Source organism: Triticum aestivum, chromosome 6D (assembly GCF_018294505.1).
Source record: "Triticum aestivum cultivar Chinese Spring chromosome 6D, IWGSC CS RefSeq v2.1, whole genome shotgun sequence".
NCBI classification, from domain to species: domain Eukaryota; kingdom Viridiplantae; phylum Streptophyta; class Magnoliopsida; order Poales; family Poaceae; genus Triticum; species Triticum aestivum.
Window position 1 is genome coordinate 30,169,667 of NC_057811.1, and position 70,470 is coordinate 30,240,136.

Here is a 70,470-nt window from a genome sequence, read left to right on the forward strand (position 1 = left end):
CAAAACAAAATCGAAAGATATATGACCTAACTAATAATTCACAAATATATGACCCCGTCGGCTTCTGGAAGGCCAAAGAACACCTTTTCGGGAGGTGTCGGGGGTCGGGGTGTCGTGTCGGTCCCGGGGTGCCGTGTCGGGGTCGGGGTCGGGGTCTCGGGGTCGAGGTGTCGGGTCGGGGTGCCGGGTCGGGGTCGGGGTGCCGTGTCGGTGTCGGGTCAGGCTCGGGGTCGGGGTGTCGGGGTCGGGGTCGGGGTCTCGGGGTCGGGGTGTCAGCTCGGGGTGCCGGGTCGGGGTCGGGGTGCCGTGTCGGTGTCGGTGTCGGGGTGTCGGGTCAGGCTCGGGGTCAGGGTCTCGGGGTCGGGGTGTCGGGTCGGGGTGCCGGGTCGGGGTGTCGGGTCGGGGTGTCGGGTCGGGGTGCCGTCTCGGGGTCGGGGTGTCGGGTCGGGGTCGGGTGCCGTGTCGGTGTCGGGGTAAGGGTGGGTGTGGTGTCAGGGTGTCGGTGTCGGGGTGTCGTGTCGGTGTCGGGTCGGGGTCTCGGGGTCGGGGTGTCGGGTCGGGGTGCCGGGTCGGGGTCTGGGTGTCGTGTCGGTGTCGGGGTCGGGGTGTCGGGTCAGGCTCGGGGTCGGGTGTCGGGGTCGGGGTCGGGGTGCCGGGTCGGGGTCGGGGTGTCGGGTCAGGCTCGGGGTCGGGGTGTCGGGGTCGGGGTGTCGGGGTCGGGGTCTAGGAGTCGGGGTGTCGTGTCGGGGTGCCGGGTCGGGGTCGGGGTGCCGGGTCGGGGTCGGGGTGCCGTGTCGGGTCGGTTTTTTTTCCTCTTTTTTCCTTTTCTTCTTCTTCCTATTCTTCCTTTTTTCCTTCTTCTTCTTCTTCTTCTTCCTCCTTTCCTTTTTCCTCTTCTTCTTCTCCTCCTCTCCTCTTTTTTCTTCTTCTTCTTCCTCTTCTTCTTTTTTCTTCTCCTCCTCCTCTTCTTCTTCTTCCTTTCCTTTTTCCTCTTCTTCTTCTCCTCCTCTCCTCTTTTTTCTTCTTCTTCTTCCTCTTCTTCTTTTTCTTCTCCTCCTCCTCTTCTTCTTCTTCCTTTCCTTTTTCCTCTTCTTCTTCTCCTCCTCTCCTCTTTTTTCTTCTTCTTCTTCTTCTTTCCTCAAACTAAACTAAACCTAAAACTAAAACTAAACTAAAACTACAACTAAAACTAAATCTAAACTAAAACTAAAACTAAAAAGGAAAAAAACAGAAAAAAAAACAGAAAAAAGGAGGGGGCTCACCTGGGGCAGGGCCGGTGGAGGAGGAGGCCGGTGGAGGAGGGGGCGGGCGGTGGAGGAGGTGGCCGGGGCGCGGGGGCGGCCTGGGGCGGCGGGGGGCCGGGCCCGGGGCGGTGGGGCGCGGGGCGGCGGGGGACCGGGGCGGCGGGGGCCGGGGCGGGGGGGCGACGGGGCGGTGGGGCGGCGGAGAGCCGGGGCGGTGGGGCGACGGGGCGGCGGGGGCAACGGGGCGGCGGGGGCAACGGGGCGGCGGGGGCGACGGGGGGGGACGGCGGGCAACGGGCGGGTGGGCGGCGGGGGCGGCGGGGGCGGGGGGGCGGCGGGCGGCGGCGAGTGGTGGGGCGGGCGACGGCGGCGGGGGCGGCGCGGCGGGGTGGAAGAGGTGGCGGCGAGGAGAGAAGGCGAGGAGTAACGGGCGGGGGGTACGGGCCGTTAGGTAGTGCCCTCTTTGCCGTCCGCCTCTCTTTGCCGTCCGCCTTTTGCCTCTTTTGCGTCTGCTGGCAGACGGCAAAGAGGTGGGCGTTAAGTTTTTCCAAACGGGCGGGGGGTGGGGGCCACCTCTCTTTTGCCGTCTGCCAGCGGACGGCAAAGATTCTTTGCCGTCTGCAAGCAGACGGCAAAGAGCTGGCAGATGGCAAAGAGCTTCTTTGCCGTCTGCCATTTCTTTGCCGTCTGCTTTTGGTAGCTGATGGCAAAGAGCTTCTTTGCCGTCAGCTAGCAGACGGCAAAGAGCTGGCAGATGGCAAATTAGCTGATTCCAGTAGTGTATGACTTATTATCGCCCACAACTCTTTGTGTTCTACTCGTGCATATAACATCTACGCATAGACCTGGCTCGGATGCCACTGTTGGGGAACGCAGTAATTTCAAAAAAAAATCTACGCACACGCAAGATCCATCTAGGTGACGCATAGCAACAAGAGGGGAGAGTGTTGTCCACGTACCGTCATAGACCGAAAGCGGAAGCGTTATGACAATGCGGTTGATGTAGTCGTACGTCTTCACGATCCGACTGATCCTAGTACCGAAAGTATGGCACCTCTGCGATCTGCACACGTTCAGCTCGGTGACGTCCCACGAACTCCAGATCCAGCTGAGTGTCGAGGGAGAGCTTTGTCAGCACGACGGTGTGATGGCAGTGATGATGAAGTTACTGATGCAGGGCTTCGCCTAAGCACTACAGCGATATGACCGAGGTGGAAATCTGTGGAGGGGGGCACCGCACACGGCTAAGACAACTGTCAACTTGTGTGTTCTAGGGTGCCCCACTGCCCCCATATATAAAGGAGCAAGGGGGAGGCCGGCCGGCCCTATAGGCGCGCCAAGGAGGGGAGGAATCCTCCTCCTAGTAGGAGTAGGATTCCTCCCTTCCTAGTCCTACTAGGAGGGGGAAGGAAGGAGAGGGAGAGAGGGAGGGAAAGAGGGGGTGCCACCCCCCTCCTTGTCCGATTCGGACTCCTCAAGGGGGGGGGGGGGCGCACGGCCAGCCCTAAGGCCCCCTCCTCTCTCTCTCACAAGGCCCATGTCGGCCCATTAGTTCCCCCGGGGGTTCCAATAACCCCCCGGCACTCCTATAATAATCCGGTGACCCCCGGAACTCATCCGGTGTCCGAATATAGTCATCCAATATATCAATATTTATGTCTCGACCATTTCGAGACTCCTCGTCATGTCCGTGATCACATCCGGGACTCCGAACTACCTTCGGTACATCAAAACACATAAACTCATAATATCGATCGTCACCGAACGTTAAGCGTGCGGACCCTACGGGTTCGAGAACTATGTAGACATGCCCGAGACTCATCTCCGGTCAATAACCAATAGCAGAACCTGGATTCTCATATTGGTTCCTACATATTCTATGAAGATCTTTATCGGTCAAATCGCATAACAACATACGTTGTTCCCTTTGTAATCGGTATGTTACTTGCCCGAGATTCGATCGTCGATATCTCAATACCTAGTTCAATCTCGTTACCGTCAAGTCTCTTTACTCATTCCGTAATGCATCATCCCATGAATAACTCATTATTCACATTGCTTGCAAGGCTTATAGTGATGTGCATTACCGAGAGGGCCCAGAGATACCTCTCTGAAACACGGAGTGACAAATCCTAATATCGATCTATGCCAACCCAACAAACACCATTGGAGACACCTATAGAGCATCTTTATAATCACCCTGTTACGTTGTGACATTTGATAGCACACTAAGTGTTCCTCCGGTATTCGGGAGTTGCATAATCTCATAGTCATAGGAACATGTATAAGTCATGAAGAAAGCAATAGCAACAAACTAAACGATCATCGTGCTAAGCTAACAGATGGGTCAAGGCAATCACATCATTCTCTAATGATGTGATCCCGTTAATCAAATGACAACTCATGTCTATGGCTAGGAAACTTAACCATCTTTGATTCAACGAGCTAGTCAAGTAGATGCATACTAGTGGCACTCTGTTTGTCTATGTATTCACACATGTACTAAGTTTCCGGTTAATACAATTCTAGCATGAATAATAAACATTTATCATGATATAAGGAAATATAAATAACAAATTTATTATTTCCTCTATATTTCCTTCAGTTCATGTGCAAGGCATAAAGGCAGAAAAACATAAAATCTAGCTTCTTCACGTGAAACATGTCGAAGATGTAATCGAATCAAAGGAAGAACTTCTCCGCGGGGAATGTGTCGACGCACGACAATTGCCGGGGCACGTTAACCACGTAGAGTGGGTATCCTGGATTTTTTAAGGCGATGAGGCCTTTCTCTATTAGCAGCACATCGTCAAGAAGTCTCCTTAGATCGCCGAATCTGGCCCCTAGCGCTGCTTTAGGTAGGATTGGTTCATCGGGGATATGCCATTTTGCCGCACCGGGGATATGTATAAGGTTTTGAACCCGAGGCCGCTGAGGCGGCTGGATCATAGAAGTAGCTTTGTTGCCTTTCCTCTGTCTCTTCCTATGCATATTTCCTACCGGAAGGTCGTCTATAATACGTTCAGCCTCCAGAGGCGGCAATTCAGGCACCGACTCATGACGCTCAAACCCTGAGTAGGCGCTAGTATTGAGATAATGTTGAGTGTCATCGTCATCCTCATCCTCATCTATCGACGTCATCAGCGACTAATGGTGCCTCTTCCTCACCCCGTCCACTATCACCCAGCACGACAGCCGACGCTAATTGGGTAGGTGGGGTGTTGATGTTCGTACCTAACTGCGTGCTCGTGGGTGTGCTCCCGACTGCCTCCAGACGAAGCAGACTCTTTGGCCACAACAGGACCCACCCATTGCAGCCACCAAGCCGCCGCGGGGTCTCGTCGTCATCCCCCCTAGTACCGGAGGAGCCAAATTCTCTTGGCCCGGTTTGACACTGGCCACGGAAACCTTGAAGACGTCCGGGGGGATCGGCCGGCCGTGGAACAATGGTTCCTTCGGCTTCATTATCGTCGCCTTCCCCACGTCCACCTTCTGGTCGCCGATTGTGTACAATATGGTGCACGGGGTTACGTCGGCCTGCAAAGACATGTTTGCGACGTGAGACATCTGAAAGGCAATGGAAACGAGAGGTTATACATTTATTGAAGAGGGCCGCCGAGCATGTCCGAGACAGAGGACGGGCTGCTATGAGCAGGTGCGGGAGCCGGTGCAGGAGCAGGTGCGGGAGCCAGTGCAGGAGGCGGTGCAGGAGCAAGTGTAGGTGCTGGTGCAACGCTAGACGAACTGCTCCCGAAGAAGTCGGCAAGGGGAAAGTCCGCTGCATTTTTTTCTTGATTTTGCCTGCTCCAACTGACAACGGTCGGAACCAAGCCACCAGACAAATCTACAATCGCTTGTTTAGCGGCAGCTACCGTTGTTGCGACCGTCTCAGCTGATTTCCATCTTCTCAACCGCAATCTGAACCTTCTTGTCGATGTTTTCTTCAGTTAACCTCCGTCTTTCCTTTCTCTCCTCCGTGGTCTCACGGTAGTACTTCTTCCACGTGGTGCCGTCTCCGACACGGTGCACGCGTCCATACGACGGCCGAGTGTCCACCGGGAGTCCTTTCAATATGTTCAACGCCCGGCTGAATGGAGTGTTCCACTTGGGCCTCGCCGACGCCTCAGACGGCAAGTCGCTTTCGGTCGCAATCCTGTGCTGCTCTCTCTATAGAAGGAACAAGGATCGTTTACAAATATGGCTAGACATGCAGTCGAATTGATCAGAAACTAAAATTACCAGCAGTCTCATGAACTCCGCCGTGACCAGGTCCGTCTCGAAAACCTTCTTGACTGAGTCCCAATGGTGTCGTGCCCTGAGGACGTCACGCTCCGGCGGGACGGTGAAGTCCGCCAAGGGGTCTGGGATGCCCAGACTTTCCCGTTCCGCGTCCTCCTTGGCCCATATGGACCTCTTCCCGCCGTAACCACGGCTTCCGAGGGGTGGCACCCCATGTTCCTCTGTTGAAGCCCCTTCATGTACTTCGACTTTTTTTGGCAGCTTCGGCCTCGCAAGCCGCCTTGAATATTTCAAACTGCTCTTCCGTGATTGTCGGATTATCCTCTACAATCTCGGAGTAAGGTTCCTTTTTGTTGACGATCCGATATTTCACCCTTGCTTTCCAGGCGGCCAACGCGTTGCTAAACTTGGTCATGGCATGTTTGTTTATCTTCTTCATTGCCGGGTCCTTATCTAGATTTTTATATTCCTTTTCGTCCCGGCCCGGGAACAAGAATATCTAGTGCAGCTTCTTTAGGAGGGAGGGCCTCATATTATCTCTCTTCTTTAGTTTCTCATCGTTGATGGTGGCAGTTGTCTGTACGATGCAGCCTATTTGATTGCCATAGCACGATCGCGCTTCCTCAGGTGTTGTTGGCTCAAAAATGCCGCCGTCCATCTCCGTGACCACCAGTCTAGTAGTCATGAGCTGGTTTGGGCGCCGTTGCCTCTTTGCTTTCGGTTCTATACCGGCTCCGCTAGTCTTGGCGCTGGTCTCGGCACCGGTCTCAGCCTCAGCGCTGGTCTAGACGTCGGTCTCAGTCTCCGATGCGACGGGTGAGCCCGGCAACAACATCCATTGATCGTAGGCAAGGCTCAAAAATTCGTCTGCCGTCAGGTAGACGTTGTCGCAATCACCAGAACCCTGTCCTTCATCGTTGCTAGCCATGTTTCCTACGATTAAATCTAGTCAATTAATTCTAGACCTAATAAAATGAATAATGACATAAAAAAGGCCTATGTTTTGCAGGAACGTTGACTCCTTCCCAGTGCGGCAAATCCCGGGCACTCGATATGTCCTAGTTTGTAGCACAAGTCATGCTGAAATTCATGGAAAATTTTGGCATAACCTTTGCTAAAAAGTGGACAAATCGAGAACCTGAAATTTGCCGAAGCAGAAATGAATCAACATTCCGGCAAAACATAGGCCACTCGGCTTCATTCCCTGGAAACAACAAAAGGCCACTTGGGCACAATCGAACCACTTCTATGTTGCATATAACAGGACCACCTAAGAATATGTACATGAGAAACTACAACAGTAGATAAACATGAGCAAACACAATTGAGGAATTTGCATATGTCATGACCACTTCAAATTTGCATCTCCTAGCGTTTGACACTTCAAAAAAATCTACACAAATCTCATGCTCTCTCAAACTCAATTCAAAAACCAAATATAAATTGTATTTAGTTAACTACTGAACTAAATTTTACTCTAAACTAAACCGTACTGCCCTAATTAACGTCTAGTTAAACAAACTCAATTCAAAAACTATACCCTACTGAACTAATTAACATCTACATTATCTACTACTTAACATCTATTATTTCCCTAACTAAAAAACATCTACTATGAACCATACTGCCCTAGTTAACTAGTATAACCACTACTACTAATTAACATCTACTACTACTACTACTAAAAAACATTATCTATGAACCCTACTACTAATTAACATCTACTACTACTGCTAATTAACATGGCAGGAAGAAAATGCAGAGAGAGAGGAGGGGTGGGGGGGCTTACAGAGAGGGGAGAGACGGTGGTGGGGAGGTGCTCGGCGACGGAGGCACGGGCAGGGAGGGCGGGCTCGGGCTCGAGCAGCGGCAGTCCTGGGGGGGCTCGGGCGGCGGTGAGGTCGAGGGCGGCCTCGGGCGGTGGCAGTGGCTGTGAGGTTGAGGGCGGCCTCGGGTGGCGGCGGTGAGGTTGAGGGCCACCTCGGGGGGAGACGGTGAGGTTGCGGGCGTCGACGTCGGTAGGAGACGGCGGCGAAGTGGGGCGAGGGATTTGGGGGAGAAGTGGTGGCCGGGGGAGGGAAACCGCTGGTTAAGTCAAACATAGCGGTAGCGCGTTACTGAAAACACGCTATAGCTAAGTTAGCTATAGCGCGTTTCACTAAACGCGCTACTGCTATGTCTTTCTCCTTTTTTCCTTTTTCATTTATTTTTCTTTCCATTTTATTTTCTCCTTTCTTCTTTTTCTAATTCTTTCATTTTCATTTACTTTTCTATTTGTTTTTCATTTTATTTTATTTTCATTAGTAGTAGCGCCTTACACCTAAACACGCTGCTACAATAATATTAGCGGTAGCGCGGTTTTATAAGACTGCTACTACTATGTGTAGCCTATCGGCTTAGTAGTGGGAATTTTAGTAGTAGCGCTTTCACAATGAGACGCGCTACTGCTACATATGTATCTGTAGCGCTGTTATCATGCACGCGCTACGGCTATGTAGCAGTAGCGCGCTTTTCTAACAAGCGCTACTGCTAAAGTTCTGTGTATAAGATTTTCCCTAGTAGTGCGGCCTGCAACCAAAGCATGTGTGTTTAATTGATGTGATTAAGACAACCCCCCCCCCCCCCAAGCCCGTGAAAAATAGGTGAGTAGCTGTTAGTAATTGGGTCGTGAATCAAGAAAAAGCAGCTCATACCTCATAATTTCACCCGTTCTTGGCCCGTTGGCCCACCAAAGAATTAGGTCGAAGCTCGGCCACTTGGTCAGAGTGCAGAGTTGCCTCCTAGCCGACGCGGATTCAGACCTTGGTTCTAACGCGGGTCTCACATTTCCTCCTCCTAGCCAGCGCGGGTTCAAACCTTGGTTCTTGCTACCTCTTGAGCTTGCGTAGGTTTTTTTCTTGAAGAGAAAAGGGTGATGCAGCAAAGTAGAGTAAGTATTTCCCTCAGCTTTTGAGAACCAAGGTATCAATCCAGTAGGAGACAACGCGCAAGCCATTGAATACCTGCACAAACAAACACCAACTTGCACCCAACGCGATAAAGGGGTTGTCAATCCCTTCACGGTTATTTGCAAAGTGAGATCTGATAGAGATGGATAAACGGTAAAATAATATTTTTGGTTTATCGAACGGAAAGTAAAAGATTGCAAAGAAAGTAAATAGGAAACGGAAAATTGTAGATCGAAAACTTATATGATGGAAAATAGACCCGCGGGCCGTAGGTTTCACTAGAGGCTTCTCTCAAGATAGAAATTATTACGATGGATGAACAAATTACTGTCGAGCAATTGATAGAAAAGCACAAAGTTATGACGATATCTAAGGCAATGATCATGAATATAGGCATCACGTCCGTGTCAAGTAGACCGAAACGATTCTGCATCTACTACTATTACACCACATATCGACCGCAAACCAGCATGCATCTAGAGTATTATGTTCATAAAGAACGGAGTAACGCCTTAAGCAAGATGACATGATGTAGAGGAATTAACTCAAGCATTACGATAAAAACCCCATCTTTTTATCCTCAATGGCAACAATACAATACGTGTCGTTTCCCCTTCTGTCACTGGGATTGAGCACCGCAAGATTGAACCCAAAGCTAAGCACTTCTCCCATTGCAAGAAAAACCAATCTAGTAGGCCAAACCAAATCGATAGTTCGAAGAGACTTGCAAACATATCAAATCATGCATATAAGAATTCAGAGAAGATTCAAATAATATTCATAGATAAGCTGATCATAAATTCAGAATTCATCGGATCTCGGCAAACACACCGCAAAAGAGTATTACATCGAATAGATCTCCAAGAACATCGAGGGGAACTTTGTATTGAGAATCAAAGAGAGAGAAGAAGACATCTAGCTACTAGCTATGGACCCGTAGGTCTGTGGTAAACTACTCACGCTTCATCGGAGAGGCAATAGTGTTGATGTAGAAGCCCTCCGTGATCGAATCCCCCTCCGGCAGGACGCCGGAAAAGGCCCCTAGATGGGATCTCATGGGTACAGAAGGTTGCGGCGGTGGAAAAGTGGTTTCGTGGCTCCCCTGAAAGTTTTTAGGGTATATGAGAATATATAGGCGAAGGAACAAGGTCGGTGGAGCTATGAGGGGCCCACAAGGTCGGGGGGCGCGCCTTGACCCTTGTGGCCGCCTCGTGGCTCTTCTGACTTGCACTCCAAGTCTCGTGGGTGTCTTCTGGTCCAAGAAAAATCGCCGCGAAAGTTTTATTCCATTTGGACTCCGTTCGGTATTCCTTTTCTGTGAAACTCTAAACAAGGAAAAAAACAAGAACTGACACTGGGCTCTAGGTTAATAGGTTAGTCCCAAAAATCATATAAAATAGCATGTTAATGCATATAAAACATCCAAAACAGATAATATAATAGCATGGAAGAATCAAAAATTATAGATACGTTGGAGACGCATCAATTCTAACGCGGGTCTCACATTTCCTCCTTAATAATAATTAAAAAGCCATAGGGGCTCCTCCCCTTATACTGGTTTAGTTTTTTTGCATAAAATCTGAAGTGTTTGAGCTGAGAGTTCTGTTGATGTCCTTTCATAGTATTCCCTAAAAACTGACGATGCCTATCTATTTACTTATGTCAAAAGTTGTTGCTCATTTTGTTTTTGTTTTGTGAATAAAAAGTTGTTGATTATGTAAGCACAAAGTCCATAACTACATGCAGCTTCTTTTATGTATGGATATATGCGTCGTGTGAACACATATATAGGAGAAACGTAAGTCATGGTCTCCGGCCAACACGGCTTTAGATTAGTCTAAACTGGACCAAGGACCAAATGAAAGCACATAGCTAAGTTTGGCGCTCGAGAGAAATCAACAATTTAGAGCACAATTAGTTGACACATTCTAGCATCATCAATAACTGCTGTGCACTAACCTCCCAAAAGATTTCATGCATGCCTTCCCTTTTCTGCTTTCAGAAAAAGAGAGAAAAGGGCATGCAAGGACAGCAAATTAACCATCCATCTCTTTGATTGGTAATTCGGGTTTAACCCATGTGGACAGCATACCTTGAGCAAGCCTTCAGTTTCAGAACAAAGGCATGCAGTGCCTATCATCGTTTATTCATCATTGTTATATGTAGCTGCAACTGGAAGAAGATGCGCCTAAATAAATAAGTAATGATAACATGGCAAGTTCTCCATTTAAAAAGATGGCAACGTAAAGCGGAAAGTAGGACACGCGGTTTGATTTAAAGGAAAAGCTGAAGTGCAGTGCGGGGCAGGCCCCAGCCCACTCGGTGGAGAATCAACAAAGCCACCGGAGACTTTCTTCAGTTTCTAGCTTGGCTTCTCTGCTTACTTATCAAGCCCCCAACTAACTCTCGTCTTGTTCCTCTTCCTCCGCTCCTTTACTTGTTTCTCCTTGACACTGGAGAGCGAGAGGAGAGGGAGATGGCGAACATCTGCGGTGACCCGGGAAAGGCTCGTGTGGCGGCGGATTACCGGCCGTCTAGCCCAGATGACGAATCTGTTCTCCAAGAACATAATTCAGGTGAGCTCGGAGATTTCCTCTGTTCTTCGTAGCAGCAGTGAGTAGAGATCAAGGATGGGAATTAACTGAATTAGTATCATACAACCATGGCTCTCTAAGATTAATAGAGTACCTCCTTAGTTTTCTTTCATAGACATCTGCAGAATTTTGGTCTCGAGCCACTCTGTCCCACTTTCTGAAAAAGTACTTTCTCAGGAAAAATCAGTAGCTTTCCCCATTCCACAAACCATAAAGGCTGCAGCAACCATATATAACTTTGTGACGAACTGCAACCATATATAACTTTGTGACGAACTGCAACCATATATTGCTCATGCCATCCTAACTGTTTCCTACTAAGGGGGGAAAAGATAGGCACCAACTTCAGTTGAACTCTATGTTCTGCTATGATATTCTTCAAAAAAAAAAATCTATTCTTCGGAAAAAAGTGATGATTAAATTTAGTATGTTAATGCGTGCTAATTGTATAACAGGGACAATGAACTCCAAGGCAAGCAGCAGTGCCACCACCAGCGTCATGGCCTCTGCCGGCAGCGACTGTACAAACGGTGGATTCAAACAGGGGTGTTTCCTCGAAGGCCAAATACTGGAGGCACCGAACCTCCGGAAATACACATTCCTTGAGATCCGGACAGCTACCAGGAACTTCACGCCAGATAGTCTCATTGGGGTCGGGGCTTTCAGGTGCGTGTACAAAGCGTGGGTCGATGGGAAGACGATGAACCCGACAACGAGTGGCCCTGGCATGGCTGTTGCTATCATGCAAGGAAAGGAGGAATGGCAGGTAAAATCTGGCCCATCATACACTGATTAAGTAAATCTTGAATTTTGAAATTCCAACAGTCGTCACCTCTAAATGTTGCTGCAACTACCGTGCGTAACAGAAATTTCTGACTGTCCACTTGCAATCGGACATAAATCTTTTGGGAAGGTTCTCCCACCCAAACCTTGTGAAGCTACTGGGCTACTGCTGGGAGGGCAAGGAACCATTTCTTGTGTACGAGTTCATCGCCCAAAGAAGCTTAGAACACCATCTATTCTTTAGAGGTGAGTTGTTACTGACGACCATTAATTTGTTGCATCCTACCCTCTAGGCAATTTTACTTGCAGAAAATTGTTCATGGCCTTGCTCGTGCTCGCTGTGTTTGTACTTCGTCTCTGTGATACTGATCCGGGAAGAGATTGCAATTCTTGAAAACCCCACTTGGCTGAAAAGTACTTACAATGGAACCGGAGGCGATTGAAATTCTTTTCAGGAGGATGCGCTCCGCTATCATGGGAACAGAGGCTGAAGATTGCCATTGGTGCAGCTCGAGGACTTGCTTTCTTGCATGCATCAGAGAAGAAAGCTATGTACCGTGACTTCAAGGCTTCCAAGATTCTTCTAGATGCAGTAAGCTTCCTACCTTACAATGTATCTTTTATTTATTGTCTGTTTATCAAGATCATATTCTGACCGCGTTGTGCTAGCAGCACTATAACGCGAAGCTCTCTGATTTCGGGCTTGCTAAGCTTGGGTCAAGTGGCAACTCGCGTATGACTATCATGCCCACGCGCACCCACGGGTATGCAGCTCCGGAGTATGTAATATCTGGTATATGTCCTCACTCATCATATCTTTCCAGATTTAGAGTTTTGCATCAAATAGGTTTGTCGATCATTCATAGCAATTGCTTTCCCAAGCGGTTAATTGTCATGGTAAATTGATCCATGTGCTAACATTTCCTTTGGCATTCCACTACCATCACCTTCCATAAAAAGAGCAAAGAATAATGTGTGGTCGATTGCAATCATTTATACCACTTGATAGGAGGCACGGCTTGCCACACGTTGCCCACCTTTATGTGTGGTGACCCGTTGGACCGTGCTCATTTTGTTGCTTTCGTGTTAACTTTATCGCCAAACTTAAACCAAGGGAAGAGGTTACAAAAGATCAAAGAGGAACATGCACAATTTCACTTATCCCGTAGAAACCATATTTGCCGATATAAGGCTCGTGGTCTGTTTGGGTCGTGCCATCTTTAGCAATATAAGGGTCATGCTGGCTTCAGCGTTGTACTGTCTTCTTAATGCATGACATGCAACTCTTCCGCATTGTTCGGAAAAAAGAACATATGATTTGGAACACTAAATTTTGACTTTCTAGCTCCACTAAATCTTTTAAAATTTGGAATCTGCTTCCTCTATAAACTAATATAAGACGTTTCAGATCACTGAAATAGTTTACATAACAATACATGTTAATACATATACTAGCTGTTTTTAGCGGTTGGTGGTTATTCTCACTTCATGCTCTGAACCATGTCCAGGTCTTCTGTATGAGCAGAGCGACGTTTACGGTTTCGGGGTTATGATCCTGGAGATGCTGTCCGGTCAGCTTGCGAAGGATCCCAACCGCCCCAAGGGGCAAACGAACATCATCGACTGGGCAAAGTCATTGGCTGACTGGAGAAAACTCTCTCATTTTATGGACCCCCGGCTCAAGGGCCAATACAACTCCAAACAAGCCCTGCAGGCGTTGCGTGTGGCACTGAGCTGCCTGGCTGGGGAGCCTAGGAGCAGGCCCTCGATGAAGGTGGTTCTCGAGGCGCTCGAGCAGATCTAGGCAATGAAGATCTGTGGATATCTTCATCTGTGATGTTGTTTTTGTATACATTTGTAAGTTGTTTTTGTATACATTTGTAAGCATGTTGAATGAGTTTCTGTTGGGATGGGCGCCATCACTGAAGAAAAGAATGACGAATTGACCGACAAAATGGAAGAGTTAATCGATGTGATTAAAGGTAAATAGGAGGATCATGTCCCACCAACCAAGGAGTATCAAACAATTATAATGGGGCAACCGCTGGTAGTAGGCCTTTACTTGAGGAAACCCTCAACATTTCCGTGTCTGCTCAAACGGAGCAGAATAAAACTTGTACCGACACCTTGAAGTCTCACTATAATATACTTGGTCAAATGATAGTGAAAATTGCCAGATTAACGAATGACGTGCATGCACTTCAGGCGAAAACCCGCAATATGAAAGCTCATGTTGAAAATAGTTGAGAGCCAAATTTTTATCGTTGCCAAATTTACAGGAAAGCCGAAACCTAATCCAATCGAAAGTGTTAAAATGATGAGAAGCAATGAAGATACTTCGTAGGAACTTGACCGAAGTCATATTCCCGAGCATACATATTCAACTTAAGACTTCATAAAAGTGATGAGTTTGAAACCCCAACTACCTGAGATAAAAGCTGATGATGCCTACAAAAGCTTCACTCATCAAGTTGATATCAAGATACGCCAGCTCGATACCGAAAGTACAAAGTTGCATGAGAAATTACCCGCTAAGCAAGAAGACATCTTTGAACCCACCATAGAAATAGAGATTGAGATGAACAAACTTAATGCTCTTTGTGCTCTAGATTCGGCTGACCGCATGCTCTTCATATGCGGGGTGGATTTTGTGCATTCGTGGTAACAAAGTTGCCATTCAGTCCACACCTTGGTTTGGAAAGGCATGCCCTTGACTGCATGTCATCGCCCGTTCCTCACCGAAGCCGGACACAACTTGTTGTTGTAGATAGTCGGAAAATCGTCATGTAAGGCCCCATAAGACCAACGCACCACAACAGCAACCGCCACCGATGAAAAGAAGGTTATACCGGAAGGCCCTATAGTCGAGTTGTCTTTAGTGCTGCTCGAATCTGGTCTTTGTTCGTCTTTGTTCTGGCATTAACCTTGCCTAGCAACTAGATGGGGGCGGTGATCTATAGGTATTGCCATCTTAGATTTTGTAATTTGTACAAATTCTTTGTTTCATAAGGCCACCTGGGGAGTATGTATATCCAAAGGGCCTGGCTATATGTTAGTTGTCTGCTTTTGTTTGGGGGGGGGGGGGGGGTTGTCGATTTTATTAGCCTTCCCATGCGAAATCAACGGCTGGAAGCCCTTCTTCAACCTCTCGTCGCCCTTCTCTTCTTCCTTCGAACCACCGCGCCACTGCCGGCTTAGTCGCTTGCTTCCGTCGCCTGCGATCGCCTTGCCGCATCGCCCTCCCCTGAATCGTGCCCACCACCGGTATTGCTGCCGCACCCGGCCATCGCCTCTATGCCCGGCGACCACCCAAAAAAACTCCGATGAAGCAACACCCCACCCGCCACCCTAAGATAGATTGTGGGGTGCTTCTCTGGCGAATCCCCACCATCACCCTAAGATAGATAGTGGGGGTGTTTTTCCCCGACCCCGGCAGTCTCGTCGTCTCCTTCTTCACCTCCGATGCTTTCTTCTTTATTCTTGAATTTGACTGACCCAAATTTGAATGTCAGTCTAGTCGACTGACAACATTTTGGCTATTATGATATCAGAAAGGCCACATGCTCGCTCCGCCACTCGCCGGAGCTGCCGCCGCACCAGAGAAGAGAAAAAGCTTTGAGAGCATCTCTCGATCTGAGAGAAAGAAACATACTATAGTGGACGGGGGGCCGCGGCAGCATGTGCGATGCTCAAAGGTCTCCCAGATCGATGCCCGTGTGCGGCACCACCATACTCTACTTCGCGATCTCGTCCTGTGCTCCGCCGCCAGCAGCCCCCACTACCTCCTCCGTGCCTTTACACCAAGGATCCAATCAGCGCAAGATCCAGCCCAAATCCAACTGCCTCGCTACGAATCGCGAGGACCCAAGCTCGGATTTTGGAGAAGGGGGCGGAGGCTCAGAGGTGCCGGTGCGGCAGGCCCGGGGATTTTTATTTTCAGGTGGAAGCCGACGGCGCTCTGGCCGGTGAGGGCGTTGGCGGAGTATCACGCGCCGTTGGAACACACGCCTCGCGGTGTCCGACGCCGGGGAGCTGCAGGTGGACTCTGGCGACGGCGGGCTGTGGTCGGTTCTTTTTATCGACGCTGCCGGCCGGAGGACATCGACTGCCCCGGGTAGCCGCTCTCCTCCGCCCGCCTTCGCAGTGGGGTTCCGGTTCAGCCGCGCGGTGGCTGACGCCTGACGGGCCCGGGGCGGTGCAGTTCACGTGCGCGGTTGGGGAGCCGGCGCCTGGGGCGGATCGGGTGGCGCCGGCTTGAGATCTGGGAACGCTTATTGGAGATGGGGAAAAAATCTGAGCTTGACTGGTGAGTCCCAGAAGCAGTAGTACTAAAATCTGCCTGCCATTTCTAGTTTTGAAGATTGTGTGTGTTATTTCACAGCTTGTGTGGTTCATTCTTTGCATGCTTTGCTGATATATATGTGTGGTCATACTCCTTGTTACAGAAAAACAGAGCAAAAATGGCGATGGTCCTGGATGCCTTTGCATCGTACGTGCAAAATATGCTCATCGAGACGGTGAACGAAGAGGTGCACATGCTGCTTGGAGTCGGAGACGAGATCGACAGGATGGATGTCAAGCTTAGGGACCTCAAGAACTTCCTTGCCGACGCTGACAGGAGAAACATCACTGACAAGAGTGTCCAGGAGTGGGTGGGGCAGCTCAAGGGCGCCATGTATGAAGCTACCGACATCCTCGACCTTTGCCAGCTCAAGGCCATGGAGGAAGGTCCATCCACTGTAGGTGTGGGGTGTTTCAACCCCTTGCTCTTTTGCTTAGAGGCAGGGTGCTTCAACCCCTTGCTCTTCTGCATGCGGAATCCATCCCATGCCCACGACATCGCCACCCGCATCAAGGCGCTCAACAAGAGGCTCGACATCATCAAGGAGCGAAGCGCTGCTTTCAGTTTCATCAATCTTGGTTCCTATGAGGATCGTGGGAGCAAGGTGCACAGCTTTCATTCTCAGAATACCAGCCGTGAGACATCAGGGGAGTTCGACCGGTCAGGTGTAGTCGGAGAGAAGATCGACCAGGACACAAGAAAGCTTGTCGAGATCATGCTCACTGAAAAGGGGGGCAGCACCAACATCATGGTGGTCGCCATTGTTGGCATCGGCGGGATCGGCAAGACCACTCTTGCCCAGAAGGTCTTCAATGACGAAACTGTTAAGGCTGAGTTCGATGACACAATATGGTTGAGCATTAACCAGGACTTTGACAAGGTTGAGTTACTCAGGACAGTCATCACGCTCGCCGGGGGAGTACACGGAGGTGAAAAGGCGTTGGCTGTGCTTCAGCCAATCCTTACTACTGCCTTGACCGGAAAGAAGCTATTGCTAGTGCTAGATGATGTGTGGAGCCATGGAGCATGGGGCAATGTGCTTGAAATACCCTTGGCTAATGTTGTGGCTCGAGGTAGCCGAGTCCTTGTCACTACTAGAGATGAAAGAGTTGCCCGAGGGATGAAAGCTGTTCTTCCTTACCATCATGTCGACAAATTAGAGGAAGAGGATGCCTGGTCATTGCTTAAGAAACAGGTCTGTAATGGAACTCCATGCATATTCAATATTTGCTAGCTCCATGCTTAATCTGTAGTAGAGATAGTTAGGCCACTTGCAGTGAATTGTCTCTTATTGCACATGATGGATGTTTGTATACAACTTTTGCAATGTTAGGCCACTTTCTTAATAAGCTGCACCATCACTCCTGCATATGTATGGTGCCATCTCAGATTTTGTCCAGGGCCTTGTGATAACTAGTGCCACATTGGACTTTTCATATGACGATGCTAAGAACCTGTCCACAGTTCCACACCTTACCTCGGAGCACAGGGAGTGGCCTAATAATTGGGCAACCTCTACCTCTGAGGTTTAAAAATGGGTCCATACAACACATGGATGCTATAATTATGCACACACCTACTATGAGTAAAAAAGGCACAATACTTCAGTTTAAACCTAGGCATCAAATTAAATATGGGTTGATAAAACTAGACAACCTCATGACCACATGCATCATTTTCCAAGGTAAAATGAATATAGTTGCATGCCCTCTGTTTTGAAATAGATGCCCATTTAGAGTTGAGCTGAAGTATTAAGAGTGTCAGTAAAATACCCATATTGTCATCATATTTTACACGAGCTGTCACGTGGGGATACACTGTGGCAGGCGCAAGCCCAAGCCAGATAGCCTGCTGCTTGGCAGCAGTTGGGGTCGGAACAGAGAGGCCCTGTTGGATCAAGTCTGGGGATTCATACCAGATTGATAGGTTCCATCAGGTTAGAATCTTTTTCTAGATGAACAGGGAGAAGCTCACCAGCTCCATTACTCAGAAAGAAGCCTGGTAGAAACAGGTCTTTGTACATAGTAACAACATAAAAGCACTAGGCACTACCGGTCCCAGCAAAGCAACAATCTCAGATTACAATCCATTGAACAGACAGTTCTAACAAAGGAAACAAGGAACATAGTGCAGGCACAGCCGCACAGCTACAATGGACGCCACGCAAAACGGACCAACACAAGACATGCAAGCTGATGATCAGGATAGGATTAGAGTTCCGTAGGTTTTCCCTTATGTTGCTTTGACTTCTAGTCTCCTATATATAAGGAACTATAGGCTGTAAGTGAATCTCAAGCTATCAATACAAATTAATTTCGTCCCTAAACTCTCTCTTGCCCACTGATCATCAAGCTCTAGCAAGGGCATTAAATTACCTTCTTTCCTTTCCAAATCCGTGCTGGTGTCTCTCTAAAGAAATACTTTTTTTCCTTTTAGAAAGTTATTAATTTTGAAATGTATATTATGGTCACCTAAAATGCAAGTCCAAACTAAATCATTAATTATTGGATATATCGTATAAATGTAGGAAACTAGCAAGGTGGTATTGTTCTTCCATCATCAGACAAATCTATTCTCATTCCCTAAGCCAAAAATGAGTTGAGTTCAGCTGAAGGAGTCAAAAGCACACAATTAGTGATACCAATATATTTCTTCAACATATACATATATTTTATTGGTTAAATTGATTGTCAAAGTTAAACCCAAATTACAAGGTGGCCTTGTAAAATTAAAATTTGGAGATATATGTGGTTGCCACATGAAATGCAACTCCAAACGAAATATACAATTTGTGATATCTTATAAATGTCAGAAACAAGCATTGTTGTATTGTTCTACCATCATAGGCACAAATGTATGGCCAATCCTTGGGCAAAATTCAGTTGTGTTCAGCTGGAGGTGTCAATAAATGCACATGAAGCGGTATGGTACTAATGCTGCAATATAAGTTTTTTTTGGAAGCTAAGATTTTTTTGAGAGCTTGCAATATAAGTGTAATCAGTAGAATAATACCAAAGCATGCGCAGGTCCATCAACAGACGTAGGCCACCCTGCCCAAGTTGCAAATATGGGTAATTGAAAGAATATTAATGTGACCCAAAACTTCAGTGCATGACTAAACTCTTTCATGCTCGTCTGGTGTAAAAGAGTTAGCTCAGAAGTGATACCTCTTTGGCCTGGAAAGGTTATATGCATGTGTAATTAAAAGATTAAAAACGGGTGCTACGGTACTAAAAGTGGGAGTGCTTCAAGTGTGTCTCACTAGGGGTGCACCTTTAAATCCATGCCCTCAGGATTAGAATGCATGAACTAAAATGCTCATGTGCCAAACTGATGACATATTAAACTAATCATCATGGTTAAAAGAGTAATAAACTTAACATCTTGCCTGGGTGAGCATGTTCTCATGATAATTGTTGACATGCTAGGTTACCCGGTTGCCAGCAACATCCCTGGTTACCAGTTTATTCAGTTGACAATTCAGTTTATGTATAGTACATTAACTGGTATTTTTCTGATTTCCTTTTTGAATTGACCCTGCCAGTTAATACTGCTTGCAGATAGTCTCAAGTGAGACAAATGGACGTGAAATTGATATGCTCAAGGATATTGGGTTGCAAATTATAACAAAATGTGATGGTTTGCCTCTTGCTGTCAAAGTGATGGGAGGACTCTTGTGCCAAAAGGAGAAAAAGCGCAGTGACTGGAAGATGGTTCTAGATGATTCTATGTGGTCAGTATCTGGAATGCCCGAAGAGTTAAACCATGCAGTATATTTAAGCTATGAAGATTTACCTTCTAGCATGAAACAATGCTTTCTATGCTACTCCCTTCTCCCAAAAATTGCATTATTCGAAAGGGACAACATAATTGGCTTGTGGATTAGTGAAGGATTTCTTCACGGAGCCTCCGACGACTTAGAAGAACTAGGAAATAAGTACTATAAGGAGCTGATACTGAGGAACCTCATAGAGCCAAATACAGAGTACGCTAATCAATCTGTCTGCACCGTGCATGATGTTGTACGCTCATTTGCTCAATTTGTGGCTAGAGATGAGGCACTAGCAGCTCACAGTGGAGAAACTAGTATTGTTAGTAAACTTCGTGCAAAGAAGTTTCTTCGGTTGTCTCTAGAAAGCAAATCATCAGAATCAGACGGGCTAGAGTGGAGTTCTTTACAAGCACAAAGCACACTGAGAACACTAATATCAGTTGGACACATAAATTTGAAGCATGGTGATTCGTTGGTTAATTTTCCATGCATACGTACTTTACATATAGATTCTGCACATGTTGTTACACTGGTTGAATCTTTACATGAAATCAAGCACCTGAGGTACTTGTCCTTCCGCTACTGTGATATATCTAGTCTGCCAGATAGCATTGGAGAGATGAAATTCTTGCAGTACATTAACCTTGCAGGATGCCAACAATTTCTGAAACTTCCAGATAGCATTGTAAAATTAGGGCAGCTAAGGTATCTTAACTTGGATAACACCAATATAAATGGCATACCTAAGGGGTTCCGTGTTCTAACAAATTTGAGAATAGTATCTGGGTTTCCAGCCCAGGAAGAGGATGATTGGTGTAGTTTGGAAGAGTTGGCCCCTCTTTCTCGGCTCAAGATACTTGGACTACAGGGATTGGAGAATGTATCTGCTTCCTCATCCGCAGCAAAGGCAAAGCTTAGCGAGAAGGTGCATCTTACTGGCCTATCCTTGATCTGTGATTATAGATTGTATGTGTTGATTGCGGAGCAAGGTACTAGTGTCTCTGAGGAAGAACATCAAAAGATTGAGAAGGTGTTTGATGAGCTCTGCCCTCCGCCCAACTTAGATTTTCTTTACATTAATGGATATTTTGGCCGTCGACTCCCAAGGTGGATGATGTCATCATCAGTTGTGGCTCTAAAGAGCTTGAGGACTTTGATGGTTCACGACCTGGCTTGCTGCACAGAGCTTCCTGATGGCTTGTGTCAGCTTCCTTATTTGGAGTTCATTCAGATCTCTCGTGCACCAATCATCAAGCGTATTGGCCCTGAATTCATGCAGCCCTACCACCACCATGGTCTTCATCCAACCCAGGTGGCTGTTGCCTTTCCGAGATTGAGCAAGATGTTCTTAACGGAAATGGTGGAATGGGAGGAATGGGAATGGAAGGAGCAAGTGCAAGCCTTTCCTGTCCTGCACGAGCTTGTGCTAAAGCACTGCAAATTGAAGCGTCTTCCTCTTGGCCTTGCCTCTCAGGCAAGGACTTTGAATAAATTATTCATACAATATGTCTATGGTTTGATCTCTGTAGAGAACTTTCCATCTCTCGTCGAGCTGCATGTCACTCTAGACTTTGACCTGGAGAGGATATCTAATCTTCCCAGGCTGCAGAAGCTTGCAATCGGCGGGTGCTCAAAGTTGAAGGTGCTGGAGGGTGTTCCCTCACTCCAATGGATCATGCTCGCGGATGCAGACATGGATACACTCCCAGAATACATGGGAAGTATATGCCCAAGGTATTTGGAGCTACTCTGTGGCCTAGGGCTGCTCACTTCTTTAGCCATGGGACAATCTGGCCCCGAGTGGGACAAGTTCAGCCATGTTGGGCATGTCAAGGCGTATGCACATGAAGAAAATAATAGGAATGAATGGTATGTCTTGTACACAGCTGACCCCTACAACTTGGAAACAAATGCCAGCCGTTCTTTCATGTCTAGAGGTAAATTGGGGTGACTCCTTCATCTTAACTTGTCTCTTTTCTCTGTTTATTTGATTTATTCTCTTTGTTTTCTACCTTTGATTCGTATGCTGGAGCTTGAATACATTCCATACATTCTCATTCCCCTTGAATGCACCCTATTAGAGTAGGGCAACAAAAACATGCTAGTAATGTCAACAGAGATATGACTGGCCTTTTCTCTATATGGAATAGATGGCTCACTTTTTATCGTTTTGTAATGGCTACTTTCATATTTGGTAGTACTTCCTCATGTTGCTATCTGTTGTTCTTAGTTCTTACTGGTCCCTAAGTTACCTGAAGATCAAAAATGAAGAGTGGTATCATTAATAATTAAAAGCATGTATGTGATATCTCACTATTTTAACACTGTCACAATTGAGCTCTTAACTTCCATGCCATGAATTGTGTAAACACTTTTACCTTTTCGTCACATGCAGGAACCTTATGTTCGTTTGTGGATGCCCAAAGGTTTGAGTATGTCTTCAAAATGACAAGAAAAACCTTTAGTTACATCTGCAGCTTGGTGAAGTGGGCATCACTGAAAGATATGGACAGCTACACCTTTGTTGACGGGAGGGTGCTGTCTTTAGAAGATCGGGTAGCCGTTGCTCTGAGAAGACTGCACTCTGCTGAGCTACCAGAGACCTTTGGATCCTCTGTTGGTGTGAACGAGTCAACCATCTCGTTGGTAACTGAGAGGTTTGTTGCTGCTGTGTACACCCACGCAATGCAGAGCTGGCCAGGCTCCAGCGAAATGGATAAGATCAAATCCATGTTTGGCAAGATCTACAATATGGAAAACTGTTGCGGTGTTATATGTACAACCCACATCCCATTTGGACCAAACTGGGATCATGAGAAGAATGTCAGCATTCTAATGCAAGTCGTCGTCGATCCAAAGACGAGGTTTACAAGCATTTGGGTCGGATCAGCAGGTAATGTGAACCGGTTGGCCGTTTTGCATGACTCTCCATTCTTTGAGCAGTGCGAGAAGGGGGTTCGCCTGAATGGCAGCAAGCTGAAGGTAGGATTAGATGGATCAGAAGTCGGGGAATACATAATTGGTGATGCAGGACAACCTCTTCTCCCCTGGTTGCTCACACCTTACCAAGAAGAAGACCACTCAGACTCCAACTCGGAGTTCAATAGAAGACACTCCGCAGCCACATCCTGCATGCTGAAGGCGCTGGCGAGGTTCAGAAATACATGGAAGTACCTGCAGGAAGAGACATGGCGTCCGGTCAGTCCAGACACTCTGTGTAAGACAATCTATGCCTGCTGCTTGTTGCATAACATGGTCATAGATATGGGGGATGATGGAGTCATGCGGAACATTTATGGGAATTACCGTGAGGAAGTGCGCCAGATAGCAAACGAGGACCCCGTCAGGGCGAGGGACATGCTGTCGGAATACTTCTTGAGCACTATGTCATCCGAATCAGGAGGTGAGTTAGCACAACTGCTCCTACATCTTAATTTCCTCGTTTGGTTGCTCTATTCACTAATGTCATACAGTATTTACTCGGAACAGTGGATGCAGAGGAGGATGATGAAGTAGGCGCATCAGGCTCAGAGGATGAAGACAAGGAAGAAAAGGCAGAGACAATAACAGCAGATGGAGGCAACATTAGTCAATAGATCATCATCTAGAAAAACTTCTTCCAGCTTCATCCTAAGTACTACTTCTAGCACGCTGTGAGTTCAAGCTATATCACAGTTGTTGGCTTCCTGTTTTGTTTTTCTATATGGCACTATCGTTAGTGAAATCTTAAACTGATCAAGGAAAGGTAACTGATACAACCACTGCCAGCGTGCTAAGCAAAACATTGCTTATTCGTTGAGGCTGCTATGCGTTGGCAATTGTTTTAATTGATAGCGCGCGTGATCTGGATCATAAAGTTAGCTGCTATGCGTGGAAATAAAATATTCTTGATACATCAAAACCATGGTGCATGATCGTATATCTGATACAACTAAAACCATGATTTTATCAGGTGGAGGCTTTTAAATGCATGAATTCAGAGCAGCCCTGGCAAGTGAAGCTTTGCATTTGTCACTAGTGCTAGCACTCTCTGCTTTGGAGTCTTGTTATTCCTTCCATGAAGCAATATCACACTTCTCTCCTTGGTTTATTCTTTTGATATGGAAATGTTGTTTTTCTTTAAAAAAAAGAGAGGAAAACCGCCGGCCTCTGTACCTTTTATAGAGGGAAAAGAGGTGCCCATTCAAGGTAAAAAACATTAGTATCTTTTACATTTTTTTTAGACACATTAGTATCTTTTACACGAGTCCCTTGTGTATTTCCTCTCTGTGTTGGCATTGCTTTAATTGGTGGGTCATTTAATACGAGATGCGTGATGAATAATAAGGAGCAGCTATACTTCTGTCAGTTTTGTGGAAATGAAAATTACATTTCGATGTGCTCAACTCTGGCGCATGGCCATTTATCGGATATAATCTAAACGTTTGGTTTGATCAGGTGAAAGATAAGCCGGCGTCCCGCTGGTTGGAGTTTTGGATGCATGAGTCCGGAGCAGCCCTGGTAATGGAGCCAGAGACAACTTTGGTGCTGCAGCATGAATTGAAATCAGACAATTTTTTAAAAGTTTGGTCATCTACCTAGTTGGGCAAAGGCAAGTGTTGTTATGCAGTCTGTAGTTCTGTACTGCAAACACTACTGTAGAAAGTGCAATGCTGCAAAGTGGCATGGTGGAAAATTCAAAACCAAATACACCTGAAGACAATACTGTAGAAAGTACAATAGTGCCATCTTATTGAGCTGATTGGCATGCAAAATGTACAATTCGGTGGTGGTACAATACAGCTATTAGTCAAGACCAAGATTGTGCCTACTTGGGAGCGTCGGCTATTGCTTTCAGAGGTATAATTGCAGACCCTACAAAACTTGAAGTGTTGGCCGTTCGGGAGGCTCCTGCTCTCGCCAAAGATCTAAACTAATCGAGGACTCATGTTGCGTGTCACTGCAAGGTGGTGATAGATGGTAACAAGCTTCGAAGCTCGGAAAATTATGCAGCTATAATACATGAAACCATATCGTACTCTAGTATTTTTACTTTAAATTTTGTTCATGAGTTTAGGAGCTCGATCCGAGGCTCACAATCTAGCGAAGCATACTCTACATTTATGTGTTGGTCGTCATGTTTGGTTAGGTCAATCCGGTGATTTTCTGTTCGTCCCTATAAACATTGTGACAACTTAAATAAAGCTTTGTGAGATTGTCTAAGAAAAATGTCCAGTGATTCTTAAAATTTTTTGCCCCGATTTTTTATATATGGACTATTTATTGTTACATCAAACACAAATATAGTTTCTGGAAAATGTGAAAAGATAAGCAAAATTGTGCACATTTTCGAAAATCTTCGTGGACATTTTTTAAAGAAAACTTTGACCTTTTGGAAAACACGAACATTTATTCTACAACCTTTGTGCATTTGTTTAAGAAAACCCTGAATACTTTTTTTTGGAAAATGAAATTATTTTTAAAAACTGTAATTTGTTTTAAAAACCATAAGATTCTTTGATGGTTGAACATATTTCAAAACCATAACTTTTTTTGGATGTGGTCAATTTTTACCTTTTGAACTTCATTTAAAAGGGAATTTTTTATTTAATTTTTGAATATTTTTGTGAAAGAAAGAATACTAGAAAAATTAAAAAAAAATACCAACAAAAAAAAACTGAAAGCTTCACAAAACGGATTCCCGTAGAGCTCTAATTGGGCGGTCCACTCACGGGTCGCTCTATGGGAAAGTGGACACCTGCTTGTCCCGCATGGAGCAACAAATAGGAGTTTTCGCTTCTTACTACCACCTACTACTAGGCCGCACGTGTCTGTGGATCGGGCGGAAGCGGCTTTTTAGTGCTTAATGCGCCAGGTTGCGCAACAGCGTACATGGATGGCGTCGCCCATGTGACACTGGCCTAGTAATAGCTCTCTTGTCAACAGCTTGTTGGTTTTTACTTTCCCCCGTCTTTTGCTACAACTGGTCTGGTGTCTTAGAAAAAGCAGTGGCCACAAAAAAAAACTATTTTTTAAGAAACTTGATGAAATCATTAAATGCTGACAAGATTTCTAATATTTTTACAAATATGAGAAAAAATTCCTTGATTTTAATTAAGATGGGTTAATTAGATAAATGCCACATCAATTATGGCGGTTCATAAAAACGACACCGCAATTTCCAAACTTTGAAAAATGCCACTGCAGACTTCAAAAAATGCCACTGGAAATGGCTTAAAATGGCATTTTTCAAAGTTTGGAAATTGCAGTGGCATTTTTCGGAATCGCCAAATTTGGAGTGGCATTTAACAAATTAACCCTTTAATTAATCCATGAAATTTATTTATTTTTGACAATTTTAAAAAATGGTCACATAATTTAATTTTGTTTAATTAATTTGAAAAAGTTTGCAGGATTTCATATAAGTTTGCGGAATTTAAAAAAATTGCACATATTTTATAAAACAAATTGGTGGCTTTTAAAAAGGCTCGCGAATTTAAAAAGTGCTTGCAAATTCTAAAAGATGTTCATGTTTTACAAAATACAGTGTAAACCAGGGAAGAAATGGAAAAACCGAAAATTATTTGGGCCAGCCCATATAAGAACTACGGTACGCGCATTTATGTCTCAAAATTTGTACTAGTATTTGGTACATACGCGCAATTTTTTTAAGGGTACATAAGCGCAAATAGGAAGAAGGATATCCTGGTTCGGGCCTCGAGCAGGTTGTCGGGCTGGGTAGGGCCTTCTCAGGAGGGTTGCGGTCGTTTTTCTCAAAAAAGGAAATAAAAAAAGGAAGTTTGCGGTCTTGCCGCCGCCGCGGCTCTGGCTGGGCCCGACGGCGAGGGAAAGGTCGCCGGCGGCGCCGTCGGAGCGACTCTCTAGCTGGATGGACGGTTGGGCGCAGCCGCCGCCATGCCGCCGCGACAAGAGGATTCGCCAGCAGCGGGATGGGGAACTGGCGTGGTCCGCCGTGAGGTGGGTGGGCGCCGGTGGAGCTGCCCGACGAACAGGGGGCAGGGGCAGCGCGGCCGTCTTCTCCATCGTCCACCGGCGCCGCCACGGTCAGTGTACGTCCTGGGCCCACCACATCCGCACCCAGGCCCCACTCCCATTTCGTTTGTTCCATTCATTCTTTGATCCCTAATTTTACTAGTAGTAATTTTGGAATCTGCACATTTTTGTGGGTACATTCTGTAGTTGCTGTGCTTGATCCTTGATGGGAGCGCCAGTCTAATTCAGATCCAGGCTTCCAGCGTCATAATGTATTTACAAGTAGCCAAGTTCACTGTCAGTACACATCTCTGAATTACTTAAGCAACACACACCATTGTTAGGTCCGGTAAAAGCATAGCATAGCCACGCAGAACTCATTTTGATTCCACCAAGGATGACTCTGCCTGGTTGATGATCTTACAGAAATTGACTGAGGGATCTTCAGTCTTCCATTCCTATAGTACTGATAATATTGCCTCATTCACTACACTATGCAGTTCATATACATCGGGTGCCAGTAGTATATCGGACAAGGCAGGGCATTGGAACCTAACCTAGGTCATGCCGGCCGATGGTCGACCTTGTAAGAAGTCTTAGGAAACTGCGAGGCCTCAAAATATCCGTAGAAAATACCAGGATGCTCCTGGGTCCTGGTTTATGCCTTTCCTTCCCTGCACAACCTTTAATAAGAGACGGATATATCTAGGTACAGCTAATTGTGTTGGTGTTTCTTAACATCAGACATGGCATCGATTGTATCGTACCATTCATCAGCTAGTTTAGCTGCCAGCTGCTAACAGGCCGGTCTGCTGAATAATCCAAGGCTCAACGCGTGCGGATGGATCCGTTGATCACGATGTGGGAGTTATGTTTAATTCCATACAAGTTGCATTTAATCTAGTAACATGACAGGGCTATAGAACTAATTATATATTTTCCATTTGGCTTATATATACACAGTGTCTCGTCCTTGTTAGCCCTTCATCAGTACTGGTGTACTACGAGTTGCTCCAGAGGAGCTAGAGCAGGACCCAACATCCAACCACCTTGAAGGTAATTTTGCATCTCTCTATTTACGTTCAACTGGTTTTGCTTGCATCTGTCCATCTAGGTAGGTAGCTTGCCCATGCTTATGAATGATAACTCGTTCCTCATCTGCCCATGTTAGGATTCTAGTGTTGCCTTTTTTCAATAATTTTGGCTGGCAATCTTCAGCTACAATGAGTGGCAGGGAAGATATGATATGTGGTTAAAATTTGTTACAGCAGAAACGTAGCAAACATGGCGATGGTCCTGGATGCTTTTGCATCCTACGTGCTAAACATGCTAACGGAGATGGCGAGGGAAGAGGTGCACATGCTGCTTGGATTCAGACGGGAGATCGACAAGATGGACATTAAACTTAGGGACCTCAAGAACTTCATCGCCGACGCTGACAGGAGAAACATCACCGACAAGAGCGTGCAAGAGTGGGTGGGCCAGCTCAAGCGTGCCATGTATGAAGCTGCTGATATACTCGACCTCTGCCAGCTCAAGGCCATGGAGCGTCGTTCGTCCACTTTAGATGTGGGGTGCTTCAACCCCTTGCTCTTTTGCATGCAGAATCCCTCCCATGCCCATGACATCGGCACCCGCATCAAGGCACTCAACAAGAGGCTCGACACCATCAAGGAGCGAAGCGCTGCTTTCAGCTTCATCAATATTGGTGCATATGAAGATCGTAGCAGCAAAGTGCACGTCACTCGTTCTGGTAATCCCAACCGTGAGACGACAGGGGAATTTGACCGGTCGGGTGTAGTTGGGGAGAAGATCAAAGAAGACACGAGAGCGCTGGTTGAGACCATGTTAGCTGAAAAAGAGGGCAACACCAACATCATGGTAGTGGCCATTGTTGGTGTCGGCGGGATTGGCAAGACTACTCTTGCCCAGAACGTCATCAATGATGAAACCATGAAGGCTGAGTTCGACAACACAATATGGTTAAGCATCAACAAGGACTTTGACAAGGTTGAGTTACTAAGGACAATCATCACGCTCGCCGGGGGTGTACATGGAGGTGAAAAGGCATTGGTTGTGCTTCAGTCAGTTCTCACCACTGCCTTGAAAGGAAAGAAGTTATTCCTGGTACTAGATGATGTATGGAACCATGGAGCATGGGGTGATGTGCTTAAAACTCCCTTGGATAATGTTGTGGCTCGAGGTAGCCGAGTCCTCATCACTACTAGAGATGAAAAAGTAGCCCGAGGGATGAAAGCTGAGCTTCCCTACCACCATGTCGACAAATTGGAGGAGGAGGATGCCTGGTCATTGCTCAAGAAACAGGTGCGTAACGAAACTACATGCATCTTTAATAACTACTAGCTCCATGATTAATTTGGAGCAAGATAATAAGGCACTCACGGTGGGATGTCTCTTATGCATGATGGGTGTTTATATACAACCTTCTCAATGCATGGTTTTTTGAGCGTTTTATCTTAGCCCTTTATCTAGTATATATGTATGGTGCCACCTCAGATTTTGCCTAGGGACTTGTGATAACTAGGGTGCCACATTTGAGTTTCCTGCATTACAATGCTAAGAACATGTCCACCTTTCTTTGGAGCCCAGGAGTGGCCTGACGCCATTTTTATTTTTGAGGTTGCAAGATAGATACATACAAGATACAACACATGGGCACTATAATTTTGCCACCACACACTATTAACCTCAGGCTCATATATTCCCAGATGTATCATTTTTTGAGCCGTCACATGGGAAATACACTATAGCAGGCGCAAGCCCAAGCCAGAAGAAGGATATAGCCCGCACTCTGCCGGTTGGTAGCGGTTGGGATCAAGTCTGGACTTATACCAGATTGATACGTTCGTATCAGGTCAGGATATATAAAGAGCATCTCTAGCTCTTTTCATAAAGTTAAACTCTCTATACCACCTCAGTAACTTAACTATATGTTTGATAGCAAAATATTTCAGAAACCAAATTATTGAAAACTATAGTATATTTTAGCCAGTTGGTACGAAACACCACATTTTCAGCATATCAAAGTATTTTGGAGTATTGTGAATACTGTGACCTGTTTCTCTATGCTGTATGCGGCAATGTAAATTAGCTCTAGCTGTTGATAACACATGTATTCCTAACTAGCTGGCCGCTGAAAACCGAACAGCCATGCATAAAGACTAGCATGTATTTCCTCACTCCCATAATATAAGAGCGTTTTTTACACTACACTAGGGTAAAAAGCGCTCTTATATTATGGGACGGAGGGAGTACAAACTGAACGCATGAAGACCACCTTAGGACAAAATCGCACAAGCGAGAGGAGCAACAGTCGCATGCCTATGTAGTGTGTAGCAAGCTCGACCAGCAGGATCTGCTCGCTCCGTTCCTCTCGGCTGACGCGATGGGGGAGGAGGGGGAACAATTTTTAGTGGTAGCCAAACAATTGACGGTAATTATAACCATGGTAACTGTAAAAACTGTAGTATTCTTAGAATACTTCCAAAAACCGAGCTATCAAACAAGACTTGTGTTTAATCAGTTTAGGTAGTAATCCTGGCCGGTTGATGGCTTTGTTAATTCAAAGTCGGGCTCTTCTGGAGCCTTCGTTCTAAAATCAGTTTAGGTAGTATATTAACTGGTATTTTATTATTTTCTTTTATTTATGAATTTATTATTGACTAACATTGAATTGGCACTAAGCCCTCAGAAACTGCTATTTTTTCCTAAAAAGGCAAACTTTTCTGCATTGACTGTGTCAGTTAAACCTGCTTGCAGATAGTCTCAAGTGAGACTAATGGACATGAAATTGATATGCTCAAGGATATTGGATTGCAAATTATAGCAAAATGTGATGGTTTGCCTCTTACTGTCAAAGTAATGGGAGGACTCTTGTGCCAAAAGGACAATAAGCGTCGTGACTGGGAAATGGTTCTGGATGATTCTATATGGTCAGTATATGGAATGCCCAAAGAGCTAAACCATGCAGTACATTTAAGCTATGAAGATTTACCTTCTTGGCATCAAACAATGCTTTCTATGCTACTCCCTTCTCCCAAAAACTGCATTGTTCAGAAGAGACAACATAATTGGCATGTGGATTAGTGAAGGATTTCTTCACGGAACCTCAGATGACTTAGAAGAACTAGGTAGCAAGTACTATAAGGAGCTGATACTAAGAAACCTTATAGAGCCAAATGTAGAGTATGTTGATCAACGTGTTTGCAACATGCATGACGTTGTACGCTCGTTTGCTCAATTTGTGGCTAGAGATGAGGCACTGGCAGCTCACAGCGGAGAAACTAATATTCTTAGTAAACTTAGTGCACAAAAGTTTCTTCGAGTATCTCTAGAAGCATCAGAATCAGATGGGTTGGACTGGGGTTCTTTGGAAGCACAAAAGACATTGAGGACACTAATATCAGCTGCGCATATAAATATGAAGCCTGGTGATTCGCTTGTTCATTTTCCATGCCTACGAACTCTACATTCAAATTCTACACATGTTGTTACGTTGGTTGAATCTTTGCATAAACTCAAGCACCTGAGGTACTTGTCCTTAGAAAACACTGATATATCTAGTCTGCCAGATAGCATTGGAAAGATGAAATTCTTGCAGTACATTAACCTTGCAGGATGCAAACAGTTTGTTAAAGTACCAGATAGCATTGTGAAGTTAGGGCAGTTAAGGTATATTAACTTCGATGGCACAAGTATAAATGGCATACCTAGGGGTTTCTGTGATCTGACCAATCTGAGGATAATAGATGGGTTTCCAGCTCGGGTAGATGGTGACTGGTGTAGTTTGGAAGAGTTGGGCCCTCTTGATTGGCTCAAGCATGTTGGAATACAAGGGTTGGAGAATGTAACTGCTTCCTCGTCCGCAACGAAGGCAAAGCTTAGTGAAGGTGCGTCTTACAAACCTACACTTAACATGCAGTAGTATATTGGGGGACAATGGACTGATTGAAGAGGAAGAGCAAAAACGGATCGAGAATGTGTTTGATGAGCTCTGCCCTCCTCCCAGGTTAGAATTTCTTTCCGTCGACGGATATTTTGGCCAACGACTCCCAAGTTGGTTGATGTCATCATCAGTTGTGCCCCTCAAGAGCTTGAGGATACTAATGATTGCAGACCTGGCTTGCTGCACACAGCTTCCGGATGGCCTGTGTCAGCTTCCCTATTTGGAGTCCTTTCAGATCAATCGTGCTCCAGCCATCAAGCGTATTGGACCTGAATTCATGCAGTCCTACCATCACCACAGTCCCTGTCCTTCCCAGATGGTGGCTGCATTTCCGAGATTGCATGAGATGGAGTTAATAGGAATGGTGGAATGGGAGGAGTGGGAGTGGGAGGAGCAAGTGCAAGCCTTTCCTGTCCTGCAGAATCTTAGGCTAGAACAATGCAAATTGAAGTGCCTTCCTCCTGGCCTTGCCTCCCATGCAAGGGCTTTGAATGAATTAATCATACCCCAACTTGTTTGGGACTAAAGGCTTTGTTGTTGTTGTTGTTGTTGTTGTTGTTGTTGTTGTTGTTGTAGAAATTGATAGTACGTGGTCTGTTGTCTTGTGTAGGTCGTGCAGGTGGATTTGTATCAGTTGCAGCCCCATTTTCTACCAACATTGCGTCTTTTTATTGCATTGGCCTTGCTATTAGATCAATAGCTTTGCATAAACACCTGCTTTTGTATTCATGAATCTCCAAAACAGATCCTATGAACACACATGATGATGATACTCCCTATGTGTGGTCGAGCTGTTCCTGGATGAAAACCTTGACTTGGAGAGGATCACTAATCTTCCCAGACTACAAAAGCTTACCATCGAAGATTGTCCAAAGCTGAAGGTGCTGGGGGGTGTTCCAGCACTCCAGACGCTCATACTCGTGGATAGAGACATGGAGACACTCCCAGTATACATGGGAGATATAAACCCAAGTTATTTGGAGCTACACTGCAGCCTACCACTGCTCGCTTCCATAGCCACGGGACAATCTGGCCCTGAGTGGGACAAGATCGGTCATGTTGAGCATGTCAAGGCTTATGCACGTGAAGGTGATAATCCAAGGAAATGGTATGTCTTGTACACAACTAACCCCTACAACTTGGAGACAAATCTCAGCCTCTCTTTCATGTCCAGAGGTAATTTGGCATTGCTCGTTCATCTTAATTTTCTGTTTATTTGAACTATTCTCTTTGTTTTCTACCTTTCATCAGCATCTATTACTAGTTTTTTTTCTCTGAAGAAAACAGATGAGTAGCTTTTTATCATCTTGTAACTATTTGTTGACCAATGCTACTGTCTGATTTGGCCGGAGTCCCTCATTTGCTAAGTTTATGTTGTTCTCACTTGGTCCCTACTCCCCTGCTTATATGTGTATTGCTGGATCTCACTGTTTAACTGTCACATCTGAGCTTGCTCTTATGGATTGTGTAACTACTTTTACGATATTTTTTCTTATGCAGGAACCTTAACTTTTTTAGAGGACACACAAAGATTTGAGTCTGTCTTCAAAATGACAAGAAAAACCTTTAGCTACATCTGCAGCTTGGTGATGGGACCGTCAATGGAAGATATGAACAGCTGCACCTTTATTGATGGGAGGGTGCTATCTTTACAAGATCGAGTAGTTGTTGCTTTGAGAAGGTTGCAATGTACTGAGCCAACAGAGACCATAGGATCCTCTGTTGGTGTGAGCGAGTCAACGGTCTTGTTGGTAACTGAGAGGTTTGTTGCTGCTGTGTGGCAGAAAGCAGATCACCACTACCGCTGGCCAGACTCCAGACAAATGGATAAGATCAAATCCATGTTTGACAAGATCCACAATATGCATAACTGTTGCGGTGTTATTTGTACAATTGACATTACATTTAGACCAAACTGCGACCATGAGAAGATTCAGAGCACTCAGTTGCAAGTCATCGTTGATCCAGAGATGAGGTTCATGGACATTTGGTTTGGATCAGCAGGTAGATTAAGCCACTTAAACAGATTGTATGACTCTGAGCTCTTCCAAGTGTGCGAGAAGGGCGCTTGGCTGAATGGCAGCAAGCTGAAGGTAGCATTAGATGAACCAGAAGTCGGGGAATACATAATTGGTGATGCAGGATATCCTCTTCTCCCCTGGCTACTCACACCTTACCATGAAGAAGACCACTCAGATTACAAAGCGGAATTCAATAGGAGACACTCCGCAGCCACAACCTGTGCTATGAAGGCAGTCGCAAGGCTCAAAGACACATGGAAGTACCTGCAGGGAAAGATGCCGAGCCCCGTCAATATACGTGAGACAATCTATGCCTGCTGCATGTTGCATAACATAGTCATAGAAATGGAGGATGATACAGCCATGCTGAGCACCAAGCAAAAGAGGAATTACTGTGAGGAAGTGCGCCAGTTAGCAAATGAAGACGCTGTCAAGGCGAGGGATATGCTGTCGCGACACTTCATGTCCAGCAGGCCATCTGAATCGGGAGGTGAATTAGTATAACTTCTCCTACTTATTAAGTTGATCGTTGGTCGCTCTTCTCAATAATTTTTCATATTTATTTCAGAGTAGGAGGATGAAGTAGCTGCATGAGGCTGCAGGGATGAAAACAAGAAACAAGAAGGGCAGACAAGAATAGCAGATGACGAGATCATTAACTAGGTACTGGTACTACCGCTAGCATGATGTGCTTCAATTCCTGCTATTCCCTCCATGCAGAAATATCAGAGCTCTCTTCTTTGTGGTTTATTCTTTTGCTATGGCACCAATGCTAGTGGGACAGTTTAACTGATGAACTTCTGGGTTTACCATATATTAATTACATAACCCCGAAAGAATGGTTATTGATAGAAACTATTAGCAGTATGTTAACTGATACTCTTTACCGGCAATTGTTTAGCCAATGGTTCATATAATAGCATGCGTGGTCTGTTTCATAAATTTAGCAGCTATCCTATGCGTGGAAACATGAAAATTCTTGATATATTAAACCCTGGTGTATGGTCAGGTGGAAGGGAGGCTTTCATCCTGCTGGTTGCAGCTTTTGGATGCATGAATGAATACAGAGAAAACCCGGCAATGGAGCCAGCAACTATTTTGGTGCTGCAGCATGAATTCAAGTTGAACATTTTTTTATGTTTCGCCATCTATCTAGTAGGAAAAGAGAAATATTATGTGGTCTGTACTTTATGACTGTATGGGCAATAAGCTTTTATTTGTCGAGAAAATGACAACAATGTCGCGCAGATGCATAGGCACTGATTGTGTATTTTCCATCCATCAGTAAGCTGGTGCAAAACTGAAGAATTTCCAACATAGTGGCTGGGAGTCCCGTGTATTTACGTCAGGTCAGGTGTATATATGTTTGGAACAGTAATCCTGTTCAATGGAACTCCGGTGGCAGTAAACCGGAGTTATATATTTTTTTTCTTCCTTGACTGGTTGGTTGGTTGGAGACATGAATGGTTGAATGGAGTTGATTGACTATAGAAATCAACATCGTCGGAAAACTTTTGAATGGTAAGAAACTGTTGATTTATTTGCAGTTTCTGCAACCACAAGTTGGTGATAAAAAAAGCCAATCAAGTGAAGACCAGCAGCGGTGCCGTGCCAATTAAGTCGCCATTTCAAGCAAAATGCAAGAAATTCCGCGCACTGAATTCACTTGGCTGGTTCTCTACACTGAATTTGTATGCCTATCACAAATTCACAAGCAAATGAACTGCTAAAAAAGTGCGAGTTCAGTCCCAGAGAATGTATATGACTATCACAAACAAATAAGTACTGACGACCCTACAATTAACTGGGCAATGTTACCTGGAGCTTCTTCCTTTTCAGTGTAGACTACATTAATAGAAGCACATCTTATTGGGCCAACTGATTGCCACATGGATCCGCATGTAAAATGTAGTACATTTCTGTAGTAGTAGATGCACTTCTCCTTTGCCTGCACGGATCTAAAAGCACGTCTTAGCTGCACAACTAGACAGGCCATTCTTCACGAAGCTGACAGCACTTTTTTTTTAAAAGGAGGATGCACCCCCGGCCTCTGCATCTGGGCGATGCATGCAGCCATTTTATCAATTATTCACAAAGCCATTACAAGGTAATACATCAGTATGTCTGAAACCACCATCTTGGCAACACCTGTCAATGGGTAGTGTATTGAACCGACCCTTTCTGCAAGGCTATGGCTTTCAGTTGCTTGCCCTCTTCTTGCCCTAACATGGATGTAATCTTTGCTTTGGTGTCTCTGCCCGGTTGGAGGATTTTGATCAACAGCCTTACTAGCATTTCTTGAATCAGCTTCGGCATCTTTTCTGAATCTGCCATTATCATCACTGGATTTGTTCACCCTGAAACGCACCGCTCCTGCATCAGTCTACACATAGGATTCCACTCAATTAAAGATCAGGACAGATGAGAGAAAGAAAAAAAAACCAATCTCCTACTCTCTAAATACGTTGTGCATACCAATAACATGGGTATTTTCCCTTTAGAATATAGCTGAAGTATTGTAAACCCCTTCTGGCCTCACAAGTCAAAGCAGCTAATTAAAATGTCAGTCGGCACATATCAAGTAAAACTAAGGGGAGCAAAATCATCTAATGAAAATAATGATGGCTTGCAGACTTGCTAAACTACCACAGTATAGGTTACTAAACGCAAGCTGAAAAAGCAAAACAGTCTATTGACCAATAGGTTGTTGGCTTAGTACTTCAGTCGTTAGTACTGGAGAGTGGAGACACTAGTTGACTGGAGTTAATTGTTTGTCCAATTATCAATACTCAAACAGAGTTTGACAAACTCAAACACCACTTGTGGCTGAATCATGAGAAACTCCATGATATCAAAAAAAAAAAAAGAATCATGAGAAACTCCATGGCATGACTGCATCATCATGAAATGGACACACAACTGCACATGCTTAATCTGAGCCTTGATTTCTGCCGGTAGTTTGCGACCTCGTATGGTGGATGCGCTAAGTTTATTTTTTTTTCTGCCTCTGGGACTGTTTCTACATAATTTTGCTACCCCGCTAGTTCCAAACTTTAATGTTGCATCAACTAGAGTTAATCCATAAATAATTTATGGTATTGGCATAGAGTTAGAGAAACAAAAAAAAATTAGTTAGGACTTTTCTTCTTCACTATCTTAATAACTAGTATTTCTTCTATGTTCACTTTAATTATTCTTTCAATCATGCGTGAGTAGGCTGACCATTTACAGGCGGTTTTCTATGTCTTTTTTCTTTGGTTTTTTTACTATTATTTTTTTCAGTTTTTGTTCTTTTTCTTTTGGTTTTCTTCTGTTTCTTCCATTTTTTCCCTGGTTTCTTATTTCCTTTTCTATTTAACATATTTGTAAATACATGTTGAATATTTTTAAATACCCGACGGACTTTTACAACACAATGAATATTTTTCAAATTACGACACAATCTTTTAATAAGCAATTAACTTTTCAAAAATTTATTATTAAACTATTTGAAAAATAAATTTTCAATAAAACGCTTTCTAATTTTCTGTTTACAAAATTGCTGAAAAAAGAATGTAAAGTTATTGGGCTGGGCGTTTGCCCATGTATTTGACGTCACTCGGCGACGGTCGCCACTTCCCTCTCCAGCCCAGGCCCAGCTATATGCGTAACCCCCGCAACGTCTGCTCTCTTCCACGCCGCCGGCGGCCCTTCTCCTAGTCCGCTTCTATCCTCCCTACCGGCCACTTCCTCCGCCCGCTCATCCCTCCGTGCGGTGCTCGCATGGAAGAAAGAGAGAGGAAGGAGGGGAGTGCGGGCCGCGCGGTGTCGTGCCCTGTCGCCTGACGACGGAGGCGGCACCGTCAGCCGCGTGCGGCGGGGCGTCCACGGAGCCGGCGAGTTGGATCCCGCCGGCTGCACACGGCTCCGACCTGGGAAGCGCTTTCCACGGGGGTGGCGGGCTGGGCGCCTCAAACCGCCGGAGTAAGTTGGGTTTAGAGGTCAAAGTGCCCATCCAAGAAACGCAAGAGAAATGCCTGCGCGCCGCCGCCTCGCCATCGCCGCCGCTGCTAAATCCCACGCCACACTGATCAAGTCCGGCGTCACTTCCCCCACGCCCTGGAACCAGCTCCTCACAGCCTACTCCCTCACCCCGCTCGGCCTGGTCGCCGCGCGCCAGGTGTTCGACCAAATCCCCCGCCCGGACGCTGCCTCCTGGAACTCCCTCCTCACCGCGCATGTCTCTGCCGGCGCGCATTCCGCGGCATACCACATCCTCCAAGCCATGCACGCGAGGGGGCTTGCCGCCAACACCTTCGCCCTCGGCCCTGCTCTCCGCTCTGCTGCCGCCGTGGGCTGCCCTGCTCTGGGCGCCCAGCTGCACTCGCTCATCGTCAAAGCTGGCCTGTCCGACAATGTCTTCGCTGCAACCGCATTGCTTCACATGTATGCTAAGTGTGGCCGCACAAGGGATGCTCGTCGGGTGTTCGATGGAATGCCGGAGCGGAACACCGTTTCTTGGAACGCCCTCGTTGCCGGTTACGTGGAATCTGGGAAGGGTGCTCCAGCAGTTCAGCTGTTTGTTGAGATGGAGAGGGAGGGGTTACGTCCAGACGAGGCAACATTCGCTGCATTGCTCACGGTGGTCGATGAATGCAGTTGCTTCTTGATGCACCAGCTTCATGGGAAGATTGTCAAATATGGATCGGCATTGGGTTTGATAGTGTTGAATGCAGCAATCACTGCCTACTCGCAGTGTGGGGCCCTGGCAAATTCTAGAAGGATCTTTGATGAAATTGGGTACAGAAGGGATTTGATCTCATGGAACGCAATGCTGGGAGCTTACGCTTCCCATGGGATGGAGTATGAGGCGATGGGATTCTTTGCTAGCATGATGCGAGCGAGCGGAGTGCAGCCTGACATGTATAGTTTCACAAGTATCATAAGTGCGTGCGCGGAGCATCGTGATCACGGAGGGACAGTAATTCATGGTTTGGTGATCAAGAAGGGTTTCGAAGGAGTCACGCCTGTTTGCAATGCTCTAATTGCCATGTACACTCGATTTAGTGAGAACTGCATGATGGAAGATGCATATAAGTGCTTTGATTCCCTGCTTCTTAAGGACACCTTCTCCTGGAATTCTATGTTAACTGGGTATTCACAGCACGGTTTGAGTGCTGATGCCTTGAGATTCTTCAGATGTATGCAGTCAGAAAATGTTAGAACCGACGAGTACGCATTCTCTGCTGCCCTGCGTTCATGCTCAGACCTTGCTTTACTTCGGCTAGGTAGACAAATACACGGTTTAGTCATCCATTCTGGTTTTGCTTCCAACAATTTTGTTTCCAGCTCGCTGATCTTCATGTATTCTAAGAGTGGCATTCTTGATGATGCGACGAAGTCTTTTGAGGAGGCAGATAAGAGTAGCTCTGTGCCCTGGAACTCTATGATGTTTGGTTATGCGCAGCATGGACATGCACAGACCGTGCTTAGCCTCTTCAATGAGATGCTGGAGCTTAAGGTTCCTTTGGATCATATCACATTTGTTGGCCTGATTACTGCCTGCAGTCATGCTGGTCTTGTGGACGAAGGTTCAGAAATCCTCAATACGATGGAAATTAGGTATGGAATTCCTCTCCGGATGGAGCATTATGCATGTGGCATTGATCTGTATGGGAGGGCTGGGCAGCTTGACAAAGCAAAAGAGCTTATTGACTCCATGCCATTTGAACCAGATGCCATGGTGTGGATGACCCTATTAGGTGCTTGCAGAATCCATGGGAATATGGAACTAGCAACTGATGTGGCCAGCCATCTGTTGGAGGCAGAGCCTAGACAGCACTCCACCTATGTTCTCCTCTCCAGCATGTATTCTGGTCTTGGGATGTGGAGTGATAGAGCAATAGTGCAGAAGGAAATGAAGAATAAAGGATTAAGCAAAGTTCCTGGTTGGAGCTGGATCGAGGTGAAGAATGAGGTGCACTCATTCAATGCAGAGGATGGGTCGCACCCAAGGATGGAGGAAATATATGAGATGCTGAGTTTGTTGCTTCAAAATTTTCCTATGCAGCCTGTGCATCAAGAAACAGGTGGAGCCATCGACTGCTGTGAGCAATTTGCCTCGTTATATTTTTATTTAATTTATGAGCATCAATTCTACTCTTTGAGTTTACAACCACTGTCTGTTTATTCACACACATGATATTTTGGTTGACCGCAGAACTATCCAGTTATGGGCATTAACCAGCCAGCCCTTGTTGGAGATGATTGGGCACACTTCGCACATTCGTCTGCTCTGATTGCTAGTGGCAGGGAAGACCTCTGTCAATATATGGAAAGGTGAGTGTTAAGGGTGCAGTTACGATTACCATTCCTTTGTCTTGTTTTTGAGGATAGTACTTGTTTGGATTCATATCAATTGCTATTTTAGGAAAGGAAAATTATTCTGAAGGTGCAAACCAGTGATTTCTTTTTATTTGAGTATGTAGCAGAATGCAGATTAAGTGCTTCATGTACCTCGTTATATAATGCAGATGGGATCCGTGTTTAAAGCATTGAGCACCTAGGTTGCATGTGTGGATGTGATGCTAAATTCATGGAAAATGGAGATGGTGTAAGTGCATGTTCTGATGGAATTGGTTCTGCAGTGATGAAGAACGTGTAGCTTATACACAGATCTTTTTTCTCAGTACACGCTTAGCAGGTTGGTTTCTGTTGTTTCCTGAATTTTCCGTATTTCTGTGAAGTTTTGAGTTTTGACATCTTCTGCTTAAAGTGACCGTTTAAAGCAAGGTACAAGAATCGCGGACATGGACAGCAAAGGGAGAGAGACAATGCTAGCCAGAAAATCATTATGAAAAAAAAGTCTTCCGGCTTCATTCTATTTTGTTAGGTATTACTGCTACTACATTGTGCTTCAAATCTTGTTTGTTTTTTTCAATCGGAAAAGCTTCAAATCTTGTTATTCCATCCATCCAGCAATGTCACAGTTCTGTTATTCGTTTGTTCTTTTGATGTACTGCATAAATATAAGTGATAATCCTTAGCCGATTAACTCGGTTGGTTATATATTAATTTACATAGTAACTCTGAAAGAATGGCAACTGATACAACCAGCAGCAATGTGCAAAACATTACCTGTTAACTGGGATTTTCTCTCTGTATTGGCAGTTGCTTTAATTGACGGTTCATTTAATAGCATGCATGATTCAGACAAAAATAAAGTTAGCAGCGATACTGTGCAAGGAAATGAAATATCTTGATACGCTAAACCATGGTGGACAGTCCATTTATCTGATAGGACCAAAATGTTGATTTGATCAGGTGGAAGGGAAGCCTCCTTCCTGCTGCTTGGAGCTTTTGAATGCTATTTTGATGCCACAACATGAACTGCAATTCAACATTTATGTAGTTTTGGCAAAGACAAGTTCATGTACTCTGTATTTAGGTGAGCTTGTGTCGTAAACACGGCAATGAGCGTAGCTGTATGGTGAGTACATGTGACTGAAGAATTCAAAAAGCATAATGGCAGGGAGTCATTTATTTATTTTTGTCAGGCGTATGTTTGGGCCAGTAAATCTTATTCAATGCAAGGACTTCTGATGAATCCCACAATGTAAAAAAACAACAGAAGTGTGAATCACAAGTGTTATTTTTTCATGCAACAAATCTAGGGCAAATCAACTTGTCTGGTAGCGTAGCTCAAACTTCAGACATGTTGAGGGCCATTTGACATTATTAACTACTCCCTCTGTTCCCTAATATAAGACATTTTAGCTTTTTCTTGATTCGTATGTATTTAGACACATTTTAGTATGTATGTTCACTCATTTTAGCATGTATGTAGTCAATATTTTGAAATAGCTAAAAGGTCATATATTAGGGAACGGAGGGAGTACTATGAATGGATTGATAAGAGAAAAGTTCAACAAAACTATCCTTATCTTAACTGACCTAAAGACTGATATCTGAAGTCAATTCTTCCCATGGAACTCCAGCAGTAGCAAAACATGTTCATCTTCCTTTCTTTTGGTTGGTTGGTTGGTTGGAGACAGGAGGAATCTAGACTTGTTGATTTGCTTTGACTTCCCAAATCAACATTGCCGGCCCACTTTTAATGGGTTCACAACTGGTTGGCACATCACATCACTCACACTGATAATTTATATGCAACTTGGAACAAGTCAAGTCACCCAAAAAAAAAGGTCAGTCAACTGAAGGCTAGCAGCAATGCCATGCCAATTCAGTTGTCATTTCAGACAATGTCATCATGTCATGTCGTCGACAAAACAGATTCTTCACTGGATTCATTTAGCCAATTCTCCATACTGCATTTATATTATACCCATCACAGATTCACAAACAAATGAAAATGCCTATTCATACCCAGAATGTGCTGACAACCATACAATTAACCTCGCAAAGCTCAGCTCCAAAAAAAAACCATGGTATCTATCTACTGTCCAACAAAGTGCCAAACAATCATAGTGGCGCAGGAACACCGAAGAATTATTGCCTCCGCCATTTCTAGGTGTTCACAATATACAATTACATGATATCTCTGATTTTCTTTCTTGTTGTACTTTACACTCACCGTGATCCGACACAAGCTCAACACCAACATCAGACAAAAATTAATTCAATTAGGCCATATATGTACAGGAAGAGGAAGAATGTCATCAGCAGCAGCAGATCATCCGCCAGCCGGTAGGGGATCACCGTGCCTTAGTGGCGTGGCCGTTGGTGGCCCTCGAACCACGGCGCGCATCGCTGCCTCCACGTGGCGACGACCGTTGGTGCACTGCAGCAGAGCGTCCGTGGGCGCGGTCCCTGGATGACGTCCCGCTCCCTCCTCTTGCCTCCCTTGTCCGGCTCTTCAGTGCCTCGATCTGCTCGAGCGTCTCGAGGACCTCCTTCATCGACGGCCTGCTCCTGGGCTCACCGGCAAGGCAGTTCAGCGTCAGCTGCGCCGCCTGGTGGGATTGTTTGGAGTTGTACTGGCCCTCGAACTGAGGGTCCATGAGGCGGGCGAGCTTTCGCCGGTCAGCCAAGTAGGGCTTCGCCCAGTCAACCAGGCTCTGTTGCCCATTCGGACGGTTGGGGTCCAGCGCTCGCTTGCCAGACAGCATCTCCAGCATCACGACTCCGAAACCGTAAACGTCGCTCTTGACATACAAATGGCCTGGACATGGTTCAGAGCATATGGTGAGAACAGCAATCAACAGCTAAGAAAGCAACTTGTAAATTCCAAATTTTGTATGGATAACTGGATGAATGAAGCTACCAACAACTTGAGAAGGTATTATAGTCAGATAATGAATTCAGAATCACATATGGGATGCACACTAACTGGAAATAGTAAATGCATGGTATGAGCAAGTGTATGGTCTTTTCATAGATGGTGGAAGCAGAGGAATGCCCATTTGACATAAAAGGTATTGTTAGCAGATGGAGTAGTTTAATTTGAGAAACTGTCTACTAGACAGGAGCAATTGTCATGGCCCATGAATGGTTGACAAATCTATTTGATGTAAAACTCTAAATTTGGAAAAAACCAAAGTGAGAATTCATTTGCTATATGGGGATACTAAACCTATCGGGCATGTGTTTATGCTTCAGTTTGTACCATGGCTGGCACAACGACTGCAGGCAGCATTATCTGATCATATATATATCTGTGGTTCACAGGCATAAGGACACATACCGGTGGCTACGTACTCCGGAGCCGCATATCCATAGGTGCCCATGACCCTGGTCGTGATATGAGAGTTGCTACCAGTTGGTCCAAGCTTAGCAAGCCCAAAGTCGGAGAGCTTTGCGTTATAACTCTGCAAAAATAAAAATGCAGTCAGCACTTGACCTTGATAAACAGACAACAGATAAAAGGGTGCATTGTATAGCACAACACTTACTGCATCCAGAAGAATATTGGAAGCCTTGAAATCCCTGTAGATAACTTGCTTCTCTGATGCATGCAAGAACGCAAGTCCTCGAGCTGCGCCAATGGCTATCTTCAGCCTCAGCTCCCATGACAGTGGAGCACATCCTTCTACAGAAATGCAATAGGTTCCCATATCAGTATTTTTAAGTCAACTGGTTGCTCAAGAATTGCAAACACTTCACATAGTGGCAGAGGAGAAATAACACAGTGAGCATGAGCAAGCTCATGATAAAATGCCTAGAAGAAAGGGTGAATTTTTTATATTGGCAGTAATAACTCACTTCTGAAAAGATGGTTTTCCAAGCTCCCTTTGGCCATGAACTCATAGACAAGCAGCAGTTCCTTGTCCTCCCAGCAGTACCCCAACAGCTTGACGAGGTTTGGGTGCGAGAGCCTTCCCAGAAAGTTTATCTCTGACTGCAAGTTGACAACCAGAAATGTTCATCAGATACAGTAGCTGCGGCAACCTTTGGAAACAATGATTCTGTTAGACTAAACTAGGAGCACCGAGTCATGTCTGCCTGCCTAATAGTAGCATTCTATATGTACCAGAGCTGACCAAACAAAAATAGAAGCGACTACATTGTGATAAACATGTGGGTTATTGGATGTTCCTGGTCAGCAGTTGTGAACAGCTTATCATAGCACTTTCAAACAAGATGGTCCTGGTTAGCATTAGTCAAATGGCACTGCCCAGACAGCGCAGCTCCATTACGATATAATAGACCTAGCAGCCAGGACATCAGAAGTTAAACAAAGCAAACTGAGCCATAACAGTAAGCATGTAACGACCAAGAGAATCTTTAAAATTGTTGTGATTTGTTTAAACCTGGCTACTAATGGCGTGTGTGTGTGTGTGCAGAAAGTGGACTGTAAACTCAGCTAAAACTACAAAAGTAAACTCATAACAGTTGTTCCACATGTGCTGATCACAAGGAAAACTAAGTCAAACCCCCAAAGGTTGCTCATCAAGTTGGAATCTCAAATTTGAAGATGTATTTACCTGCCATTCCTCATACCCCTGCATGCTCTCCGAGTTGAGCTTCTTGACCGCGACGACCATGCCGGTGCCGCTCTTGGTGGGGTTCATCGTCTTCTCGTCCACCCACCCCTTGTAGACCCTCCCGAACCCTCCCTCCCCGAGGACGCTGTCGGGCCTGAAGTTCTTGGTGGCCGTCTTGAGCTCGAGGAAGGTGAAGGTGCGGAGGTTGGGCGCCTCCAGGATCTGGCCCTCGAGGAAGCCCGCCGCGGCCTCGTCGAAGCCCCCGCTGGTGCCGCCGCTGCCCGCGGAGGCCATGAAGGTGCTGCTGCCCCCCGAGGAGAGCTTCCCCGTGGTGCTGTTGCTTGTGGTGACGCTGCCGCTCGTCTTGTAGTTGGATGTTCCTGTCAGCAATGAGCAACACGTTAACACACTGAATCTGATTACTGGAGAAATTTGCGAAGAGCATGGAGAGGTCCCCCTTCCGAGCAAACAGTTTGGATTGCGTCAGTAACATATGGTTGCTTCGGCCTGTATGACTCATGAAACGGGGAAAACTACTCTTTTCCCTGACAACATACTTGTAAATTAAACAGGGAAAACTAAGCATCAAGCATGGCATGGATTGGGAAACTATGGTTGTGTATATGATACTGATTCAGTTAATTCCCATCCCTGATCTCTACTGACTGCTGCTACGAAGAAGAGAGGAAATCTGAGGCTGGAAGAAATCAATCGAACAACCTGTCCTGATTCCTTTGACACCGCCCCTAATCAATTCGACAGACGACTGACTGACTGACGGACATGAAAGAAACAGCGGGACCTTGAGCTCCTCGGAGAACCAAGAATCAGAATCAGACTAAAACCTGAAACAGAGTCTTGGCCGACGCAACAGCCACGGCGTCTCTGCGCAGCAGACGACAGAAACGGAGGTCCGAGCAGGAACCAAGAAACCCCCCGCCGGGAGCTCGCGGGATCCAGGGACCGACGAGATCGCGTGAAAGGCATCAGCGGAAAGAGAAAAGGGGGATCCCGAATCAGGTTCCTGGAGAAGCAGATTCCTCCTCACCTGGGCTGCACGACCGGTAGTCCGCCGCCACATCGGCCTTCCCCGCGCCGCCGCAGATGTTCCCCATCTCCCTCGGCCACTCCTCCCTCCCGCCGGAGCCAATCAGCAGAAACGACGGAAGAGGGTTGCTTGCGGAGGAGGAGACCCGGGGGAGGCGGAGGCGGAGGAGGAGGAAGGAGACGAGTATGGAATGGAGAAGGGAGGAGGGGGAGGGGAAGTCAAGGGGGGCTGGCTCGATAAGTAAGCGGAGACTCGAGTGCTTGCAAGGGGGGACGGACGAAGGAGACGCTGCAAACTGAAGGGAGAAAGTCTCCGGCTTTGTTTGTTCCTCCGTCTCCGTGTGGGCGTGGCCGGCCGGCCTCCGCCTGCCCCGGGCCGCACTCCACCTCTCCCTTTCAGCTCAAGAAGAAACTCCGCGTGCCGCTTTGCATTTCTCCCCTAGTATATTGCCCGGAAAGGCGAAGTCCTCTTCCAGCTGCCTGCGGCTGCGTGTAAAAATGCCAGTTCTAAAAACAGCAGATGTGTAATCTTTGTGAGCTTGGGATGGAAAAGGCGATTTCCCTTTTAAACGATCGATGCGGGTATCGGTGTGTGCGTGTGTTCTAAAAACAGGGCTTTCGCCCCGCTTTATATATAAAACACAAATACAAAGTGCACGGCCGAACGATGCAACCATGATGAGAAAGCCCTCATCGAAACCACGACTTAGAAAGGAACAGACAACGCGCATCGGCCAAGCCATGGCCATGTCGTCGAACAGGAAAAAAAAAGAGGAGGACCCAAGAACCACGCAGCGGTGGCCAACAACTCCCGGGCTCCCTCAGCAACGCCCTCAAGAGGGGAAAACGGCGCACCGCCGCCTCATGCTACGAAACGGACCTAGGTTTTCACCCGGACCATTGCCTGGGGAAGGAAACCTGCGACGACATCCTCAAGAGAAGAGCGGCGCCGAAGCGCAGAACTTTCACACAGTTGAACCACCAACCAAACAAGAGCTAAGCCAGACGCCGCGGAGTAGCCAAGAACTCCAGAACTAGAACTCGGCATCTCCCTAACGCGACGAAGAAGACGCCACAGCCTGCCAACACTGCACGCCTTGCCGCTCGCACGTCCGAGAGACATAGCCACCACCGCAACCCGGAGACCCGCTGGAGAGCCCACCCGAGGCCGCTGCCCCGACATCCCTCTCCGAACCACTCCCTGACGCCACAACACGCAAACGCCGCCACCAGGCCGGGATTGGGAAGCAACCACCTCCCAGCCATCCACCGAGTTCCCCTGTCGCTCGCGGGGCGAGGGAGGGAGGAGTGGAAAGGGTAAATTCCCCCGGCCGGCGGCTAGGGTTTCCCTAACTAAATATATTCTTTTTAAACCTCCCAAGCATATGAATACTTGGGTATTTAAGATTGCGGGTATCCGAAACTTGGCTCCCATGCTAGAGGTGAGGGAAAAGGATTGCACTTTTCGCTTTGTGATGAGGGGACTGTCTAGAAAGAACAACTATTTTAGACAGGAAATATGAGATTATAGAAATATAAATAGTACAATATCCTAGGAGAAACAGGACATCAATTTCATGTTGAAGAAGAAAAACACAGTGTATAAGACCAATATTACCAATTGCTTTTCGTACATCTAATATCACAAATTGTTATTAGTTTGTTGGGTGTGGCTGGAATCGGTCCAAATATCACACCACACATCTAGCCCGTGGTTAATCAGTTTGCTTGACCGAGCAAAGCCAGCTAGCTACCTAGGGTTTCCTCCTACTTACCACCACAAGTGATGAATGACTAATTAGTTTGGCTGTCCTTTCATGTCCTTTTCTTCATCTTGTTCTAAAAGCAGACAAGGAATATGAGACTTGACTGATGCATGAGATCTTGGGAGGTTGACAATAGTGGCACCACAGTTATCATTGATGGGGCCAGCTAGAATGTGTCAAAGCATGCTCTCATGAAGTGTCAAACTTAGCCACTGTGCTTTCATCTAGTCTTTGATCTGGTTTAGACCCATCTAAAACCATGTTTATACGTGTTAACCAGAGAGGGCCATGACTTAATTCTCCCAGATATGTTCACATGAATCGGTCTATATGCCAGTGTATGAACTTGTGCGCGCTTACATGAGCAACAAGTTTTGACTTAACAAATTATAAGCATCCTTGTTTTCTGGGAATCATATCCTACATGGATGGGTGTGTAACTTGAAAGAATGTGTCTTCTAGAAAGGGAAAAAAAAGAACTTCAAAACAGGTTGAAATGTTTTCTTTTTAGCACGGGAAGCGACACGAAGGTCTGCACTATAATAACATAACACTAGTAGAAAAGGGGGCTTTTACCCCGGTTCATAAGGGCCTTTAGTCCCGGTTCGGGAACCGGGACTAAAGGGTCGTTACTAATGCCCTAGCCCTTTAGTCCCGGTTCTTACACGAACCGGGACTAAAGGCCGTCCACGTGGCCGGTGCGGGGAGCCCAGGCAGGAGGGCCTTTGGTCCCGGTTGGTGCCACCAACCGGGACCAATAGGCATCCACGCGTCAGCAGCTAGCTAGCAGGAGTTGAGGTTTTTGTTTTTTTTTGAAAGGGGGTGGTTTAGGGGTTTTGGGGGGTTAATTTAGGTGTTTCATATATTGTGTTAGCTAGCTAATTAATAGAGAGAAGTGTCCTCTCTTATCTCCGTGCTTGGTCGACGCTACGTACTATATACGTATGGAGAGGAGTAGACACGCTAGCTAGTAATCAAATGAAGGAAACAGAAGATCGTCATGAACATATGCATACAGAGAGAAGTGATATCGACCACCTCTCCTTCTCCGAGATACTGGTCGAACAAGTTCTCGTATATCTATCCGACACTACCGGCTACATATATACAATAATTATCTCTTACAATACAATCTCCTAATTAAATTGTATGAACACAGGGTCCACATAGTATTCTCCGTTTTCAGCGATCACGTGGTCAAGGAAGAATGCCGCCAATTCCTCTTGAATTCCTCGCATACGATCTTCTGCTAGGAGTTGATCCCGCTTCCGAAAAATCTAATTTGAAGAAGGGGGTCAATACATATATATATGAATAAATGAAACTCAACACAAATGATGGTAATAAAATAAATTTGTGAATATTATTGCTTACGCACTTCATATTGTTCTTCAGTGTAGCCCCGCTCACAGGTCGTGTAGCGGATGGACTCGCAAACGTAGTATCCACAGTAATTATTCCCGGGTTCCTGCCACAACCACTTTACAAGAAATAGAGGTCAATCTAACTGATAAGCAAGCATGCTAAATGGTATTGATCAAACTAGCGCTTGAATCACTAGGAGATGCGCGGAACATGCTACTATAGTACTTACTTTCGGGTGTTTAAATTGCAGCTTCTTCGGCAGTCCCGGAGCTTTTGAGGTGAATTTTCTCCAAACCCTGCCAGACAAAGAAAACAATTACTTGATATCAGGAAATGAACAAAGTTGCTGATATGGTGGATAATGATCGATTTAACTTACTTCTGGAGCATTTGAGTCATGTTCGCATAGTCCTGGGGATCTTTTCGTTTCGAGTCTAAGACGGTTACTACTCCCGGCTCAAGCTTAATCTCTAGGAGAATATAGTGGAAGCTGCGCATGCATGCATAAGTCATCAATTACATTACCATAACCTGGACTAATAAGGGAAACCGAATATGCACAAGACAGTAACACTCACTTGAAGTTGTAAGGAAAGAGTATTATATCTTTGTTTTGATTTAATACCAACGATTGTAGCAAGTTGGCCTCGGCTTCTTTGGGATTTTTTTCAACCGTATATGCATCTATGAGATTTGTGTTAATGAACCCAATATCACCGATTTGTCTTTTCTTCAATTCGGCGATCTTCAATCTGCATAATATAGTGAGGATAAGTATAAATACATGCAATGAAAGAGCTGACCTATATAGAGAGACTTAATGACAGAAGTAGTACTACTTACAGACAGTAGCAAGTGATCGTTGTTTTATCGAGGGACTTTAGATTGTAAAACTGGAAGAAATCCTCAAATGGAACATTCAGCAGTTCAATTCCAACGAGGTCATGCTCCGGCTTAACTCTCAGCGTCAAAGTACTCATCCCATCAGACTCTCTGCAGGTTTTCATGTACCAATCATGTAGTCTTCGCATCATCGTGCTTAGAGATCTGACATCTTTGACGAGAGGCTTCCCGTAATGGTATTTGTGGTTGTCCACCTCCATGATTTCATAATGTACATCGTTGGGCAGGTAATCTCCAAGATTGCTATAACCGGGCACCATCCTCGGATCATTAGCGACGATGTCTTTTGACACCTTGAGCGGGGGGCACGATTGGTTCGCTTGTTCGCCGAGTTGGGCAATTTTTTTCCCAGCTCGTCGTTCTTTCATCCTTTTATCACTGACAGTAGTTCCCGACCGCTCCGCTTCGGCATATGCCTTTCCAAGAACGCGCTCATAGTTGCCTCTTGGCGGAGACTTTGGTGGTTTTGTCAAGGCAGCCAGAGTGCGCTTTGCTTTCACCGGATCTACCTTCTCCTCCGGAGGTGGATGTTTGTTTGCTTTGTCCCCTTCAAAGAAGTTCTTCACTTCGGCTCGCACGATCTTCGCGTTCTCCTCCTCGGTCCTCTCATATGGTAACTTCTCTGGAGTCTTCAGAGAAGGACCGAATCTGTATTGCCTCCCGCCTCTGGCAGCTGTACTGCTAGACGCCGGCAGAGCAAACGGAGCGGCTGCGGCTGTCTTCTTTCCTTGCTTACGAGGCGGAGGAGAAGGACTACGACGCGCCGGAGCAGCCGCAGCGGCGGCGGGTCTCTTCCGCCCTTGCTGACGAGGCGGAGAAGGAGGAGGCTGGCTGCCCTGGCGCGCCGGCGCTGGCGGAGAAGGAGGCGGAGTGCCGCCACGCGCCGGAGAAGGAGGCTGAGTGCCCTGATCACTCGCCGGAGGAGGAGGCGGAGGAGGAGGCGGAGTGCCCTTACTCGCCGGAGCCGTCCAGTTCGGAAGCTTGATGAGCTCCTTCCGCCATAGGCATGGAGTCTTCAGAGCTAAACCCAGCCGAGTCTCCCCTTCACCGGTAGGGTGGTCAAGCTGGAGGTCCTCAAATCCCTCCGTTATTTCATCCACCATCACCCTAGCATATCCTTCTGGAATCGGCCGGCAGTGGTAGGTTGCGCCGGGTTCAGTAGGTAAAACAGAGCCAACAGCCGCCTTGACTTTCAAGTTCTGCCATTCCGCCATAAGGTGGCAATGTTGAGACTCCGTGATAGCATCCACGGGGTAGCTAGGAGTAGCCGCATGCTCCAGCTGAGGCAGCTCGGTGGAAGCCACGCTGCTTCTACGCTGAGATGGCGGTGTAGCTTCGGGGGCAGTTTCGGCATCTCTATTGCCGTCTCGTTCCTCTAGCACTTGAACCCTTTCGTGCAGACGCTGAATTTGGATCTGCTCCACTTTTTTCCTCCTCTCCTGGGTTTTGTAACCGCCCGCGTCCGGAAAACCAGCCTTCCACGGAACGGGGCCTGGCGTGCCTCGTGTTCGTCCAGGGTGCTCAGGATTCCCGAGGGCCATTGTGAGCTCGTCGTTCTCTCTATCTGGAACGAACGTCCCTTGCTGCGCTGCATCGATATAGTGCTGAATCTTCTTGACGGGTATTGCAAGTTGCTCGTCCGTCCAACGACACCTCCCTGATACAGGGTCCAAGGTTCCGCCAGCCCCGAAGAACCAAGTCCGGCAACGGTCTGGCCAGTTCATTGTCTGTGGTTCGATCCCTTTATCAAGCAGACCATTCTCAGACATGGCCCACTTAGGCCGGGCTTTGAGGTAGCTACCTGACCCCGTGCGATGGTGAAGCTTCTTCTTCGCAGCATTCATCTTGTTTGTCGCTGACATCTTCTTACTCTTTTCCGATGTCTTGTGGGCCACAAATGCGGGCCAGTGATCTCTGATCTTCTCATACCGGCCGATGAATTCAGGTGTCTCTTCTTTGTCGACAAACGTTTTCAGCTCATTCTTCCACCTCCTGAATAGGTCTGCCATCTTCTTAAGAGCATGAGACTTGATTAATTGCTCTATAACTGGCTTCTCCGGATCCTCCTCTGGCGGTAGGGTGAAATTTGCCTTCAGCTCAGTCCAAAGATCATCTTTCTGCATATCATTGACATAAGACACCTCAGGGTCTTCCTTCTTAGGCTTATACCATTGGTGGATGCTGATCGGGATCTTGTCCCTAACTAGAACCCCGCACTGAGCAGCAAAAGCATCCTTTGTCCGGAGGGGTTCAATCGGTTGGCCGTCGCGCGCGATTGCTGTGATCTCAAACCTTTCATCCGAGCGCAACTTTCTCTTCGGGCCTCGTCTCTTTACCGCAGTTGTGCTCGATCCGGAGGGCTAGAAAAAAGAAGAAAGACGAGTGTTAATTAATATGTGTACATACCAAAACAATGAATGCATCAATTAGCTAGTCAGCACAGGCTTAACTAATATATTTACCTGGCCGGACTCTGTTCGGTCACCGGAGCCGTCACCACGGGCTCCTTCTTGCACCAGCATTGGGTCACCGGAGCCATCATAATCATGTCTTTCCTCCTCCACTCTTCGATCACCGCAGCCAGCTTCTTCACCCTGTTCTTCCAGACCATCATTGTCGTTAAGATACGACAAGATATCACCTCCGGCTAAGATTATGTCCCCCAACACCTCTTCTGCTTGCTCATCTCGTCCGTGCTCCATTGTTTCTGCAAATATTACAACATGGCAATTATTACACAAACATGACAGCAGGTGGATATATTAGTGCAAACGTAGACCTAGCTTATTCCGGGTTTGGGGTGGCCTAGGCAACGCTTCAAGGGTAGGGCGCGGCGGGAGGGGGTAGGAGACCGACATCGTTTTTTTCAAGGGTTTGGGTGTCCTCGAGAGTTTTGGTCGAGCGAGAGGGCCGGGGGGTGCTCCCGTGGTATTAGTTATCACGGTCGAGAGGGGGTATACATATCGACCGTCCATCATGTCGAAGTTATCTGGGAGGGAGTTATATATATCGACAACGACGACATACATACACGGGAAAATAATGTTATCGAGGAGGGGGTATATATCGACCCCCCCCCCACGTGTTGAAGTTATCGGGAGGGGGTTTTATATCGACAACGACGACATACATACACGGGAAAATAATGTTATCGAGGAGGGGGTATATCGACCCCCCTCGTGTTGAAGTTATATCCCCCTCGTGTTGAAGTTATCGGGAGGGGGTAATATCGACAACGACAACATACATACACGGGAAAATAATGTTATCGGGGAGGGGGTATATCGACCCCCCCCCTCGTGTTGAAGTTATCGGGAGGGGTATATATCGACGACGACAGACCCGATAAAACATAAGAAAACGAAGAAGAAATAAAAAGAGGAGAGAAGAAGAAAGGAATAGAGGAGAGGATTGAAGAAAAAAAAGAAGAAAAAAAAGAAGAAAAAAAAGAGGAGAAGAAGAAAAAATAGAAATATTTCTATTTTTTCTTCTTCTCCTCTATTCCTTTCTTCTTCTCCTCTTCTTTTTCTTCTTTTTTCCTCTTCTTATTTATATCTCCTCTTCTTCCTCTCCTCTTCTTTCTTTCCTCTTCTTATTTTCTTCTTTCCTATCCTTCTTTTTCTTCTTCTTCCCTTCCTAGCTAGATATATAAAACTTTTCTAAAATTGTAACTTTTGCATATATAAAACTTTTCCATGTGGATCATCATTTCTCATATATATCGAATATATATCCATTGTCATATATAAAAACTTTCTATATATGAACAAAAACTTTCTATGAACAAAAAACATTTTTGACATATATATTCATACATTTTGAACATCTACATACATACAAATTTTTTTGTTCACATATACATTATAGCTAGCCACATACACATATACATCACATATGAACAAAAAAATTAAACTAATAAAAATAAAAAAACAGAGCCGGGGCGGCGGCTCTCACAGCGGGGGCGGCTAGGACGATGGCGACGGCGGGGCGGGGCGGCGAGGGCGCCGGCGCACGGGGGCGGGACGGGGCGGGGGCGGCGAGGGCGCCGGCGAGCACGCGCGGGCCGGGCAGGGGGGCTCGGGGCGCCGAGGCGGCGCGCGCGAGCAGGGGAGCACGAGGCGGGGCGGCGCGTGGGGGCAGGGCGACGGCGACGAGCACCGGGCGGCGATCCGTCGAGGCAAGGGCGCGGGGCGACGGCGATGAGGAGCGGGCGGCGACGGCGAGCACGGGCAGCCTGGCGGCGTCGGGGGCAACTGACGAGGTATGTCGAAAATTTCCTAAGTGTGGACTTATATAGCAAAGCCTTTAGTCCCGGTTCGTGGCACCAACCGGGACTAAAGGTGGGCATTAGTCCCGGTTCGTGGCACCAACCGGGACTAAATGTGGGCATTAGTCCTGGTTGGTGCCACCAACCGGGACCAAAGGCCTCTTTTCAGCAGCCCAAAGGGCGGGAAGCGGGGGCCTTTGGTCCCGGTTGGTGGCACCAACCGAGACTAAATGGGGGGCATTGGTCCCGGTTGGTGCCACCAACCGGGACCAAAGGCCTTGCGCTGCCTGCGGCCAAAAGTTTAGTCCCACCTCGCTAGTTGAGAGGGGCTCGGAGTGGTTTATAAGCTCCACTGCGGCTGCCCTCTCGAGCTCCTCTCAAATGCAGGCTTACGGGCCTAATGTCACACTGTGCTGTCTGTTGGCCTATTGGGCCTTCTGCGGGCCTGAATCCTGGCCCAGGTTGGGTTTCTAGTCGTATTCAGCCGTGGTGGCCCAATAGGTGGCAGTTTTTTAAATTTTTTGCATTATTTATTTTCTTTTGTTTTTTGCTTTATTTTTTAATTCTTTTTGCTTTTAGGTCAGCAAAATTATAAACTGTCTGTTAGTGCCATTAGTTTTAGAAAACATATAAACTTTCTATTAGTGCCATTAGTTATTTATGAAAATTCTTTTTGCTGTATTTAGTTTTTTTATTTTCTTTTTTGCTATATTTATTAGCAGGCGTACGGGCCTAACCTCTCTGCACTCAGGGCTTATAAAGCATTTCAAATGAACTCTGAAAAGGTTGAAAGTTGGCATGGTATCATCATTTCATCCACATAGCATGTGCAAGAAAGTTGAGAGGGTTACGGCAAAAACTAGATGCACTTCTTGTACAAAACGGACAATGGTATCATACTCGTCTATTACAAAATTGGCATGCTATCATCATAATATTTGCGGGAGAAAGTCTTCACTTTTTCTTCGCTTGTGTCATTTGCTTATTGCGCCGTAACCATGGATAATCTTCATCGTTTATCAGGATGCTTGGGTCAGCCTTGACTTTGAAGGGAGGAATTTCATGAAACTTTTCATAATCTTCAGACATGTCTGTCTTGCCCTCCACTCCCACAATGTCCCTTTTTCCTGAAAGAACTATGTGCCGCTTTGGCTCATCGTATGATGTATTCGCTTCCTTATCTTTTCTTTTCCTCGGTCTGGTAGACATGTCCTTCACATAGATAACATGTGCCACATCATTGGCTAGGACGAACGGTTCGTCAGTGTACCCAAGATTGTTCAGATCCACTGTTGTCATTTCGTACTGTGGGTCTACCTGTACCCCGCCTCCTGACAGATTGACCCATTTGCACTTAAACAAAGGGACGTTAAAATCATGTCCGTAGTCAAGTTCCCATATGTCCATTATGTAACCATAATATGTGTCCTTTCCCCTCTCGGTTGCTGCATCAAAGCGGACACCGTTGTTTTGGTTGGTGCTCTTTTGATCTTGGGCGATCGTGTAAAATGTATTCCCATTTATCTCGTATCCTTTGTAAGTCAATACAGTCGAAGATGGTCCCCTGGACAACGAGTACAACTCATCACAAACAGTGGTGTCACCTCTGAGACGTGTTTCCAACCAACTGCTGAAAGTCCTGATGTGTTCACATGTAATCCAGTCGTCACACTGCTCCGGGTGTTTGGAGCGCAGACTGTTCTTGTGTTCATCGACATACGGGGTCACCAAGGTAGAGTTCTGTAGAACTGTGTAGTGTGCTTCTGACCAAGAATATCCGTCCCTGCATATTATTGAGTTCCCCCCTTCAAGCGTGCCTTTTCCAGTCAGTCTCCCCTCATACCGCGATTTAGGGAGACCTATCTTCTTAAGGCCAGGAATAAAGTCAACACAAAACCCAATGACATCCTCTGTTTGATGGCCCATGGAGATGCTTCCTTCTGGCCTAGCGCGGTTACGGACATATTTCTTTAGGACTCCCATGAACCACTCAAAGGGGAACATATTGTGTAGAAATACGGGCCCCAGAATGACAATCTTGTCGACTAGATGAACTAGGACGTGCGTCATGATATTGAAGAAGGATGGTGGGAACACCAGCTCGAAACTGACAAGACATTGCGCCACATCACTCCTTAGCCTTGGTATGATTTCTGGATCGATCACCTTCTGAGAGATTGCATTGAGGAATGCACATAGCTTCACAATGGCTAATCGGACGTTTTCCGGTAGAAGCCCCCTCAATGCAACCGGAAGCAGTTGCGTCATAATCACGTGGCAGTCATGAGACTTTAGGTTCTGGAACTTTTTCTCTGGCATATTTATTATTCCCTTTATATTCGACGAGAAGCCAGTCGGGACCTTCATACTGAGCAGGCATTCAAAGAAGATTTCTTTCTCTTCTTTCGTAAGAGCGTAGCTGGCAGGACCTTCATACTGCTTCGGAGGCATGCCGTCTTTTTCGTGCAAACGTTGCAGGTCCTCCCGTGCCTCAGGTGTATCTTTTGTCTTCCCATACACGCCCAAGAAGCCTAGCAGGTTCACGCAAAGGTTCTTCGTCACGTGCATCACGTCGATTGAAGAGCGGACCTCTAGCTCTTTCCAGTAGGGTAGGTCCCAAAATATAGATTTCTTCTTCCACATGGGTGCGTGTCCCTCAACGTCATTCGGAACAGCTAGTCCGCCGGGACCCTTTCCAAAGATTATGTGTAAATCATTGACCATAGCAAGTACGTGATCACCGGTACGCATGGCGGGCTTCTTCCAGTGATCTGCCTCGCCTTTGAAATGCTTGCCTTTCTTTCGACATTGATGGTTGGTCAGAAGAAATCGACGATGGCCCAGGTACACATTCTTCCTGCTTTTGTCGAGGTATATACTTTCAGTGTCATCTAAACAGTGCGTGCATGCGTGGTATCCCTTGTTTGTCTGTCCTGAAAGGTTACTGAGAGCGGGCCAATCGTTGATGGTTACAAACAGCAACGCGTGCAGGTTAAATTCCTCCTGTTTGTGCTCATCCCACGTACGTACACCGTTTCCATTCCACAGCTGTAAAAGTTCTTCAACTAATGGCCTTAGGTACACATCAATGTCGTTGCCGGGTTGCTTAGGGCCTTGGATGAGAACTGGCATCATAATGAACTTCCGCTTCATGCACATCCAAGGAGGAAGGTTATACATACATAGAGTCACGGGCCAGGTGCTGTGATTGCTGCTCTGCTCCCCGAAAGGATTAATGCCATCCGCGCTTAAACCAAACCATACGTTCCTTGGGTCAGCTGCAAACTCAGCCCAGTACTTTCTCTCGATTTTTCTCCACTGCGACCCGTCAGCGGGTGCTCTCAACTTCCCGTCTTTCTTACGGTCCTCACTGTGCCATCGCATCAACTTGGCATGCTCTTCGTTTCTGAACAGACGTTTCAACCGTGGTATTATAGGAGCATACCACATCACCTTCGCAGGAACCCTCTTCCTGGGGGGCTCGCCGTCAACATCACCAGGGTCATCTCGTCTGATCTTATACCGCAATGCACCGCATACCGGGCATGCGTTCAGATCCTTGTACGCACCGCGGTAGAGGATGCAGTCATTAGGGCATGCATGTATCTTCTGCACCTCCAATCCTAGAGGGCATACGACCTTCTTTGCTGCGTATGTACTGTCGGGCAATTCGTTATCCTTTGGAAGCTTCTTCTTCAATATTTTCAATAGCTTCTCAAATCCTTTGTCAGGCACAGCATTCTCTGCCTTCCACTGCAGCAATTCCAGTACGGTACCGAGCTTTGTGTTGCCATCTTCGCAATTGGGGTACAACCCTTTTTTTGTGATCCTCTAACATGCGATCGAACTTCAGCTTCTCCTTTTGACTTTCGCATTGCGTCCTTGCATCGACAATGACCCGGCGGAGATCATCATCATCGGGCACTGGTTCCTCTTCATCTTCAGCAGCTTCCCCCCTTGCAGCATCATTGGGCACATCGTCTGGTTCCTCTTGATCTTCAGCAACTTCCCCCGTTGCAGCATCATTGGGCACATCGTCTGGTTCCTCTTGATCTTCAGCAGCTTCCCCCGTTGTAGCATCACCGTATTCAGGGGGCACATAGTTGTCATCGTCCTCTTCTTCTTCGCCGTCTTCCATCATAACCCCCATTTCTCTGTGCCTCGTCCAAACATTATAGTGTGGCATGAAACCCTTGTAAAGCAGGTGGGCATGAAGGATTTTCCGGTCAGAGTAAGACTTCGTATTCCCACATGTAGGGCATGGACAACACATAAAACCATTCTGCTTGTTTGCCTCAGCCACTTCGAGAAAATCATGCACGCCCTTAATGTACTTGGAGGTGTGTCTGTCACCGTACATCCATTGTCGGTTCATCTGCGTGCATTATATATAATTAAGTGTGTCAAAAACCATTACAGAACATCATGAATAGATAATTAAGTGACCAAATTAATAGAAGTTCATCATCACATTAGAACCAAAGTACATACATAGTTCTCATCTAACAACATATATATAGCTCTCCAGAGCATCTAATTAATTAAACCATACATTGAAACTATGTAAAACATTTCAATGCGAAAACAAATGCGATCATAATCGCAACCAAGGTAACAATTGATCCAACGGCATAATGATACCAAGTCTCGGTATGAATGGCATATTTTCTAATCTTTCTAACCTTCAAGCGCATTGCATCCATCTTGATCTTGTGATCATCGACGATATCCGCAACATGCAACTCCAATATCATCTTCTCCTCCTCAATTTTTTTTATTTTTTCCTTCAAGTAATTGTTTTCTTCTTCAACTAAATTTAACCTCTCGACAATAGGGTCGGTTAGAATTTCCGGTTCAACCACCTCCTAGATAAATAAAATCTATGTCACGTTGGTCGGTATATTTGTCATAAACAATAAATGAATCAAATAGTTATAAAAAGATAATATATACCACATCGGAATCATAGACAGGACGAGGGCCGACGGGGGCGGATACCAAAACCATCGCACTATGTAATAAGAAGGATTAAAATAGTAAGAAAATTAGACAAGTATCTATCTAAAGTAAGAATTTTTTTCTTTCAAAAAGAAGATAAGAACAAGAGGCTCACCACGGTGTTGCCGGCGACGAGATCGGCACGGGCGGTCGACGGCGGTGAAGACGGGAATGGGACGTGACGAGCCGCTAAACCTAGACAAATCTCGAGGAAAATGAAGCTTTGAGGTCGAGCTTCGAGAGGACAAAGCTTAACTAGTGTGGCTCGGGCATTTCATCGAACACCTCATTTGCATAGGAGGTGAGCTAGAGCACCACAAAGCCCTCCCCTCGCCGGCCAGAGAAAAACAGAGCACTGGAGTGCTCTGCTCGCGGGCGAGGGGTATATATAAGCACCTCATTGGTCCCGGTTCGTGGCATGAACCGGTACTAAATCCGGGCCTTCTGTCTCGGTTCATGCCAAGAACCGGGACAAATGATTGTGGGCCAGGAGCGAGGACCATTAGTCCCGGTTCGTGGCTCGAACCGGGACAAATGGTTCCATACGAACCGGGACCAATGCCCACGAGGCCCCGGCCGGCCCCCTGGGCTCACGAACCGGGACCAATGCTCACATTAGTCCCGGTTCGTGACTGAACCGGGGCTAATGTGGAAACTGCCCTGTGAGCAAAACCCAGTTTTCTACTAGTGTAAGTTTTGTAGCACCTCACAAAGGACCCGCAAAGGAAAAGGAAATTACAAACAAGTCCTCCTGATTTACTTTCAGGACCCCATAATAAGAAAAAACAAAGGATGCAATAGTCCCGAATCTTCTGGCGACGTCACCAGAGACGCAGATGCCATGGCCGTCATCTCCAGTCACAGCCTTGCCATAACGAGGCAAGGACAGAAGGGCCTATACCTTCTGGAGGTTGAAGACGGGGCACCTGAGATGGCCAACATATCCACCAGAGAACAATGTTGCGTCCTAGCTATCCAAATCGCTCACCGGAGACAATATATCCTTTGTGTGATCCGTAGCTCCGGCGGCGGAGGTCTATGCAGAGAAATAAGAAGTTGACAAGGAAGCACCGCCGCGAGCAGAAAGTCCATGGAGTAGACGGACACGAAAAGACCAGAGCAAGATCCGCCACCCTCTCCGTTCCCGCCACCATAGAGGTCAATGATCTTCAGATCCGTAGCCCCGAAGGAGCTCATCAAGCGAACTCCCACCGTCCGAAAATACTTGTCATCAAAATGGACAAAAGGGGATGTATCTAGATGTATTTTAGTTCTAGATACACCCCTTTTTGTCCATTTTGATGACAAGTTTTTTCGAACGGAGGGAGTAAAATTTAGCCACTGTGCTTTCATTTGGTCTTTGGTCTAGTTTAGACCAATCTAAACTCATGTTTATGTGTTAACCGGAGGACCATGTCTTGTTTCTCCCAGATATGTTCACACACACAAATATGCTATCACAGAAGCTAGGTAGAAGTAGTTGTGGATTTCTGCCTTCATGAGCAGCAACTTTTGACTTATAACTAATTAATTAAGCATCCTTGTTTGTGGGGAATCGTCCTTCAGGGGGTGTAGCTTTGAGAGCTGGTTGAAATAGTCAAATACATCAACTGCATATACCATGGTATATATGTGAGATTATGAAAGGACATCACCATGCATATACATATCCCAGCTTCACTCAATGGCTCCCCGGATGGCTCCACCGCTTCCCCCACCACCGCCGGAGCCGGATTAGATCGTCTACACCTCGCCACCGCCATGTTGTGTTCTGTGTGTCTTGCTTCAGTATTGGGCTTGTTGTGCTGTGCCCACAGCTGAACCTGGGTTTCGTTTGTGTCTGTGCGCGTCGGACCTGTTTGCGGTGGCTTTGTGTGCGTGTGTGTTTGTGTGGTTGGAACCTTGTTACTTTGTGCTCGGTGGTTGCTTTATTTATAAAGCGGAGCGAAAGCCTTTTTTGGTATATACATATCCCTCACCTCAAAAACCTTGATTATATACAAAAAATCCATTCATCTATATTGTCTTAATCAGTAATTCAGTATACAGTTATTTTTTGCGGGGTTTAATCAGTGTACAGTTAAACAAACAAACAAAAACACACATTGGTCAGACAAATAGCCAGCTCCTCAACCTTATGACTTTTTTAGGCAAGACAAAACCCATGCTGTTGAATGAATACGAATACATTGTTTCCTAGGTTTACTGGTTCAAAACTGATATGTACACAAGTCAAAGCTAGCTTTGTGGATCAAGTCAAGCTGCACCGGCCTTACTGTGACTATATATGATCGGCCAGCTTGGTCGTAGGAACAAGTTGGATCATCCCTAGATAATAATTACATCATGCATACGCCGGCGTATCTATGTAGGACATAAGACCAATAATGCAAAATGAATCTCTACAAGTGGACAATCAATTCGCATGTAAAGTGCCCCACTGATAAATCCGACTGCGATACGGTATGATACTATATGACCATACTGAAAACAAGCTGAGGTAGGGCGCATTATCAATTGAGCACATATTAAATCCGGAAATGCGATGGCCTACCAAGTTGAGCCATGTATATCCATGTAGTTCAAGTTTTTTGTTTTGTTTTTGCGAAACCATGTAGTTTAAGTTTGACTAGCCCTGAAAACACTGAAAACAATGGGCTGCATCTGCTGGCAGGTCCAACAACAATCCGCTGGTCTCACGCCAAATTATTACAGAAAATTGCCAACTGTCTTTATTGGATCAATTAAACAAAAATACATATGATTATTACAGAAAATTGCCAACTGTCTTTATTGGATCAATTAAACAAAAATACATATGTGCGCGTGCGCACACACACACTTTGGTCAGATAGCTGGCTCCTCAACTTTATGACTTTTTATGCAAGACAAATGCTAAGGTGCCAAAAGTCATGATCCATCCACATGTACCATGCGGTTGGACGAATATGAATGCATTCTTTTCTCAGGTTTACTGGTTCAAATCTCATACGCACACAAGAGTCAAAGCTAAGCCTCCGTGGATCAAGTCAAGCTGCAACTCTGCTGGGACCATGATCAATCGACCAACTCAATTGTACGAACAAAGTTTGATCATTTCTGCCTTTTTTTTAATTAAAATCTTGACAATGAATTGCATCCCTTTGATAATAATTGCATCATGCACACGCCATATCTTTGTAGGACAAGACCATGCAAAATCTACAAGTGGACAATCATCAATTGACAAAGTGCCCAACCGATGGATCGGCTGAGATCTGGCTATATGAGTATGACCACTAAAAACAAAGCTAAAGTTAACAGCACGCACGCATGCGTGCATTATGAATTGAGCACATGTTAAGTGGGGAAATGCGATGGCCTACCAGATTAAGGGATGCTGCTAGCAAATTTATATATCCATGTAGCGTGAGTGTGAGTTGACTAGACCTGAAAACAATGAGCCATATGTGCATCTGCTGGCAGCTCCAACGGAAATCTGCTGATCGCATGACGCATTACCGATAAATGCCAACTTTCCCCTTTTCTCTTTCCCCCTTTTCGCACTTTCGCTATTGCGAGTGTGGCCAAAAAATCAATTAACCAGTGGTTGCTTGTGGCAAGAAATGATGGTTAGTTTGTGAAGAAAGTCAGAAAAGCGACCATGCATGCTCCTCTCAAATCAAAGGAGAAGTGTGCCTTTTTATCTTCTGAATTTTCTTGGTTGCTTCCTCAGGCACTGGACTCACAACCAAGCTGACCGACAAACTTTGTCCAACAAAAACCAGATTGAGTAGGAGCATTAGATCAATAGAAAATTATTAGACAGCCGGCAAACTTGCAATACTGGTGAAGAATGAATACAGGAGGGAAGGAAGGAGATTCAGAGAGGAGTAGACGAAATTGCAGGAAAGTTAACTCCCTCCGTTAAGAAATATATGATCATTTAGATCATTACTTTTAGTGATCTAAGCGATCTTATATTTCTTTATAGAGGGGGTACTTAACTAGGGAAGGAGAGCGATGTACCAACAAGAACACTTAATTATTCAGTGTATTTCTTTGACAATCATGATCATATTGAGTACATCGATCCAAGCCTGAACGGTTGTTTGAAAACCTTATCAGGCTTGCCACCTGGTAATGTAATGTACGAATCAGGAGTTAGATGCATAGAACCACCACATTTGCGACGCAGAAAACCATCACTTTAGAAATCGTTGCACTTTGCACCGCGTCGAAACGACCATGCATGCTCTCAAAGGAGAACTGTGCCTTTTTATCTTCTGAATTTTCTTGGTTGCTTCCTCAGGCACTGTCTGGAATCACGACTCCTCCCTCCTTTTGCAAGGCTGGAAACGATGCCAATTAAGATAACTGGGTGACGTGATGCGACCGAGTGACGTCTGGTGCTCGGTTTGTCCAACGAAGACCAGAATGAGTATGAGATTGATAGTAAATTATCAGGCGGCCGGCAAACTTGCAGGACTGGTATGGTTGAGGTGCCTGAAGAATGAATACAGGAGGGAAGGAGACGAAATTACAGGAAATTTACTTAACTAGGGGAGGAGAGTGACGTACCAACAAGAACGATTAATTATTCAGTGTATTTCTTTGAACATCATGATCATACTGAGTAGTATGTCGATCCAAGACCGAATGGTTGTTTGGATAGCTTACCAGTCTTGCCACCTAGTAATGTAATGTATGAGTCGGAACGATATACATTGCGCAAATTTTCTGTTGTCTTGTACTGGCAAATGTAATGCGTATACTATGCAGAGGTTTGTTTTTGTTTTCTCTGGCTAAGGATATATTTAATACTCCCTATGTTCCATAACTCCTATCGTGGTTTTAGTTTAAATTTGAACTAAAATCACGACAAGAAATATGGGATGGAGGGAGTAGGTTTTCTTTTTTGCCTCCTTCCACTCATCAGCGTCTACCCATCTGAAAGAAAAGTCTTCAGTGTCTGATCCTAAAAGACTAGGTTTCAAAAAAAAAAAAAAAACTAGAGCAAGATCTGCCACCCTCTCCCTTCCCGCCACCGCGACGGCCAATGACCTTCATGTCCGTACCCCAAACAAGCTCATCAAGTGTCAAACTTAGCTACTGTGCTTTTGTCTGGTCTTTTGGTCTCGGTTTAAACCAATCTAAAATCATGTTTACGTGTTAACAAGAGGACCATGTCTTGTTTCTCCCAGATATGTTCACACACACATATATGCTATCACAGAAGCTAAGTAGATGTAGTTGTGGATTTCTGCCTTCATGAGCAGTAACTTTTGACTTAGCTTATTAATTAAGCATCCTTGCTTGTGGGGAATCGTCCTTCATGGGGTGTAGCTTGAGAGCTGGTTGAAATAGTCAAATACATCAACTGCTTATACCATGGTATATATGCGAGATTATGAAAGGACACCACCATGCATATACATATCTCTCACCCCAAACACTTTGATTATATACATAAAATCCATTCATTTGTATTGTCTTAATCAGTATACAGTTTTTTTGGCGGGGTTTAATCAATGTACAGTTAAACAAACAAAAAAAAACACACACACTTTGGTCAGACAAATAGCCAGCTCCTCAACCTTGTGACTTTTTATGCAAGACAAACCCCATAGTGCCAAAAGGCATGATGGATCCACACGACCGTGCTGTTGAATGAATATGAATGCATTGCCTTCTAGGTTTACTAGTTCAAATCTCATATATACACAAGTCAAAGCTATATCTCGTGGATCAAGTCAAGCTGCACCGGCCTTTACTGTGACTATATATGATCGGCCAGCTTGGTCGTAGGAGCAAGTTGGATCATTTCTGTCGTCTTTGCTTAATCAAGATCTTATCAAACGCATCCCTAAATAAAAATTACATCATGCATAGGCCGGCGGTATCTATGTACTCCCTCCGTTCCACAATTCTTGTCTTACATTTGTCTAAATACGGATGTATAAAGTTACGTTTTAGTATTAGATACATCCGTATCTAGACAAATCTAAGACAAGAATTTTGGGACGGGGGAGTATATGTCTTTTAAGAGATTCCACTATAGACTACATACGGAGCAAAATGAGTGATCTATATTCTAAAAGGTGTCTATATACTCCCTCCGTCCGAAAATACTTGTCGGAGAAATGCATAAAAATGGATGTATCGAGAACTAAAATATGTCTAGATACATCCATTCCTCCGACAAGTATTTCCGGACGGAGTGAGTACATCAGAATGTAGTCTCGATAGTGAAATCTTTAAAAAGACTTATATTTAGAAACGGAGGAAGCAGGATACAAGACCAATGCAAATTGAATCTCTACAAGTGGACAATCAATTCACATGTAAAGTGACCCACTGATAGATCTGACCACGATACGGTATGATACTATATGGCTATACTGAAAACAAGCTGAGGTAGCGCGCATTATCAATTGAGCACATGTTAACTGCGGAAATGCCGTATATCCATGTAGTGTACTTTTTTTTTGCGAAACCATGTAGTTTAAGTTTGACTAGCCCTGAAAACAATGAGCTGCATCTGCTGGCGGATCCAACGACAATCTGCTGGTCTCACGCCGAATTATTACAGAAAAATACCAACTTTTGCCTTTTCCCCCCTTTTTTTTTTTGCACTTTCGCGAGTGGCTAGAAATTATCTTGCCAGACATGTCGTGGCTAGAAATGACGATTAACTTGGAAGAAAGCTAGAAAAGCGGCCATGCATGCTCTCAAAGGAGAATCGTGTCTTTTTCTTCTGAATTTTCTTGGTTGATTCCTCTGGCACTCGAATCAGTACTCCTCTCTCCTACTCGATGTCATGCGACCGGGTGACGTATGCTGCTCTTTGTCCAACTAAGACCAGATTGAGCATGCGCATTAGGTTGGTACTTGAACTAAAACCACATGACTTATTGACGAGCGGGAGTAGTAGTAAAAGGACAAGACGAAGTTGCAGCAAGTTAAAGGTCCGAGGTTGCTACTCGAGCTGATCGAGTTGCAATTTTTTGGCATGGCAACATTCGACAAATATAGCGCTCAATCAGGATGCAGGTGGGGTACGCCACTGCACTTTCATCTGGTCTTTGGTCTGGTTTAGACCAATATAAACCATGTTTACGTGTTAACCAGAGGACCATGCCTTGTTTCTCCCAGATATGTTATGTGGTATAAAAAGTACTTAGGTAGATGTTGTTGTGAATGCGTGCTTATTACATGAGCAGCAACTTTTGACTTTACTAATTAATTAAGTATCCTTGTCTGTGGGGAATCTTACGTCCTTCATGCGTGTAACTTGAGAGCTGGTTGAAATTGTCAAATACACTAATTCAGTATAATACCATGGTATATATGTGAGACTATGAGAGGACATCACCATGCATATACATATCTCCCGCCTCAAACACTTTCGTTCTATACATAAAATCCATTCATTTGTACTGTCTTTATCGGCACAGTTAAACAAACAAAAATACACGCGCGCGCACACTTACACACTGTGGTCAGATAGCCGGCTCCTCCACATTATGACTTTTTATGCAAGACAAACTCCAAGGTGCCAACAGTCATGATCCATCCACACGACCATGCTGTTGAATGAATATGCATGAATTGTTTTATCAGGTTTACTGGTTCAAATCTCAGATGTACAAAAGAGTCAAAGCTAAGCCTCCGTGGATCAAGTCAAGCTGCACAGTTACTGGGACCGTTATCGATCGGCCAACTCAATTGTACGAACAATTTTGATCATTTCTGCCTTCGTTTAATTAATTAAAATCTTGACAACGAATTGCATATGTTTGATAATAATTGCGTCATGCACACGCCGTATCTTTGTAGGACAAGACCATGCAAATTCTACAAGTGGACAATCAATTGGCAGAGTGCCCAAACCAATGGATCAACTGAGATCTTAGGCTGGTTGTAACGGGAAGTATCATATACTAGTACCAAGCATATGATAACCGCCAAAATGCGGGTACGGGCCGGAAAGCCTGCCTGACCAGACCCCGCATCCCGCCCCGGCCCGCAAAAATTTTTAGGGGGCGCGGCAAATTTCCGGCCCCAACCCGGGAAAACGCGGGTTTCCCCCTCGCGGCTGCGGTGCCCTGCATCACAGAGAAGCAGTTGGTGGGAGGGACATTTCAGCCCGTGCTCTTTTCCCCCTTCCTTCCGCCGCCGCCCGCCCTTGCTTCCGCCCGGCGATTCTGGCCATATCTGCGGGCGGAATCGCTCCGCGGGGCCGCCCCACACCCTCCCGCGCCGAGCCGCTGCACCGCCCCTCCGGATCCGGCGAGAAGAGCCGCCCCCCAGTCGCCGCCGCCGCTGGGATCGACCACCGCCGAGCGCACCACCCTCGTCGCCGCCGCCGAGCGCACGGTTAGTCCTTTTTTTGTGATTTTCGCGAGCTGTGTAGTAGATTGACGCGCCGGCCTGCGTGTAGATGGAGTTGACCCCGTGCGAGAAGTTCTTGCTATCCGATTCGTCCGATTCGGGCGACTCGGATGTGGAGACCATGCTTGCGACCTTTCGGCAGCAAACATTGGTCATGGCGCTTGCCGTGAAGGAGCATGAAGACGAGTACGGAAAGAGGAGGCGAGGATCTACTGTCGGGCGTCTGTGCATTCCGCGGAATCGCCATCTTGGAAACGAGATGTTGATGCAAGATTATTTTCCGGAGAATCCTACATATCCTGCACACCTCTTCCGCAGAAGGTACCGAATGCGCCGATCCCTTTTTGTGAAAATTATTGAAGCTTGCGAGGCAAATTGCCGGTATTTCACTCAGAGAAGGAATGCCGTGGGCTTGAAGGGATTTAGTGCATATCAAAAAATCTCCGCAGCTATGCGGGTGATTGCATATGGCGTTCCGGCCGACTATGCCGATGAGTATCTTCGCATTGGTGAAGATAGCACAATTGAGTCTGTGCGTAGATTTGCGAAAGTGATCGTCTGTGTCTTTGGTCCCGAGTATCTTCGGGCATCAAATGAAGATGACACAAAGAAATTGATGGCAGCTAATGAGAGGAGAGGTTGGCCTGGGATGCTAGATAGCATTGATTGTATGCATTGGAATTGGAAAAATTGCCCCAAGGCTTGGCAAGGAATGTATTGTAGCAAGTCTCGTGATGCAACAATTGTGCTAGAGGCCGTAGCATCCGAGGATTTATGGATTTGGCATTACTTTTTTGGTATGCCCGGCACACTCAATGATATCAATGTGTTGCGACGCTCTCATTTGTTTGCTAGGCTTGCTAGTGGTGATGCTCTTGCTTGCAACTACACTATGAATGGGCATGAATACACAAAGGGGTACTATCTTGCAGATGGTATATATCCTCCTTGGTGCACATTTGTCAAGAGCATCAAAGAACCCAAAACAAAAAAACAATGCGAATTTGCAAGGGTGCAAGAGGCAGCCCGAAAAGACATTGGAAGAGCATTCGGTGTTTTGCAATCTAGGTTTTCCATTGTCCGAGGTCCTGCTCGTTTTTGGGATAAGAAAACCCTGAAGAATATCATGACTTGCTGTGTTATCCTGCACAATATGATTCATGAAGATGAGAGAGGAATGGACTTAGAATTTTTTTACGATAATGTGGGTAGCCGTGTCAAACCAGCTAGAGACCCAAACCGCATTAGAGCTTTTCTTCAGACATACAAAGAGATTGAAAATGCAGATACACACTTTCAACTTCAGGAAGACCTCATTGAGCACCATTGGCGAAGGGCTGGACAGTGACTAATTTTTGTATTCATTTGTATTTGTATTCATGACAAGTTTTCTATTGCATTATTTTAAGTTTGCTACGGTGATTTGAATAATTATTTGTAATGCGGATGATTATTGTTTTATGTTTGATTTGAATAATTTAGTTTGTTTTCGTTTGTTGAATTATGTTGGATTTGAGATTTACGGGCTGATGATTTGCGGGGATGCAGCGGCTCAAAGAATAGAACCCGCATAGCCGACCCGTAAAAAAGCATATTCCGCGAATATACTTTTTTACGGGTCCATTTGGGGGTCTGCATCTGTGCTAGCCCTCGCCGGCCCGCAAAAGCGGTTTTGTGCGAACTACAAACGCGTTTTGCGGGCCGGCGTTTTGTGGGGTCTATTAGAGTTGCTCTTATCAGTATGACCACTGAAAACAAGCTAAAGTTAAATAGCAACACGCACGCATGCGTGCATTATGAATTGAGCACATGTTAAGTGGGGAAATGCGATGGCCTACCAGATTAAGGGATGCTATATCCATTTATATATCATTGTAGCGTGAGTGTGAGTTGACTAGACCCTGAAAACATTGAAAACAATGAGCCATATATATATGTGCATATGCCGGCAGGTCCAGCGACAATCCGCTGATCGCACCACGCATTACAGATAAACGCCAACTTTCCCCTTTTCTCTTCTCCCCTTTCCGCGCTTTCGCTGTTGCGGGTGTGAATTAACCGGTGCTTGCTCGTGGCATGAAATGATGGTTAATTGGTGAAGAAAGTCAGAAAAGCGACCGGGCATGCTCGCTCTCAAATCAAAGGACAATTGTGGCTTTTTATCTTCTGATGAATTTTCTTGGTTGCTTCCTCAGGCACTGGAATCACAACTTCTCTCTCCTTTTTTTTTTTGCAAGGCCGGAAACGATGCCAGTTAGGCTAAACAGGTGACGTCATGCGACCGGGTGACGTCTGCTGGCTGCTCGCTTTGTCCAACGAAGACCAGACTGAGCATGAGCATTAGACTGATGGTAAATTATTTTGCGGCCGGCAAACTTGCAAGACTGGCTATGGTTAAGGTGCCTGAAGAACGAATACATGAAGGGAATGAAGGGATTCAGAGAGGAGAAGACGAAATTGCAGGAGATTTAATTAACAAGGGAAGGAGAGCGACGTACCAACAAAGACACTTAATTATTCAGTGTATTTCTTTGACCATCATGATCATCATATAGAGTATGCCCAAGCCCCAATGTAATGTACGAGCCAGGGCAATATACTTCCTCTGTCCTAAAATAAATGTCTAAGTTGTACTAAAGTCTTTTAGAACAAGTTGCATCAAAGTTAAAACACTTATATTGGGACAGAGGAAGTACATTGCAACAATTATATATCGTCATAACGCATATAGTATATACAAGTCATTCTTGTTTTTTTTCTTGCTATGATACATTTAATCGATTGTCTTTCTCGCCTCAACATCTACGCATCTGAAAGAAAAGGCATCACTATCTGATATAGTCCTACAGCCCTACTGATGATCAACTAGCTAGCTAATAAGTTCTTTTTAATATGGCAAGGTAGGTAGTCAACTGATTTTGATGCGCATACTAGATCGACCAGCAGCA

At 45.8% G+C, this 70,470-nt stretch overlaps 4 protein-coding genes and 1 pseudogene across 13 annotated transcripts; 4 read left to right on the top strand and 1 right to left on the bottom strand.

The window, feature by feature from the left end:
• Window positions 1–10,766: 10,766 nt before the first annotated feature.
• LOC123143267 (probable serine/threonine-protein kinase PIX13) lies at window positions 10,767–13,775 on the top strand. The gene is made up of 6 exons (XM_044562123.1): window positions 10,767–11,007; window positions 11,481–11,791; window positions 11,892–12,054; window positions 12,264–12,400; window positions 12,481–12,601; window positions 13,317–13,775. The coding sequence occupies exons 1-6, from the start codon at window positions 10,908–10,910 to the stop codon at window positions 13,610–13,612; spliced, it is 1,128 nt and encodes a 375-aa protein (XP_044418058.1). The 5' UTR covers window positions 10,767–10,907; the 3' UTR covers window positions 13,613–13,775.
• Window positions 13,776–15,208: 1,433 nt separating this feature from the next.
• LOC123143268 (disease resistance protein RGA2) lies at window positions 15,209–24,721 on the top strand. Of its 8 annotated transcripts, none has more exons than XR_006470767.1 (7): window positions 15,209–16,114; window positions 16,254–17,345; window positions 19,711–21,859; window positions 22,318–23,325; window positions 23,396–23,575; window positions 23,875–24,110; window positions 24,360–24,721. XR_006470767.1 is itself a non-coding variant. In XM_044562124.1 (6 exons), the coding sequence occupies exons 2-5, from the start codon at window positions 16,269–16,271 to the stop codon at window positions 23,516–23,518; spliced, it is 4,341 nt and encodes a 1,446-aa protein (XP_044418059.1). In that variant the 5' UTR covers window positions 15,211–16,114; window positions 16,254–16,268; the 3' UTR covers window positions 23,519–23,556; window positions 24,360–24,721. The 8 variants fall into 8 exon arrangements, 1 of the variants encoding a protein (XP_044418059.1); XR_006470766.1 differs by having other exon boundaries at window positions 23,421–23,575; XR_006470764.1 differs by having other exon boundaries at window positions 15,211–16,114; window positions 23,412–23,575.
• Window positions 24,722–26,641: 1,920 nt separating this feature from the next.
• LOC123143269 (disease resistance protein RGA2-like) lies at window positions 26,642–35,379 on the top strand (annotated as a pseudogene).
• A 2,141-nt stretch (window positions 35,380–37,520) lies between these two features.
• Window positions 37,521–41,410, top strand: LOC123143270 (putative pentatricopeptide repeat-containing protein At3g25970). 2 transcript variants are annotated; one of them, XM_044562126.1, is made up of 5 exons: window positions 37,521–39,967; window positions 40,081–40,199; window positions 40,394–40,563; window positions 40,636–40,752; window positions 41,184–41,410. In XM_044562126.1, coding segments are annotated over exons 1-2 (2,076 nt in total). In that variant the 5' UTR covers window positions 37,521–37,893; the 3' UTR covers window positions 40,083–40,199; window positions 40,394–40,563; window positions 40,636–40,752; window positions 41,184–41,410. The 2 variants fall into 2 exon arrangements, with proteins under 2 accessions (XP_044418061.1, XP_044418060.1); XM_044562125.1 differs by having other exon boundaries at window positions 37,521–39,949.
• An 804-nt stretch (window positions 41,411–42,214) lies between these two features.
• Window positions 42,215–46,261, bottom strand: LOC123143272 (probable serine/threonine-protein kinase PIX13). 2 transcript variants are annotated; one of them, XM_044562128.1, is made up of 6 exons: window positions 45,852–46,261; window positions 44,804–45,183; window positions 44,082–44,217; window positions 43,772–43,908; window positions 43,564–43,687; window positions 42,215–43,041 (listed from the first exon to the last, which is right to left on the bottom strand). In XM_044562128.1, exons 1-6 carry the CDS (start codon window positions 45,916–45,918, stop codon window positions 42,575–42,577), a joined length of 1,311 nt encoding a protein of 436 aa, XP_044418063.1. In that variant the 5' UTR covers window positions 45,919–46,261; the 3' UTR covers window positions 42,215–42,574. The 2 variants fall into 2 exon arrangements, with proteins under 2 accessions (XP_044418063.1, XP_044418062.1); XM_044562127.1 differs by having other exon boundaries at window positions 45,649–45,931.
• Window positions 46,262–70,470: the final 24,209 nt, after the last annotated feature.

Bases quoted from the DNA above. Each gene is read 5' to 3' on its own strand.
- LOC123143270 (XM_044562125.1), top strand. From the start codon at position 37,894: ATGCCTGCGCGCCGCCGCCTCGCCATCGCCGCCGCTGCTAAATCCCAC. The intron at 39,950-40,080 runs GTGGAGCCATCG...GGTTGACCGCAG, and splicing joins GCCTGTGCATCAAGAAACAG to AACTATCCAGTTATGGGCAT.
- LOC123143267 (XM_044562123.1), top strand. From the start codon at position 10,908: ATGGCGAACATCTGCGGTGACCCGGGAAAGGCTCGTGTGGCGGCGGAT. The intron at 11,008-11,480 runs GTGAGCTCGGAG...ATTGTATAACAG, and splicing joins TCTCCAAGAACATAATTCAG to GGACAATGAACTCCAAGGCA. The intron at 11,792-11,891 runs GTAAAATCTGGC...CGTGCGTAACAG, and splicing joins AAGGAAAGGAGGAATGGCAG to AAATTTCTGACTGTCCACTT.
- LOC123143268 (XM_044562124.1), top strand. From the start codon at position 16,269: ATGGCGATGGTCCTGGATGCCTTTGCATCGTACGTGCAAAATATGCTC. The intron at 17,346-19,710 runs GTCTGTAATGGA...TACTGCTTGCAG, and splicing joins GGTCATTGCTTAAGAAACAG to ATAGTCTCAAGTGAGACAAA. The intron at 23,326-23,411 runs GTGAGTTAGCAC...TACTCGGAACAG, and splicing joins TATGTCATCCGAATCAGGAG to TGGATGCAGAGGAGGATGAT.
- LOC123143272 (XM_044562127.1), bottom strand. From the start codon at position 45,790: ATGCCTTTCACGCGATCTCGTCGGTCCCTGGATCCCGCGAGCTCCCGG. The intron at 45,184-45,648 runs GTTTTAGTCTGA...CATTGCTGACAG, and splicing joins CGGCCAAGACTCTGTTTCAG to GAACATCCAACTACAAGACG. The intron at 44,218-44,803 runs GTAAATACATCT...GTCAACTTGCAG, and splicing joins AGGGGTATGAGGAATGGCAG to TCAGAGATAAACTTTCTGGG.